The sequence below is a fragment of the Perna viridis genome, chromosome 13 (genome assembly GCF_037379345.1).
Source record: "Perna viridis isolate PV_CMFRI_1.1 ecotype Kerala chromosome 13, ASM3737934v1, whole genome shotgun sequence".
Taxonomy (NCBI): Eukaryota; Metazoa; Mollusca; class Bivalvia; order Mytilida; family Mytilidae; genus Perna; species Perna viridis.
In genome coordinates this window covers 19166621-19238709 of record NC_142457.1, presented here as the reverse complement: position 1 = coordinate 19238709, position 72089 = coordinate 19166621, and the positions used below count along the sequence as shown (strand labels likewise).

General features: G+C 33.9%; 3 protein-coding genes across 3 annotated transcripts; all 3 read right to left on the bottom strand.

The window, feature by feature from the left end:
* Positions 1–23180: 23180 nt before the first annotated feature.
* Positions 23181–25830, bottom strand: LOC148599846 (uncharacterized). Its single transcript, XM_088558802.1, has one exon. The coding sequence runs from the start codon at positions 25828–25830 to the stop codon at positions 24718–24720; it is 1113 nt and encodes a 370-aa protein (XP_088414928.1). The 3' UTR covers positions 23181–24717.
* Positions 23181–34961, bottom strand: LOC148599845 (uncharacterized). Its single transcript, XM_088558772.1, has 2 exons — positions 34891–34961; positions 23181–28775 (listed from the first exon to the last, which is right to left on the bottom strand). Exons 1-2 carry the CDS (start codon positions 34895–34897, stop codon positions 25879–25881), a joined length of 2904 nt encoding a protein of 967 aa, XP_088414898.1. The 5' UTR covers positions 34898–34961; the 3' UTR covers positions 23181–25878.
* Positions 34962–39032: 4071 nt separating this feature from the next.
* LOC148599844 (WW domain-containing adapter protein with coiled-coil-like) lies at positions 39033–70875 on the bottom strand. The gene is made up of 13 exons (XM_088558773.1): positions 70712–70875; positions 70523–70556; positions 68832–68997; positions 67943–68049; positions 66888–67027; positions 64989–65050; positions 63816–64103; positions 50171–50407; positions 48342–48407; positions 47029–47455; positions 46324–46501; positions 45018–45145; positions 39033–44298 (listed from the first exon to the last, which is right to left on the bottom strand). Exons 1-13 carry the CDS (start codon positions 70750–70752, stop codon positions 44205–44207), a joined length of 1968 nt encoding a protein of 655 aa, XP_088414899.1. The 5' UTR covers positions 70753–70875; the 3' UTR covers positions 39033–44204.
* Between the last annotated feature and the right edge of the window lie 1214 nt (positions 70876–72089).

Genomic DNA, 72089 nt, shown 5'->3' with positions numbered 1-72089 from the left:
ACATGTTTGACCCCTTATCTATGAATAATTAACCCCAAACTCTGCATTATCTACTCATGCCTTTATAATTGCTATTTGCATTAGGAATTTAATGGTAAACAATTGATAAGATCAGAGAGAATATCCCATTTAACAGTAAACATTTAGATGACAAGGAAACAACAGGAGTTTAATCCCAATAGTCCGAATACTTGAGAAGAATTCTTTAAACTCCCCCAACCCCCCAACCCCCAAACACACAAACTAATTAAATAATTGGGTAAAAAGAGAACTGCAGGAGTCAAATCCCTAGAGCCCAAATATAAGGCCAACATTTAATTTTCCCCCTATACATTTAATTATAGGGTAATGAAGAAACTGCAGGGAGTTGATTCCTAAGAGTCTAAATATCTTGTGAGGCCAATCTCAAAGATTTGTTTCCCCACATGCATTTAATATTTAGATAATCAGGAGACATCAGGAGCTTCATCCCTAGAGTCCAAATATCCTGTGGGCCAAACTTAGATAAATGTATTTGTTTTTAATACTTAAGTATTTGGAAAAAAACTGCAAGGAGTTGAGTCATAGGAGTCTTAGTACCTTGTAAGGCCAATCTCAAATAATTGTTTCCCCTTATAAATATTTGAGTAATAAAAGATTCTCCACCAATTAAGTGCCAGTCTCTATAAGAATCAGGCAGTGGATGAAAGATAGTTAGACAAAAACCCATCATTTTGATAGTGTAATTTGATTATTTGCACCATCAGAATCATAGAAAAAAGACAATATTATACATATCATTTTGGTGCATTGAGCTATAATTTCATTGAAATACACTGATAATGAACATTTCAAGGGCAGATAACTCTGTCAAAAACCTCATTTTTCTAACATTCTATTGAAAAATTTCTGAGCAAAGCCAGTGATGAAGAGATCAAATAATGGAGGAAGTATCCTTGAGTGATATAACACTGTCTGATTGGTGGGGTTTTGACATGCATGTTCCTGATCAGAGGGGTTTTGACATGCATGTTTCTGATTGGTGGGGTTTTGACATGCATGGTTCTGATCAGAGGGGTTTTGACATGGACGTTTCAGATCAGTGGGATTTTGACATGCATGTTTCTGATCGGTGGGGTTTTGACATGCATGTTTCTGATCAGTGGGGTTTTGACATGCATGTTTCTGATCGGTGGGGTTTTGACATGGATGTTTCTGATCGGTGGGGTTTTGACATGGATGTTTCTGATCGGTGGGATTTGGACATGCATGTTTCTGATCGGTGGGGTTTTGAAATGGATGTTTCTGATCAGTGGGATTTGGACATGCATGTTTCTGATTGGTGGGGTTTTGACTTGCATGTTTCTGACCAGTGGGGTTTTGACAAGCATGTTTCAGATCAGTTGGGTTTTGACATGGATGTTTCTGATCGTGGGGTTCTGACATGCATGTTCCTGATCGGTGGGATTTTGACATGGATGTTCCTGATCGGTGGGATTTGGACATGGATGTTTCTGATCGGTGGGGTTTTGACAGTAATATTTCAGATCGGTAGGGTTTTGACAGGCATGTTTCTGATCGGTGGGGTTTTGATATGGATGTTTCTGATCGGTGGGGTTTTGACATGGATGTTTCTGATTGGTGGGGTTTTGACATTAATGTTTCTGATTTTTCCCATTTTAAACCTGATTCTTACAAACACTTTCAAACTAAAAGAAGTCAATTCCTATTCAATTTGTTTGTGTCATTGTTTTTCTTCCCTCTTTCTTCTACCCCGGACTTGACTTTTTATGAGCAACTTTGCGGGTGTTTCTAGAAGGGGTTCAGGTAACTTAAGTTCGATCCAGGTAAAGTTTGGTTTAAAAAGGTTTTTCATTCTCAAGGTTTGGTTTAGAAAGGTTTCTCATTGTTGAAGGAGTGGTGTAAAGAAGTTTCTTATTCTTGAAGGTTTGGATTAGAGAGGTTTCTTTCTTGAAGGTTTGGTTTAGAGAGGTTTCTTTCTTGGTGGTTTGGTTTAAAGAGGTTTCTCAATCTTAAAGGTTATGTTTAGAGAGGTTTCTTTCTTGAAGGTTTTGTTTAGAAAGGTTTCTCATTCTTGAAGGTCTGGTTTAGAGGGGTTTCTTTCTTGAAGGTTTGGTTTAGAGAGGTTTATTTCTTGATGGTTTGGTTTAGAAAGGTTTCTCATTCTTAAAGGTTTTGTTTAGACAGGTTTCTCATTCTTAAAGGTTTTGTTTAGAGAGGTTTCTTTCTTGATGGTTTGGTTTAGAGAAGTTTCTCATTCATGAAAGTTTTGTTTATAAAGGTTTCTCATTCTTAAAGGTTTGTTTAAAGAGATTTTCTCATTCTTAAATGTTTGGTTCAGAGAGGTTTCTTTCTTGATGGTTTGGTTTAGAAAGGTTTCTCATTCATGAAAGTTTTGTTTAGAGAGGTTTCTTATTCTTTAAGGTTTGGTTTAGAGAAGTTTCACTGTTCTTTTAATAAATTTCAAATGTTTAGGTCAACCGAAAAAACATGAAACATATTTGAATAGATCACACATTTATCTATTTCTTTGAAGTACTCTGTACTAGACAGTGAGTGAATCAATCAAATGATTTAATAATACAGTATTTCAGTATCATGAGAGTGTAATTTATAATAAAATACAAACATTACTAGGAGGCAATTTTATCAGGCTAAAAATATGTCTGCACTTTTTGACAACTACTAACAGTATTTAGAAGTTGTTTTTTAAAGGAGTTTAGGGTTTGGGTTTTTTTAATTGTACTGTAAATGTTATTCATTTAAAAAACATAATTCATTTACTATTCAGCATCCAAAAAAAATATCAATGGGAATTAACACCAACTGTACCTGTTCAAAGGGGAATAACTCAATCTCGTAAAGAAGGAGAAGGTAACAAGAAACAAACAAGAGGCTCCCAGGAGCCTGAATTGCCCACCTGGTCAAATTTTGCCTTTCAAAGGCAGTTAATTTAACAAGAAGTTGTCCAACAATTTTGAATCAAGAAGTCCTTGGTAGAGCTTATCAAAGGATCATTTCAACAATTAAAAGTTTCTTTTAATCTATCATAATTTTCAAGATATTGACTGAAAACTTTTTAAAAAGTCATTTTTCCCCTTTCAAGGGCAATAACTCTTCAAGGAGTCACCTGATAACTTTATCCCTGAAGACTTTTGTAGTCTTAATAACAAGGATCATTTCAGATACTGAAAGAATTTGCCTAAACCTAACGGTTTTGGAGATATATGTGAAAAACTACTGTCTGACCGCTATGCTCTATTTTTAGTAATGGCAGCCATGTTTTTTTGACGAATCAAAAATCCCCACACCAGTTCTATGCAGGATACCTAAAGGAACATTCATACCAAGTTTGGTTTCAATTGGTTAAATAGTATCAGAGGAGAAGATTTTTGAAAAGAAATAACATTAAAAATAGCAAAAATCGTTGAAAAGGGGCAATAACTCCAACATGACTTAACAGATTAAAACTAAAATTTGACAAGAAATAAATCTCATCATGCTAAACACTTTTACATGTCAGAATTTAGCTAAACCTAATGGTTTTGGAGATATATGCAAAAATCTGCTGTCTGATCCTATGTTATATTTTTAGTAACGACGGCCATGTTTTTTGACGAATCAAAAATCCCTACTATAGTTCTATGCAGGATACCCCAAGGAACATTCTTTTTTAATTTAATTTTAATTGGTATAGTAGTGTCAGAGGAAAAGATTTTTTAAAGAAATAACATTAAAAATAGCAAAAATCATTGAAAAAGGGCAATAACTCCAACATGGCTTAACAGATTAAAACCAAAATTTGACCAGTTATAGATCTCATCTTGCTGAACACTTTTACCCTGTCAGATTTAGCTTAACCTAATGTTTGGAGAAAAATGCAAAAATCTGCAGTCTGACCCCTATGTTCTATTTTTAGTAACAGTGGCCATGTTTTTCGACAAATCAAAAATCCCCACATCAGTTCTATGCATGCTATCCCAAGGAACATTCATAACAAATTTGGTTTCAATTGTTCAAGTAATGACAGAGGAAAAAATTTTTGAGAGAAATAACATTAAAAATAGCAAAAAATCGTTGAAAAAGGGCAATAACTCCAAAATTAAAAATAGCAAAAAATCGTTGAAAAACGGCAATAACTCTAAAATTGCTTGATGGATTAAAACCAAAATTTGACCAGAGATAGCTCTCATCATGCTGAACACTTTTACCCTGTCAAAATTTAGCACACCCTAACAGATTTGGAGATATATGTGAAAACCTACTGTCTGACCCCTATGTTCTATTTTCAGTAACGGTGGCCATGTTTTTCGACAAATCAAAAATCCCCACACCATTTCTATGCAGAATAACCCAAGGAACATTTATACCAAGTTTGGTTCTAATCAGTCAAGTAGTTTCAGAGGCGAAGAGTTTTGTATAATTGTTAACGACAACAACAGACAACGACGACGACGGACGCCAAGTGATGACAATAGTTCACATGTCCTTTGGCCAGGTGAGCTAAAAACTAAACAAGTGCTTTGTTAATACAATTTTTGTCTTTGAAGTCTTGTATGTTGTTCTTCCTATTTTATATGAATTTAATCAGTTCATAACCCAACCATAAATTTTTGCATTAATTTCCTCAATGCTATCGATTTCTGAAATAGTCATAACATATGTACATAAATAACTACAAAGCTTCTTCTGGTAAATTAGTGATCATTATTGTGTTAGTACACTTCATTGTGGTTTGCTGGACTTTTATGGATATATTATTTTAGATTTTAATAAAAAACAATTGGTGACAGGACTTTATAAACTGGAGGTTCCTATCCAAACATAAAAATGGGATCCAAGCCTATACCATTTACCTACTTTTATTCCTAAATTTTGCACAAATTGAACAAAATATCCAACAAAAGGGAAGATTCTAACCCCTGAAACAATCACCTGGATCCACTACTGAAATATGTATATATCTGATTTTCTTTCATTGCCTTTTTTTGATCTATTTTTTAAGATAGATATCATTTTGGAAGAAAATCATCATCCCTCAACTGTATAACAGGTCATAGTTTAAATATCTTTGATGAGTGTTACCTACAATCATACATGTACAAACTATGCCAAGCAATAAAAACAACATACATAGGTACAATGTAAAAATAAGGCTTATAGTTTATCCTACCATCTTATTCTAACTTTTGAAAGCATGAAACTTCAAACACAATGTTTTATGCCTTGTATATCATCAGGGTGTCATTCATTTATTAAAGTTTTTTTTCCCAATGCTCATCTTTTCAATAATTCAGCATGCTGTTTGTGAAATGGGAGATATCTAATTGAAAACATCTGTCCTTAATTAAAACTGCTGTTCAACTTTCAAATGCACTGAATTTTATGTGCCAGTAACATTTTTCATGAAAAAAATCCTGGGAAAAAGTGAATGAAAGTTTTAACCAAGTGCAGGAACTTGTTCTTAGTCTGCTCATGGAGATAATTGGAAATTTATTTTCAGTAAGTTGAGGTAGTGAAAAATCTCCAGTAATAGATGCTACCAGAGATATAAATATATCTGTGTATTTTATGTCTCTGATTTAACATTACAAAATAAAACTTCAAGATCAAAATTATTTTTTTAACATCGGCTCACTAACCTGAAAAAAATTTCTTGCTGGAAAAACGGCACTAGAATTCCGTTATTTCACGTGTAGAGACATTGCTAGAGACCTTATACGACAGGGAATTGTGAAGTCCGAGCAATTCGTACCAACGTCCAATCGGACCAGACAAAACAATTTTCACTGGAATTTATATTTAAAATATAGCATCACATGATGTTTATTAGTCAAAAGAGTTACGGCAAATTATGTAATATAAAGTCCTTGTTCCGAATGTTTATACTGTACTACGGTTGATTCTTTTCTGTCATCTTTCATAATCACACAGAAATAACTATTTTCATTAAGCAAATAGTGTTTGAAATGATCTAAAAAATGCCTTTTATTTGTTCAAAAAAGATAAAGATAACAATAAACCCCTACATGATAAAATAACAAATCCTAATTTAAATAACTTCCTTTTAAGAAGGATCATTGGCTAGATATGTAATGGGAATTTCAGTTTTTAAAATATTACAAGAACATTTCGGTGACCCCCAATTTTCGTTTTGAAAATGAAATAATGTCAGATAAATATTCTTTCTAAAAAATTTAAACAAATTTTATCTACATGCATTTTTATGATAGTTAGCGAAACAGTGAAAATTCCCTCCAAATCTACATTAAATGTTGTAAAATATCGCCTATATTTATGCTCAATCTCAAAATTATGTTCGGTGACATATGTTTTTTATCTTAAGGTTTTACAATATGTTTGTTCAAGGTTTATCTTTGATAAACATTAGGAAAATCTATCTACTAAAAAAAATTAGGTATGATCTACCTTAGGCCCGTATCTTTAGACTCGCGGAGTGAGTCCTGCCCCTCGCACGGCTTTAAAAAAGTCAGTTTGACCAAAACACCGACTTCAACAGTCACAAATCAAACAAAACTTCGACTTTAATAATGCTTATTCGTTTCAAGGGGGATTCCCATGTATATAATTAGGAACCCAAAGACTCCCTGGCTACGGGTGTGTACCTTAAAAGCAGATGAAATCCGTTTACCCGATATTTCAATTCCATCACTTTCCTTTAATTTCAAACGCATCATGCAGTCGTTGAAAGTTAGTATAGTTTCTTAACTTTCAGACTAGACTTCAGTAGCGGATTAAGGAGGTAGATCTAGGGTAACTCTTACAAATCATTGGAACGTTTGTGTACAGCATTTTACATCAATCTCATCTAAGCATCAAAGTAACTTGGATTGATTTCATTCAAATGAAAGCTTGATAAGCTTTGGTGTAATTGAATATGATGCAAATATATCACTGATTTCAAGAACCATGTTCCTTTACCCAGGTCTGCCTACTTAAGGAAGTACTGGAGGGTGGACCTATCTCCTCTGTTGCATTTCTTTAAATTTTGTGTTAATTAAATTTTTTGTTAACTCTAATTGGCAAAATGCGTAGTCTGGGAAGTTTAACCCTTGTTTTTATGAATTTTTATATCCTCTCATGGACTTGTGGATCATTTCTGACGATTCTTTTACTGATCACTACTAACATAATACGTATAACATGTAAAGCTGTTGTCTTTCTTTCCAAACTAGGAGGACGTCTGAAACATTATCTTGTCAACTGAAGGAGTCACCAAAAATGTTCCTTTAATGGTGACAGATATAACTGAAATTGTTCGCTATGCTTTTGAAAAATTCAATTTCAATACAAGACAACACTGGCAACAATATGACACTTATCATATCAATCCTTCAATAACGAGGGCATCGATACTGCACTTATCATACTCCATCCTTCAATGTTTGTTGATATTTTGTCATTGAATTGATGTTTTTGTAACTATTATGCAACGGTTTCTTTATATTGACAATCAATATTGTCTGAGTTTATATTGTTTACAGATTGATCACCATGCATATAATGCTTGCTATAGGGCATTTCATACACCGCTGCAACAATACATGCACCTTTCCATATTAATTATTAATCTGAATTGAGATATACATCAGGTCAAACTAGCATATTTTCCAAAGGGCAGCGCACTGATTGTACGAGAGCGGAACATGCTGCGTTAAGAAGAGGTACGGAATCGAACCCACGTCCTATCTTTGTAATCCCGTGTTCAGAGCCTCTATCAACGAAGCTAGAGGTAAACTCCACTAGCATACCTGATGGAGCGTCTACATGTGAGAGGACGCCACCGCTACGTATTGTGATAACTGTTTCTAGGAAAAACTCTAGAAATATCGTGTTTTAAAATGAAGGAACACCCAGAATTACGACAGCCTTTTTAAAAAGCAAAAATATGTAAATACATGTATATCATATTTTTGTGAGTTACATTAAGTATAGGAGTACTTGGCTTAGACTTAAAGACTTTACCCCACTCCGTGATGTATAAAAAAATTTGTATTTGTCCCTTGCCATTTTTGTTTAGCATCGTCTATATGCATACCCCATCTTCCATTCCCATACAAATAACTCTAGCCAATTTTCATCTAAAATCACATTATTGGGTCTTCGTGTGATAAATAAAAATGGTCCACTGTTACAATTCAATTTGCTTGCAAACAATTGTTTACCTAGAAGATATATGCCAGGAAACTCATTTGAATTAATGTCTATGGTACTTAGAATGCTTCTCTTTTGTGTGATTTTTTTTACCTTTCTTAAGAAATAGTGGTTGAACCGGGGTCCCGGCGGTTGGAACTCCCTTTTTGTTGGAAACTTTCATTTCGTGCAAAATTTGGGCAAACTGAGCAAATAATAACCAGAAACACCCTTTTCTCTGGAAATCTTGGAACCATCCTGTCAATATCTCTAGAATCAACAATTTCCAAATGAGCACTGTAATATGAATTCAGATATTGATTCTGGTAACAAGAGGAAAATATATCACTCAATTGTTCAGGTACAATATGCGGTCCTTATCATACCACTTCCTATAGCTACCCTTCTTTGTCAATCATCCGTCATATTAATTGAGCTATCGTGTAGCAATTATGCAACAATTCCTCAAATGGCAAATTATTGGCAGTTTAGCTACAAATATCATATAGACATAAATTCTCGTGAGATATGATAGTAACATTTTTGGTATTATTGCTTGTTTGTCGAAATATAGAGAATGACCTTGACTTGGATTGATTACGTTCATTGAAATGGCCAACGTATTAATCTTGGAACCAGACATCTGCTGAAAATGGCGTGGAATTAATTCTTTAGTGGTTTACTGTATTGACCGATTTTTTTTTTCAAACCGCAATTTTGTCTATGCAGGTCCGTAGAAGTTTGAAAATTCTCACAAGAATATCAGAAAGTTGTTTTGCTCAAATGGTGAGGGAGCGAATATTCTACCATGATCAGAAGTTTACCAGAAGAAAAAAAAATAACATTACCCAAAGTCTGCCATGTCTTCTTCGATGATTTCTATAAGAGTTCTAGAATATGTATCGTTAATATTACAAAAAAAAAACGAAATTTGAGGGAAACATGTCGGTTTTATGCTTGCTTAATTTTAAATGTGTTCGTGTACATCAAGTACAAGCAAATCTTCAAAACAAAACCCAAGGGAAAGGTATTCATGAGGCAAAAACTAAATACATTTATATATAAAGCAACTTGAAATTAGCTTTGCTTGATAAGGAAAATCTTTTCCAGCAACTGTAAAACAGATACTTGAAAAGTACAAAAATAAATAACCAAGAATAGCCGTTTTTTAGTGAAGTCCTTTGAACTTTGACATTATAGCTATGTAACAGAACACAATATTAATTTCTGAGTCGATTCGGTATATTTAGGTTTCATTATACATAATGACACCTACCTTTTTCTTTTGACAACATTGGAAAGGCACATAAAGTAAACGAAGCAGTCCTTTGACGCCTTCTGTCATTGAACTACCGTAACTTGCTGTAGAATATCCAGCCAAAGTATATGCACTAGCACCTGACACCACCCGTGGCTGACCACTTTGCGGTTTTAAAATTCCGGCATAAGTGCACGTGCTTGCTCCGGAAACAACTCGCTGTTGCCCAACGGAACCTGCACCGGAGGTTATGCGTGGGCGAACATTCGTGCTTGTTCCTGATACAGCTTTCTGTTGTAAACCAGAACTTGCACAAGAAGGGACTCTTTGCTGGGTAATACTGCCATAACTTGCACAGGAATTTGATCTTTTGTTATCACCTCTGGCACATTTGTCTTGTTTGTTGTTTGGGGCAGTGTTTTGCTGCAAATCGCAATTAATAGCCCCGGAAATGGTCTTCCGCTGAAAACTTAATGAATCGCAATAACCAGCAATAGAATGAGGACCGACTCCGGACACAATACGTTGTTGGCCACCTGAAGTTGCCATGGTTACGATTTGCTCTTCAAGATAAAGGTGTATTTACACTATAGAATATTTTGTTGACATTTCCTTGATCTCAATGGCCTTTCCAATACTTTCTCTTGAATCAAATACACTTGTATAATTCCACTCAATTTTGATGTTATTGTATAAATAGCTAAATATCTTGATGCAAAATCCGATGAAAAATATGCTTTTTATGGCTACTATTTTGATAAATCATTTCTCTAATCCATATAAGTGTTCTTCGGCTCTATGCAATCACATTAAAGATATTTGTTTTCCTTTGAAAGAAACTTGAAGTTAACTTGATTTGGTAGAGCTAAGCTTCGATTCCAGGAAACTAAAATCAAAGAATACAGTTATAACGACATATAGAGTTGCAGATATAACCAAACTGTTTTATTCTATACCATGCCTTAATCTTTTTACAATACTAATTCATTCAACTTAAAAACAAGATTCCGAAGAAAAATGGATCCCTCTGAACGATGTAAACACTATCCGATTTCAAAATCCTATACTCAGAAAAGTTGTACCAGCAGCAAAATGGACAGCACAAATAATGTCAATATATAACTTTGGATGTTCTAATAAATCATCGTTCATTGGGAATAAAATTGCAAACATCATTAACAAACTTAGACATCATTGAATATAATTATCCGGAATTTATGAAATCTTCAAGCGAAAAATTGACCACTTTTAAACTGTAGTATGATAATTCACGAAGGAATTTAAAAAAAAAAGACAATATTCATTAGAATTACTTCACCAATTACTCCAATTTTGATTTCACTTTTAAGACCCAAACTGACTTTGCATTGCAAGTATGCTACTTCTATCGGGACTTCTTTGAGCTTTTACAATAAAATGAAATATCGAAGTCCTGCATTTTCAACGTCCACATCATTGATTTCAATATCCATAATTAAGTGCATGCGATCCAAATAAAATTGTGGCGAAATAGGACTATTTTTCCATTTTGACATGGTTTACTGATTATTATATGAATATCACTTGTAATTCAGCACTTTTTCGCCCAGAATGACAACGTTAACAATATGAGCTCAAGAATAACTGTGGCAGTTTAACAAGAATTTCTCTTCCAAGATTCGAAATCCTAGAGAATTTACATCTTACAGAGGATGTTTCCTTAAACGATTCCATGATCGGAAATTGGCAAAACTAACACCATTATTCCATAATAAAAGTGCTGATTTGACAGAAACTCACGCAATGAATAGAAATTGATTTATATCTGGTTAGCAAATAGAAGTTCGTTACGGTCAAGCCCCATTTTAGCATGATCATCCTTGATGTATTCATGTTCCTAAAGTTCAAATATTAGTTTCAGAATAAATTGGAAACGTCCCAGCAATGATGAGAATTTTGGCATTTTAGTAATCCAAGCTTGAGTTATTTTGTCCAAGATCTATTCATCATTCGGAAATGTTGCAATATCGTTGTATATGATTAATGACCAGAAATTGCTTATATTTTCTCAATTCCAATACGGTTTCTTTATCAAGTCTTGAAGTTACCATTGACACCGTGAACTTGGAATGCCGTAGAATTGTCGCTATTAAAGTTATCCTTCTAATTTTTTGTCTTTGTTTTTAAGAAATAAAGTTTAACGTTAGACTACTTTCATCTCACAGTAGAAAACTCCGCTCGTTTCATCACGTTTGCAATGACCTTTCTCGTTCTGTCTCAATTCACGATGCCTCGGTTTGTTCGTCTCGTCTCCCTTGTCCTAGTATGACTTGTTCTATTTCATTTCATTCTATCTCGCCTCCTCTCGTGTCACTTCGTTTCGTCTGATCTTTAGTCTCATTTGATCTAATCTCACTGTCTCATCTCAACATTTTTCTTGAAGTAAGCTTTCTGTCGGTTTGTATATCGCTATGAATGTATGAAATATATTTTCTGGTCTAATTTTATCTAATCCCATCTCAATTTCTTACTTTGTATATTTCACAGAAATAAGCATGATATATTTTATTCCATATTATCTTATCTTCTTGCTGATTGTAAGTAATTTGCTTTGATAATTCCGAATTATTACCTGATACTAAAAATGGTTTATATATTCCAAAACCAATCTAAATAAGTCAAAATCCCGACGAAGAACGATTTATCGTTGGCAATAAAACTTTACGTTAGAGTTGCTGCGCATAATCGCAATCAATCTTGAACTGCCTCTATCTTTACATATTCAGGCTCTCCATGCGTTGAGCTGAACCTTTTTGAATAAAAACTCCCAACTAAGAAATTGAACGTAATAAAGTATTTTCTCAATATCAAGTCAATGTCAATATTTTAAATAACTGTAGTACAATATAAGTAAACGTCCCCTTTGTAACAAACTGATCAATGTTCTTTTGTTTCCATCATTCTGTTCATCTATTGTTTGTACAATACGCCCATGATAACCGTGGACATTTGATAAACCCAGACGCTGAAGTCAAGAAAATACTAATCGCAGCTTTGCCAGGATTGAGGGTGAAGTGTACCGGTTATGAAAATGCAGGAATCATACAATGTTTGGAAAAATGAATGATTTTAGTATAAAGGGACGATTGATTTGAATAATGTCCGAGAAATTCTAAAAGCCTGTCTACAGCGGTTCGTACATGTAAGAGAGGAAAGCATTCATGATGTTGTCGATTAACATGGCGTAAACATTTTATGACCTTCGTTCTTCAGAATTACAACAATTCAAAGACATGAACATAAAGCGGTCTAAAAAAGTAACCATTGACACATCTCACGATATCTTTACATTTCTTCTAATTCAGTTATTTTCTTGAAGATCTACTGTAATATTAACCGGAAATCAACACTTAACCAGACAGTGTGTAACAAAAGTACGTGTATCATCTGGTTGGTTGTCTTTTTTATCAAAGAATGTTAAGTAGCAGTCTTTGTAAGAATCATGCAAATTCTGTAACATGTAATTTTATCTCTTACGAGCACGAGTTATATGAAAATCCTCATGTTAATTTCTGTTTACTATAGCAATTAAAACAAAATATCAAAAATAAAAATATGTAGGCTCCCTAACCATGAATCACAATTTGGATGATTCTTAGCTGGAGTACTACTTTTAAATAATACCACAATAGTAATCAATTTGATGGTTCTTATCTCTTAAATGCGCATGCGCATGCACATCTTATGAATCTTAATGATTTGGTTTTCTATGATAAAAAATTCACACAAGTTACTATAGAATTCAGGTTCCATCGCAAAATAGGCATTGCATTTATTAAAGTTGTCCCATAACTCTTTAAGCTCTTAGATAGTTTAAACAAGAACAAGTTGTAACCATCAGTGGCTCATGGTGAACTGAGAAGAACAATCTCACCTACAGTTTCGAAGACCATAGCAAATTATGATAATAAAACTGAACCTACACATGCTACAAGTCTCTCTGTAGTATATATTTTATTTGATTAAATATCATTACTATCAAATATTCATTCACTATCCAACCGCTGTACAGAAATATTCATTCACTATCCAGCTGCTGTACAGAAATATTCATTCACTATCCAGCTGCTGTACAGAGATAGCTAATATTTGATAGTAATGATATTTAATTAAATAAAATATTTATTACAGAGAGACTTGTAGCAAGTCTAAACTGAACAAAAAAAAATAGTTTTCATAATCGATGGTTCATAAAAATATGCCGAAACTATCGATTTAAGCAGTTTAAACACAGTGATCTATTGACCAAAAAGATATGAATTCATAATTTCAAAGTTTTGCATAATTTCTGCTTTTAACAATGCTTATAGCCTTCAGTTGCGGATGCAGAGTATCAAGGGTTTTACCCTCTTTTAAATGTATTTTTGTGCAAATTGGCCATGGAGCACACCTCTTTTGTAAATTTTAACGATATGTTCTTTAAACTGTGCAAATGTAAAAATCCAGGATAGCATAGTGATACCTACAGTAATTATTAAATCCCGAAGCATAACAGACACTGCACATTCAAAATTTTTTATATACCTCGAATTTCTACTTGTCTCAATTTTGAATATCAGTACATGTACATGTATGTCACATTGTACAGCAATTGATCAACGGACCGAAGAATTTCCCCTATATCTGTATCAATCGTGCATAAACTCTATATATAAAGTTAACATATTGTTAATATAAGTAACTATTAGAGTAACATTTGTCTACTGTAGGTATTGATCAGCACGGCTATTTAATGGAGGTTTATTCATATTCTGTAGTGGGGTTCAACTGCCTTTGGTAGCCTTTTCAAATATGAATTCATCACTTTAAGTAACTACCGGCTCGTATGAATATATGATAATAGATTGGGTAAAGGTTTATTTGATTGTTTACAGCAGTGATACATGTAACTCTTGGAGTTGTGAAACTCGTGATATAGTAAAGAGCATGCCCCCTCCTCGGAAACAATCAATAGGGTCCATAACCTCGATCTTTTCGTCAATTTCAAATGCAGACACGATTGGTAGATTGATAGAAAAACCGAGGCTAGTCACATCTATAACGAAATCAATAATACTTGTAATTTAAGAGACGGGCATGAAGCATAGAAAAACGATTATACACACAGAGGATACACTTATACCGCTAATTTACTGTGAATAAACAACCGAACATCATGTTTGAAATTTGGATCATGATGGATTATAAATTAAGAAAACTAGACAGACTTCAAAACAGTGACAAAGACTGTATGTTCTAATTTATTCCTCTTCCGGTTCGGTAAAATATGTGGTCATTTTTTAAGGAGAGATGTTTACTTCCTATTGCAATTATAAGAGTTATCTTTACATTCTATATTATCTTTATCTCCTATGACTTGATCGACATCTTAAAAAAAATAGCACCAGGGGTATTTTTTGTGCTGATCTCAATCCAGTTTGTTAGAATTTTTTTCTACCGTGAATTACTACCTGCCTGATTCTTATCTATAGCTATAGTTAACTAAGATACACTTCTGGAAGAATTGTAGTAAATTTCTGTTCCATCCGCGCCCTGAAAGGAAATCATGGCGATACTTCTAATTTAATTTTCCCCAGGTTTCTCTATTTGGATAGTTTATGCCCGCAGAGATTAACTGAGATTCGTTATAATTCCCAGATGTGACCAATTTACGAATCTTCCAAAGCTTAATTGGTGCATGTGTTCAACTAATATTAAATCATACGACGAACTAAAATTTGAACTCTATGAATCGCGGTGAAGCAAAGTTGTAATTTTGCATCTCAAATAACAGAGTGAACATAAACACTCATTCTAGCATAAATGGTCCGATAAAAAAACAGACTTTTATATTCCTTACCTCACGAAGTGGCGAGGTATTGTGTGACCTCTAAATTGTTGCTTATTAGCCAGTCTGTCTGTCCGTCCCCCCGACGGTTTCCTAGTGATGATTTTATAAGATATTAAAGGATATTTTTCAAACTTTTTAGTATCATACAAGCTTTGTATTATTAGTTATTTGAAAAAAAAAAACAAAAGAGAGAAACTATACAGTTCCGTACATGTAGCCAATTTGTACCTGCAAAACATGCTTAAGCATATATTGACTAGATGGTCTCCAAATCTTTCGTTGTTCACTCTTAAAAACTTTAAAACGTAAAATGGATTGGGGTGAAAAACGAATGAGAAACTAAGTCCTTACAATTATCACCGAAATTCCACCAAAGCGCACGTTTTTCAGTTATCCCGCGACGGGTTCACGGACAGGTAAAATTTGAGAATAACCAATATTTTGTATAAATAGACATTTTAATTGTGTCTAATTGTGTGGAACATTCAATCCGCGCCCCTCCAAATCTTATTATTTTATGCGTACCTCCAAATCTAATTATTTTATGCGTACCTTTGTTTGATTTATATGAATATAGCTACGTGACATGCCAAACTTTTATTTAATATATTCATGTTGTGTCTAATTAACATCTTTCAGTACTCATAAACTCGTGGAAATAGCCTCTAACACCCGCGCTGTACTGTAGTTAGCATGAAGTAATTTATACATTGCATAGTCTCTTAGGAAAACAAATTACAAAAGTTGTAAATTAATTACATGTAAGTGCTTTCTAACTTCGGAATCAGAACAGACAATTGTCCGTCAAATGGTCTCCAAGGACAATTGTTCCGGTCATCCTGGTTTCTATTATTCTCAGGACAATAATATTGGTGTTGATTATTGACTGCACCGGTCAGGCCTTAATGGGGAAATCCATCGGCAATCTTTCTAAGTTCAATGGCAGGGTTTATTGATATACATGTATCTGTAAAAGACAAAACGCAGTGAGAAATATATTAAAAACTCGTGAGCACACAATTAACCGATAAAACAGGGGGTATTTAGGCGATATGCTCGCCCTCCGTATAACTGGAAACTAAAATTACTAAATAATTTAAGTTTTAATAACACATAATGTTACGAAATCTCACATATCGCATGGCAAATTATGTTGTTTGTTATTTCCCTGTGGGGCCACGAGTGGTATGTTTTTATATATAAAATCTGTACTTTCATAATATAGGTACAAAAAATAATCAAGAATTGCTTTTCGAAATTTCTCACCGCCCAACGACTTAGTCCCTTCGATCTCCAAATCCTGGACCCGCCCTGATAGGCTTCTAGGAGCTTGAATTGTGCATCAAGAGTGGGACAGTTGAAAATCAAAATTTTATAATTCCAAACTAAAGCGTGTTTCTAAAGTTTGAGCAACCACAACCACCAAGCAACAACCTAACGGGTATCAGAAAATCTATTAAGATCAAAATGATAGGCAAACTTGGTGTTTCTAAAAGCAGATGATGCTCCCAGTTGTTAGTGAAGTCCGAGTTGAACATTTGCTTTTGTTACTTTGTATGTATGATTTCAGTTACTTTATGTTCTCTGTTGTGTATGTCTTTTTTCTATGTCTGGTCTTTGCCCCTGGATTACAGTCTTTTGATTACCGCTATAACCTTGATTCCCTTGATTATTCTTTCATTAAATCAGTGATATGTTTGTATCAAATTCAATTTCACCAAAGCCTTTAAGCTTTCCTTTGAAACAGAATAAAATCAGTCCAAGTTAATTTGAAACTTACATAAGATTTATCGCCTGAATGTAGCTGAAATATTGCTGCTCGGGCGTTAAACCACAACGATCAATCAATCAATCATACATGAGATTGATGTAAAATGGTAATTACAAACGTTAGGTCTACCTCATTAATTTTGTTCTACGTGGGTGTTACTTTGGTTATTTCATCACAGTGTCTTCGTTGGCGTGTCTATTTTACTTGTCTGGTTGTTGTCCCAGGTTTGTGATTTAATTCTGGTTCCGTTGATTTCCCTTACAAATGGTCAAATTATTTTAGAAGAATAGTTTTAAAAAAATGAGCGATCGTGGCCATCAATTAACAGTCAATTTTAGCTGATATAAAAAGTGGCTCGTTTCATCTTAGTAAAAGTAATTGCTGTAAATAATCAATCTGATTAAAATCAGCTGTTAGGATACGCTACAGTGCCTTACGCTCCCGAACATGGTAGGGAGCGTAAGGCACTGTAGCGTATCCTAACAGCTGATTTTAGGGAGCGTAAGGCACTGTAGCGTATCCTAACAGCTGATCTTAATCAGATTGTGTAAATAATCTAAAAGTTTCGATAAATTAGTTGTTGTATGCAGTCTGTAGGAAAACATCGTTTGTAAGGCACAAATCACAATTGAAAATGCCCCCCCCCCCAATTCAAAATGTATTCAGAGTGAGACTATTTGAGAAATCTGTCTTCATTAAATGTGACAACTTTTACATCTGTATTGTTATAAGGGGGTTATACAGTCCCTTATTGTTAACTACCGTTGTAAAATTTTATTTTCATGTTTAGATTACAATTTTTTAGAAAAAAAAAGTTTTGGTTAAAGATTCTGGTCACCCTGCACGACTTGTACAAATATTTGCATACTACTAAACGATCAACTCTCTCCTACAGCATCGATTATTGAAGGCAATTAGCGAACTTGGCAGGACATTATTTTTCTTTCCCTGATAATAGTGTACCTACAAACAATTTTACAAGGGATTAGACCAAATTACACTGACGTGAAAAATGATACATATACTCGAGTAAGCATCAGGTTTTAAGTTGAATGCATGAATTCCTGATGTTTCACATATTCTACCACAAAATTTTCTTGACTCGCTTCGCAAGGCTTTTATGCGATTTACGCCCCTAATCGACCCTGAGCGTTATTTTTTATGTTCAACTTTTGGGAATTTTTGGCAAAATGAAAGAAAACTTTGAAGTAGGGAATCTTTGCACAGTGTCTGTGATGTGAAGCGTAAGTGGTCGAGTTTTTCAAATCCTAATAAACTCTGCTCCAAAGTACCTATAGTAACTGATATAAGGATATTTGATATATAGGAAAAACTTTAAATATTGTCGCGATGGTCTTTTGTTATCTCCCCTTTTCGGAACAAAATTTTATTGTACTTCAATAACAGTCAAATTTCCTTTTTAAAATAATTTTATAAGTTATAAAAAATATAATTTATAAAGTAACCATTCAAAATTATCTTATTTGTCATAATTTTAAAAAATGTTTGCAACAAAACAATTAAATCATAACCGCAGATTATTTTAAACAGAAATAGTTCATATTAAAAATCTATCCGATTTCAGTCAGAGGATGCTTACCGACAAGCATCATATCTCAACTCATACGTTATATAGTCTTTGGAGTCGATACTCGGGGAGTGCCGGGTACTTATATTTCGAATTATAAATGAGAGCCTTCTGAAGGACGACTCTTCCATAGAATATGAGTATGAAAGTTAATATATCATGACACTCTGAAAAAGTGATGTCCACACCAAACCTATGACGGCTCCCTTACATACACATATATCTTTACAATGCAAATAGTAAGTAGCCAGACATGTAAAACGAGCGAATGTCATTATTTTGTCCTTTTAAAATCAACAGTAAAAAATTCCTGACAGACACACACACACATAAAATTTAGGTTTTATCTGTACGATTCGGCCACTTAATATTTGTTTTCACTTTGATTTTTGAGCTTAATTTTCATGAAGATAATCAAACGGAATTAGGAAAACGCAGACACGGTTTTACACAAAACTTGGTAGGAAAGAGTAATCAAGGGAACTAAGGTTATAGCGATAATCAAAACAATGCAATCCAGGGACAAAGACCAGACATGGAAAACAGACATACACAACAAAGAACATGAAGTAACTAAAATCATACATACAAAGTAACAAAAGTAAATGAGCAACTCGGGCTCCACTAAAAACTGGAAGTTAGGCCTCAATTTTTCAGCTGTGCACCTCCATCGGGTTTAAAACTTTTCCAATGGTCGCCAAAAAATACTCAAGACTTTTTAAAAGTGTGCAATTGGTACGGAAATGAATTTGACGTTTGGAGACTTCTGGCTGAAGCAATCGATAGATCCTACATTCCGCGGAACGGAAGCTTTTACCTTACTTGTATTCAGGGCTTAATCCAGACGTACCAGTAAATTATATTTGAAAAACAACAATATTGACATTTTTTTCCTATGTAATCTATTACAAAAAATATCCCTGTCAAAAACAAATGGGAGAAGTGAGCACATAGACCTGTAATTAAATTACAGATCGGAGAAGTTTTTGCTCATTTCTCCATTTGATTAAGACCTGCTTGTATTTTGATTTATCTATGTGAACTGTTCAGGTGTTGTTTGTATAGCATAACTTGGTAGGATTTTTTAAAACGTGTAATCATAACTAATAGGTTTTTTTTCTACAGGTTTCAGAAAGTTCTTTTGAAATTAGTCCACATTCAAGTTGTCATATTTTGGGGGAATGTGGGCAATGTCCTTTAGCCTATAATAATAAGAATCCGTTTACTAGAATGAGAAAGAAATGAATCCTAATATTTCCCTCCGTGGAGAGGAAAACGATTCCAACAAACGCATCAGCCACTTCCATATAGTATAGACTTAACGCGTTCGTACTTGTTTCAAAATAGCGGCGTAACCGACCATTAAAAATGCGATAAAACTAATTAACCTGTTGTAATCTATCGAACTATGAATTATTCTTAAAAAATATGGGTGTAGCAATATATTCACCTGGATAAATGTCAAAATAAAGCGCCGTAGTCATATAAATATACATCCTAAAAATGTTGAAATCTGTAATTGTTTCAGCTGTCCCAGGTAACATTTTTAGTCGCATGAATAATTTCAAAATGACAGAAAATTTGGTTTTTTTTTATAATAAAACGATTTTTTTTAAATGGCAAATATCCACGTTTTTAATGTTATTTTATTTTGACGTCATGGTGACCTCATTTCCCAGCAATTGTTCAGAAATACCAAGGACAAAACTGTTCCACAGAACACAACAGAACTAGTACACCAATTCAAACAAAGAAAAGGAGTATCATACATGGACTGAGGTACATTCTTTTTACATTTAAGTAATATTATTTTACTCAAAATCATAAATTTCAACATATTTTAAAAGAAAACAGAGTTTTACGAAATACGGCAACTTTTATTGAGTCTTACAAAATGTCACTCATGCTCTTTTTCGCATTACGGCAATTTATGCAAAGTTCACGTCTTATTTTTATATTATTGCTACATTCCGTTTTCCAACAACAACTGTTTATTGAATGTTATTTTTCTCAGCTGTTCATTAAGTCCTAGACTTTTAATTCCTGATTCTTATTACTCTTACAACAGCATATTTACAAATCTTACAAATTGTCACAACGCCATAAAAATCACGTTTTCAATAACGGTGAAAACGACGTTCCGCAAGTGTGGTTGGCGATTTTTTTCGCATGAGTTTACACTTAACAGCTGCAATTCGCATTATCAAGTAAGAATTTTATTCAAAACAACAATTAAAATGCGATATTGTCGTATTTTTAAAGAAAAAAACCACCAGTGCGGTTTCGAAAATGTCATTCTTATAGTAAAAGACACACATCTACATTAACCATTAAATTAAATATACATGTATGTTGCTGAACGTTTTTGATTATAAAAATATTCGCAACTAGGCCTATAAAAACTTTTTTTTTATTTTTACCATCACAGTTTTCCTAGTAATAACGTTAATACACGGGTTCGGTGAAAAAAATTATCATGAGAAAGAAAGGATATGGGGAAATATTATATTAAATACACAGCGCATCAACCATGGGAGGAACATTTTTTTTGTGTTTCCTCCCCATGAAAACTTTCAACAGGAGAGAATCAAACAAAAATATTACTGAATGAGGCACCGACACAAATATTTTCAATATGTCCTTCGAAAAAGAAAGGAAATGGGAATACGTCACAAATACAAAACTCACTTAAAATAAAATAACGTATAATGTTAATCTATTTCAAGAGGATTACTAATGATATTTATTTCTTTATGAAAGCAATTTTATAATTTATAATACATTATAAACATCAGACTGAGTTCTTCAAATCTATTCTAGATTGCATGGTGCGGTTGATCATTAGTCACAGAAAGTGATTTTTTTTTCGTGGTTATTTATTAGACAACTTTTTATCAAAGAAAAATAGCGTCCACATTTCCTCTGATTTTCCCCCAAAAAAGTCGTAACGTTGTGTTACCACTGTAGGTACGAACAGCGCGTAACGTCCCACTGTATTAAGTTCATGGGCGGATCCGGATATTTTGAAATGGGGATTCAAGGCCATTATTTGGTCATTTGTTTCCCAAATCTTGCAAAATCAATCAAATTTTCCAACAAAAGTGGGTCCCAGCCCCCAGAATGCCCACCACCGCGATGTTTTATCTAGCTCCTTTTTCCTTGATTAATGCACAGGGGCTTGCTACCACCATTCAATATGCACCCCATCAGCATATAACCACGAAAAGAGTGATCCCAGGTTTGGGATGTCTGGCTTCAACACAGGTCATATTTCAGTATAGGTCGGTCTCACCATGCTGATCAATTTTCTGCCCTAGAAAGGCCAGGTGAGCTATTGACATCACTATGTGTCCGTCATCCGTCGTCGTCGTCCGTAAACTTTTTCAAACATCTTCTCCTCAGAAACAATTCAATAGATTGTAACCAAACTATGCTTGAATGTTCCTTAAGGTATTTTTAACAATCTGTGTGTGGGGATTTCTGATCCTGCGAAAAATATTACTACCGTTACTAAAAAGGGGGTCCATAGGGGACAAACTTCAGAATTATGCAAATAACCGTTTTGTTTAGCTAAAATCCGGTAGGGGGTAAAATAGTTCAGCATTATGGGATGGACCTATGCCGAAATTTTCAGAAAGATCCGTTGACGAATGAGTGGGTTATGGGTCCTGAAATGAATTTTTTCCCGAATTTTACATTTCCAACATTGAAAATCTTCACCTCTGAAACTATTGGATGGATTAAAACAAAGATGTGCATGAATATTATGTAGAATATGTTTAGCAATCTATGCGTGTGGATTTTTGATCTTGTGAAAAACATGGCCCCCTTTTCTGAAAATAGACCATAGAGGTCAAATTGCAACTATGCAAGAACTCAAAAACATTTGGGTTTAGCTAAAATCTGGCAGGGATTAAAATTATTCAGCATGATGGGATTACCTACATGTACGTGAATGCCGAAATGTTCTGAAAGATCCGTTGACAAATGAACGAGTTATGGGTCCTGAAATGGATTTTTTTTTCAAAATCTCCTCTTAGACAACTTGTAGGATGGATTGTAACCAACGATTGCATGAATGTTAGGATATACTTAACAATTTTTTATCTGTCGAAAACATGGCCACCACTAATGAAAACTGACGACTTGTTGAAATAACTTAAAAAACTAAAGAGTTTAGCCTAATTTTCAAGGGCAGAAAATTGATCAGCATGGTGAGACCAACCTATGCTGAAATATTCATAAAGATCTGTTGATTAATGTTGGAAGTTATTGCCCTTGAAGAGAAAAAATGAGATATTTATTTTATAATATGAAAACCGGCGGATAATTAAGATGCTCTGTATTGATTAAATGATTCTTGTGACAATAGTACGGTAAGGTCAAGAGTCCAGCTTTAGAAAGCTATAAAGACTATTTTTGGCCAGGAGAGCGATTCAGGCTCTCTAGAGCCTCTAGTTTAAAATAAAATCGAACATATCACTACTTAATGCTCAGCAATCACTTGCCAAATGATGGATCTAATGAATAAACACAGGTATTATCATCAAATGCTTTTAATCAAATCAACACAATTATTTGAGCATTCAAACTCCTTACTTCTACAATCGCTTTTAAAATATTCTATTTTTAAATTAATTTGTACATGTATATCAAGTTTCATAATGATGTAACCGCAATTCCACAGAAAATAAGCCAAGACAGATACGAAAGTGCGGAAGTGTATACTTAAAGTGCTCACCAACTTACCACAAAAGGGTCTATTAACATAACATTAAAGTATAAATCGACAAAATATCACACACCGAAGAAAAAAACAGCAACACCCTTTTAAATGGTCTATCACAATATGGTACTATAACACACTATTATATTTGGGGGGGGGGTGGGGGTGGGGGGAGGGGTGTCCATCGTAGGATCTTTTTTTATTTGTACTTGGAACAGTAATTAGTAGGCCTTCTTTCAGTCTTTGTAATGCTAAAACAGAGCCGGATGTCCTACAGGCCCGCTGTAGCTAAGCTGTCATAAAGACGACTAAATATCTCAAAACCCTGATTTGGGGGTCAGGGTGCTCTGCCCAAAGAACAACTGGGTTGTGTGTCTCAAGGGGTATCATACAAACCATAGTGGACCAGTGCACCGTGTTGGGAAAGAGATCACGGACAGGAGTAGGTGCCTCGGCTTCGCTACAGGTGGCTAAATTGTCCGACCCAACCCAACTCTCCCTATATTTCCAGTGGCAATCTAAATTCGTCGACCTTATTATCTTTATGACCCATCCCATTTTCATCACTTCACGTTCATCGCCCTGCTTATGTGTAAAACAACAATCAATCATCTTCAAGTGGACACATCATGCTACTAGTAACCATTTAAGTTAGGTCATATACGATATAAATGCATATATAGACCATATGACGTCTCACCTTCCAAATAATATAGCATTATTGCGTAAGGTTTGCCATCTTGGCTAGCCTCGGACCAATAACTCAACCAAAATAGAAAACCCTATGACGTATTGGACGGCTAAATCACTTATTGGCGCACTTTTTTCTTTTGTATTGAATTGGCAGTTTTTATCATATTTAGGCTAATATTCGAATGTTAGTCAATAATAAATAACATTTCATTAACATCCATCGAAATAATTCTGAGTAGCCTTTACCAGGTTACAAAATGTAAAATTCTTAAGCTGGATCTTCTCTCTTTATTTCATGCACATCTACATTTTACATGTACATGCCTATAGAATACGTGTATCATTCAAATGGATTGAAAAGTTTAGGAAGAGCTCAGCTTACGAATTTTAAAAATAAACCATTAATTTAGATTTTCTCCATTTGAAGGCAGCGGACAATTATTATTTTCCGGTAACTTTTTCATTTTTACATATGGTGCATCAACTTCGTCAAAATTTCGTTAAAATCCATAAAGAGGTTTAGGAGGAGTTTCGCTTACAAGATATGTGAACAGACGGACGACAAAAGATTTCTTTGTTTTTGGATATACTGAATACCTTTTACTTGTAATCTAACTAGCCATTTTTACAGAAACAAGCATACTTATTTTTTTCATGGTTAAAAACCGAAGATATCATCAATTGGGGGCGGTAAAATATCGGTAGTTCCGAATAGCTGTTCCGGAAAATTTTGATTTGTAGACTCCCCGTGTGGACCGTGAAGTTGCACAAACTCGACTAAATGCTGAGGTAAATGTTCCTGATAATCAATTTGAGCGTCAACTATAACAATTGCGGAGAGACACTGCAGCGTTCGGTTGGCGACAGGGCACAGTGGTACCATGGAATACTGAGAACTTTCTATCGGTGTTATGCATACATGATCGGCACAGTCCGGATGTGCTCCTCCCGCCAAAAGCGTTTCTACTATGTCTTGTGGGCTATCTCTGTCCTCATCGGGATCATCATTGTCTATTAGCATAACAAAGTAACTAAAGCCTAACGGGGTCATGCCCTCCATGTCGAATGCATTTACATTTGCACCATGTGCTATAAGCAGTTTAATCATTTCTACAGAGCCACAAAAGTAGTTCGTCAACTCCCTCAATTCTGTCCCAAAGCTCAAATATTCCACCATCCCTTCGCTAGAATATGTAGTCACCACATGATGAAGCAGAGACTGTCCGTACAAATTTCTGATATCAGACTTGACCACTTGCAGCAAGAACTGAGAAAATCTCTTACATTCGTTCACAGACTTTTCCCGAGTATGGAGAATTTTAATCATGACAAGTAACGGCGCGAACTCTAGAAATTTCCGTTGATTCATGGGCGTAACGCAGCACTCTAAATAGAAACATTTCCATATTGCCATTAAGAGATCAAAGTTCAGTTTTGAACGAAGATTTTCTTTTGTTACCAGTTCGATCAGTTTCAAAATAAACCACTGGAAGCTATTTTTCTTTTCGTTGGACCATTTGCTATTTGGTATATCTTGAATAAAATATGGATAACAATAAACAATGAAAGTAGCAAGTTCAAGATGCCTGCCAACTTTTTCTAATTCTTTTCCGTAGTTCTTAAATGCATATAGCGTTCTGAAATCTCCATATCCAATATATTGCTCACGAATTTGGGCACATTTGAGAGCAATGGCAACTTCTCCTTCTATTGGATTCTTGGTTGGGTTCAAAGGTAAGCAAGTGGTCATTGGGATGGGCAATTGATCCATTATGACAAACTGTGGTATTGTAAAAGACGGATAGAAAGGCGTGCATGATCAATCCGGAACCTTATTTTCACGGACATGTTCATTGTAACTCCTCACAACAAGTTGTATGGCCCTTTTAGCAATTATTTCATAGTACTTAGAAAATCTCTCAAATCCTGATAGCTGCCCATATTGTGGCAGAACTGCGTCAACCACAAAGCTAAGGTTGGCAGCAGATTCTTCGTTTGCCCTTTCTTCTACACGCGAGGGAATGTCCCATTTAGAATCGTCTTCTGGAATATTCATTGGTATATTGATTATTTTGTATCTAGATTCCGTTTTGTTCTCTTCGTTTGATTTCTTTCTTAAGTCTTCAGCACCCGTCTTTTCATCTTCGTTTTTGGTAGACTCTGTCATGTCTTCATTTGTATCATTTCTAAATTTGACACTGGCTGATATTTTTAAAGTTTGGGTTTCTGGATCTGTTTCTCCGGCATCGTTTACTTTCTCACCGACTTCTTCCTTGATTTCGGGTGTTTGTGCGTTTAGTGATTCGTCATTTACGACACCAATTCTTTCTTCACTTGTGCTGGTACCTTTTGTGTCATTTGATATGCCGATGTCAGCTAGGCCATTCATTGCATTGCTATCTGTTTCGTCTTTTGATATTTTCGTGCTCATTTCTTTTGTGTCATTGTTCAGATCAGTTCCCTCATCTGCAGTTTTCCCCTTAAAACTTGTTTCGTTAGTTGTTGTATCGTTCGTTTTGTCTCCGGACACCTTTGCCTTTGTTGTAAAATCCATTCGTCTTTTGTCTTCTTCATTTGTAGTTTCATGTTTAGTAGTTGACTCCATCTCTGCTTTATTTTTGCATATTTTATTTTCCCCGCTTGATGTACTTGTATTTTCAATCATGTCTTTTTTACTAGTAATATCGGTTTTGTCTCCATTTTTTGTATAGTCCATTTCGTCTTCAGTTTTGACACATGTATTGTCCTTTCTGTCATCATTACCTGTGTTTTCTCCATTACTTTCACATGAGTTGTTGCGCTTTTCCTCTTTGCTAACACTTTTGTCTATTTTATCTTTTGTTTCTGTCTTCTGCTTTTTGTCATCCCCACTCTTAGCTGCCTGTCGAATTTCAAGTGATGCGCTCCAACACTTCCCTGCAGTGACGGGAAATTTGCAGGTGTAGCAAAATGACCCTAGTACATCCAAACTTTCGACCTTGACTTTGAGAGGTATGTCCGGACTCATAAGACATTTGTGATACAAAGTTGCTAAACCTGCAGAGGCAAAATATAGGGCAGGATGTACATATTCATAGTCTAGCAGGTCTTCCTCATCGATCTCTTCAAGAACAAACTCATTTGTTTCTTCGTCAATTGTAAAAGAATCTAGAATTTCGTCTACATTTGTTTCGACCTTATCAAAGGTCTGAGCAAAGTACTGGTTATCATAGAAGGGAACACGTTGAAATATGTGAACGTTTGCATCTTCTATATTGCAAACATTTTCTAAGTAGGGTTTGAGATAGCCTGACATTTTATGGCTTCTGTGAATCATTTCATATCCGAGAACCGACATGCCCTCGGAGTTTCTAACATTCGGAATATCCATAGATATATTGTCTAAAATGTGTTGTAATGACTTCTTGTCAATGTCAGAGTCTTCTTTAAATGCATGCGTCAAGATATGAAACACCTGTTCCTCGGAGCACTTCTCTAGGGCCCCATTGTCTATTAATAATTTCACTAATTCTGGTCTGATTTGTATACGACCTGTAACAAGTGATTCGATGTCATTTTCAGACTCATTGATATACCAATCACTTACGTTATTTTCCCTGGTATGTTTGTATCCTACATATTGAAATTCTTCATCAGGGAAAACTCTTAACGACACCATTAAAAAGTTAAGATGATCTCCATGTCCTATAGAAAGGCCAATATCAGCATTGCACTCTAGTAAATAATGTACAATATCTTCAGCACCATTAATGATTGCACATAATAATGGTCGTCCTCCAAAAACGTCGTCTCCACCATTGACATTAGCATCGCAATGTTCAACTAGAAATTTCACCAATGGAAGGTTTTTGAACCTGCAAGCTAAGGAGAGGGGAGTGTGAGTATTGTTTGTAACCTGCATTACTTCCCTTCTTTGATCAATGGTACACAACCCTAATAATGCGACCAAATATTGCTCTGCATCTTGAGAACCTAGGCCGTTTCCTTTTTTAGTATTGTAAATGAGGTCAAAGATCATACACTTCAGTGAGTCCAAAGTTGCGTCATCAACCCCATCACCATATTCATACTCCTTTTCATAGTCATAATTGTCGTAATACTCTCCATAGAAGTCATAGAAAGGGCCATAACTCCCATCCTCATCACCACAATCATCATAAATAACCTCTTCTGCATAAGTATCTCCTATATTATCATCAATGTCATGTTCCTGTCCGCAAATTTTATTTCCGTCTATCATGCATTCGTCCTCATCTTTACCATCGTGGTCGTCCTTGTCATCTTTTATTTCATCCTTGTCATTAACTGAATTTCCACAGCTTTCAACCTCTTTACATTTAGAGCAATCATTACTGCTTACGAAATAATCTTTAGGGCCATATTCACTAGCCTGGTTATCAAAATCATCAAGATTCCTTTGTCCATGATCACCTAGGCTATTATTATATATTCTAGTAAGTTGAGATTTAAATTGATCGCTTTGTGTCTCTTCTTTGAAAAGTTGTGTCACCTGAGTGTGTTCCGATTCCATTCCCTGAGAACATTGAAGATGCTCACCATCATTTACTTCTAGGCAGTTTCGATCTGATTTATTTGCATCAGTTTTCAAGATTTTTACATTATCTGTGTTGTATATAAACGAGTCATCTCTGCAATTCTCTATTTTTCTCTTCTTACTTGTGTTCAAACTCATCATACGTTTAGAGCAGCAGAATTCTGAAAATACAGTAACATTTTTATTGCTTAAAATATATAGATATGTTTTTATAAAAATGAGTAATCAGGGGAACCAAGATTCGAACGGAAATCAATAGAATATATTCCAAGGATAAAGACACACACACACACACACACACACACACAACAAATTACATGATATAACAAAAAAAACACGTACAAGAAAACAAAAGTAAACAGGGAAGTAATTGAGCAACCGAGTTCCACTAAAAACTGGGAGCATGGGCCCGGTGCACTGGTAGAAACACCCGCCGAGTTGCTAATAGAATGTCACGTTCAGCGTAGCTTTATATCTATATTACGTGAAGCGCTAACGTAAGCCCAGTGTATTACGAAAAATTGCTAAAAAAGTTTCGAACGTACCAGTGACATCAAGGATTTTTATAGTCTACTTTCAAAAAATCCATTGTGATATTGAACAAAATAGATGACCACGGAGTACAAAAGAAGCTTTGGGTATCTTCTAGACAAGTACCCTTTAGCGCGTTTCGTATGTACAAATAATGATTTATAAAAGCATTATAAAGACGAGTAGAAGTTGGATGAATTGTAATTGTGTATTAGCGTGCTTGTGATCAATTTGGGACAAGTCTGAAGTGTGTTGGAATCAATTATTCTGCATTTCTTAAATAAGACGACAAAACACACGGGTCATTTCATCATACATGTACATAGTACGTTCAAAGATACCACCAAAAGGGAAAAGTTGCCAAAATGATCTCGTGATGACGAGAAATACTGCGGATCGCGAATGGCTATTGTAAAGTCATAGATCCTCCTGACCGTAGTTACATATGAAGTTCTATTTTAAATAGAGATGTCCGGGTGAAAGTATGACAAAACTGAAATTTTAAGTACACGTAGGTCCAAGGGGCGAGACGAATCCTTATAAAACTGAAATATATTTAAAACGTTATCATATATTTATGTTAAGTTCAATTAGGGAGTGTAATATAAAAGTCCCTGGTTCAATATTGAGCAATGAAGCAAATTCGTGAATTGTATATTAACACAAATGATTACGTTGCATGTTTTTTTTTTACTTAAAAAAAACCCAAAAAAAAACAAAATAATTAGGGCCCTTCATTTCCCCAACTTATAATTACAGGTCAATGGTCTACTACTGAAGGAAGCGGGCTAGCTGGTGATAATACACCAAATATTCAGAACTTTTATCAGTGGCAATCAAAATTTGTCGACCCCATTGTCCTTGTGTCCCATCCCTTTTTTCATTTCATCATATATCATGTTCATTTTATCATAAATTTCATGTTCATCGTCTGATTATAGCTGAAATATTGCAGCTAGGACGTTAAACCCCAACAAACAAACAAACAAACAGAACTTTTATCGCTAAGATGCGATTCATATACTTAGGAAGTATACAAATAGGGTGGAGCAGAGAGAAAATGAAGAAATATAAATGGCGGGAAAACTCAAAATATATTTTACCTTACAATCATTTACTTTTGCGTCCAATTTCATATTTTACCAGTCGAAGGCCGACTCCAGATCTAGCAGAATAGAGATTTTAATGAATGTCATCGTTCTTTGAAAGCCTATGTATTACTGTTTTTCCCACAGTTTTAACAGAGCTGTTGTCTCCTTGACACATTTTAAAAAGTTTTTCATCATTTGTCATCTGTCATGATTGTTGATTTTTTAAAAAATAAAATAGTCTTAATTTTGGTACATTTCATAAATCGTTAATTATACAAATCAAATAATAGCTTATATAGAATTCACTTATCTGATTTTTTTAAAAGAAATTTTGAGGTCTTTTCCGCTATATAGATGACGTATTATCTTTAAACAATCCTAATTTCGGAGATTTGATACATCGCATCTACCACCAAAGAACTTGAGATAAAGGATACTACAAACACTGTGAAGTCAGCTTCACATCTTGACCTACACTTAGAAATCAATGGTAAGGGAAAACTATAGATCAAACTTTGCGACAAACATGATGACGTTTCATTCAGAATTGTCAACTTTCCTTTCATCTGCGGCAACATCCCTTCAGCACCTGCGTATGGAGTGTTCATATCGCAACTCATACGTTATGGCAGAGCTTGCAGAAACTACGCAGACTTTTTGTATCGCGCTATACTAATAAATAGGCTTCTTGAACAGGGTTGTTGCCACAAGATTAAAGTCATTACTATAGAAGTTTTATGGTCGTCATCATGAACTCGTGGATCGTTACGGTGTATCCATCTTCGCCATGGAAACTGATTTGTTCAACATGTCATAGTTTTCCTCTCCTCTTTCGACTACCCCGGACTTGACTTTTTATGAGCAACTCGGCAGGTGTTTCTAATAAAGCAGAGGACGCTTACCCTACCGGTGCATCTGGTCCATATGCTCCCAGTTTTTAGTGGAGTCCAAGCTGCTCATTTGCTTTTGTTACTTTGTATGTATTATTTTAGCTGTATATTGTTTTGCGTTGTGTATGTCTGTTTTCCATGTCTAGTCTTTGCCCTGGATTACATTTTGATTACCGCTAGAACCTTGGTTCCCTTGATTACTGTTTCTAGGTATTTGCAAAACGCTTTGAATTCAGTCATTCCCCCTTTTATAAGACCGCAAAATTGGTTTTGGTCGTATCATGTTATCATCGTCCGTCGTCGTTGGCGTCCTATAACTTGAGTTTATTTACGATAACTTTACTTAAACTTTTCCGATCTTTTTGAAATTTAAACAAATTGTTCCTAGACACTTGGAATAAAGTCTTTAGTTTTTTTAGGTTTCATGAAAATAAGGCGCTAAATGGGAAAAATGGACATTATCATTAAAATTGATCTAAAAAGTTTATTGTTGATCCGAGGTTTTTTTATGATTCGATGCCACACCCCAAAAATCTATTTTTTAAAAAAGTTTTGGTCCAATTTTGAATTTTTTTTAATTGGATTTCTTGTGAAAATCCCTGTCTGCATTTCCCTATCAGATTTACATCTCTTACATTTTTTTCTGTTACAGAGTGAAGGCAAAGGTCTTTGATTAGCACCCTTAAAGCAGAACATTTTTTCACATCAATTGAATTTCAAATTTTAGGCTGACAGTCTATAAACAGTTTTATTTTCAAAAATTGGAATGATTATTTTAACAGTAACCTGAATACATGTACATGTAAATACAAAACTGTATGGTAACAGCTTTTCTAACACTTTAGGAAAATCCAATTTAATTTGGATCAATGTGTTACTTATTTTCAGGATAACAAAGTGTTTGACAGCAACAATGAGAAAAGCTTCATACCATTCTATTGTCTGACCACAAACAGCGGCAGATTTAGGCACACGTACTCTGTTAAATAGAAGAAGCAGAGGGCACAGTCCTCCCTAAAATTTACAGGACAGAAGGCTCATGCCCTCCCTAAAATCAACATGAGCTGAAACTTCCGGAAAACTGGAAAAAGCAATAAACAAATTGATTTTAGTAACATATTAAATTGGTAAACATGTTTCAACACTGATTCATTCATCATGTTCATTCAGTATGATAATCAAGAGTTACATCCATTGTTTTCCAATTCTATTCAAATGTAACTCAGATTTATGACATAGAGTAGCTCTTATCATTCTGCTGGATGTCCTTACAATCCACTTAACTTCAAACCCTGGATCTACCCAAAACAAAACTGTTCCTTCCACTGACATAAAAAAGGAAATTTGTCAACCTTTATGCTCTGGATTAAGGTTCAGCAACCGATTTTGTGATAATTGTAGCCTGGGCAAGGTAAACAAAGTTCAAAAAAAGGTAATTGTGTAAACAAGCATCTTCAGAAGAAAAGTTTATGTTTGTGGACAACTACAGACACAAGTAACTTAGAAAGCAAATATTCTTGGAAGCATTTTTTTTTGTATCAATTTAATCTTAGAAACTTCATTTTAGGTTTTTTTTAAGGGGTTATGGAAGCCATATAATTTCTTGCAGTTATATATTATCCTATTGAAAAGTGAAGTTAAGCACTGATATTTTCATGCCAGCAAATGTCAATTACTGTTTTCTTTACACCACATGTACATAATTTTAATTATATCCTATGTGCATATTATCAAAACTTGCTAATCTCATTGGATAATCAGCTTTACACATGATGTTTCATGAAAAGAAGAAGAAATATATCTTAAAGCTATTCATATAAGCCACGCTCACAATTAAATGGACTTAATATAGATGTTAATATATAAGAATTGAATGTCTAATTTTTCATGTTTTTCAATATGTAAATTCTGTAACATTTACTGTAACATGCTAAAAGAGGGGGTTGGTACAAACGGGGTTATTACAGGGTTTTCAAGGTGAGAAACAAAACATTCATCCTTTTCACTGAACCCACTAGTTGAAGTCACCATTTTATTTGAAGTCGAGTATTAAAGGGTTTGAATCCAGAAGGAGAGGAAATTTTCAGAAATTATAAATTTTCTGTTAAAATTTAAGGGTCAGGAGACTGTCTGTAAACACACAAATTCGTTTTGTGTTTGCCTTAGCTTGAGATTTATATCCACCACAAAGTTTCAGGCAATTTATATGTATGAAGTAAGTATGAACAACTCTTTATGTCTATCAGTCTTCTTTCCTAACAGTTTAATTGACTAATGACACTAAATGAAAATTGAGCATAATATAATTCAAGAATTAAAATGTTTTTTTTTTTATATTTCCTGGGCCTGTAAAAATGTTAACCGTAGAACATTTTCAATGAATTGAATTGCCCTAGTGTTTCATGTCCAAAACACATTTTAGCTTTGCCTAATTAAACTACATGCATGTATTAAAACTTAAGACAACTGATCAGCATGTATGAGCTTTTTTAAAGGAAGAGTGACCACAACAACAGAGCCAATAATTGAAATAAAAAAATATATTCCAGTTACACTCATCTTTATACTTACAAATACAATTTAGTTGTTTCCCTTCTCAAATTAAAATTCCAAATTTTCCTCCTTAGCATTGTATTCATCTACCTATATAGCTTTTCACACAGATCCCCTCAAATAGATTAAATATAATGAGTGTTTATCATACACTGCTATAACATGATCATTCATTATATAAAAATGGGACAAATTTATTTAAAATTTGTACATGGAGTAAAACTATTGCCAATTTTTTTTATTATAGGGACAGATCATCAGCGACATATCATATATGTAGATGGTCTGAAACATAAATGGCTCCAAATTGTTCTGTTGGAAATGATGTATAACGGGAATGACCTATGTAGTTAGGAAGTGATTTCTTGAATTTGAAGGCAGACATACAGCCTGTTATAGGAAGTCTTGTATTTCCCTGTTGGTCGAGACATCAGCCTTATAACAACAATGTTGTACTACATGTATCAACAAACTGTTACAGTACCTGAACCTATCCGTGCAACTATAATTGCCATAGTTAATTGATCACCAATCAACCATCAATTCCTCAAACCAATCCATTACATCATGTGGCCAATTTTACAGATTGGTTCGTTGGTTTGGTTTTCTATTTTTACACATATTTACTAACTTATATAAATTCAGACACAAATTAATTTACTTGTCTATTACAAGTTGAATTTACAATTTTTTTATGAAATGCAAAATTTAGTTTATCATTTAAAGCTCAAAATAAATTTACATGGCACTTTTTTTAGAACTTTTTCGATAAAAATTCTGAAATTTACAAGAATCGGTGATCTTTCATTTTACATAGCAAAACTGGGATCATGTCTGTCATGGGTAAAAGGGTTTTCAATCCATCAGCGATCATTCAAGCATTGGTCATTGATCCGGTAAAAAGTGGCATGGATCTTTTCAGGGACAGTACATGTAGTTCCGTCCCTCATAGCAAAGCCTCAAATCATAGTGTAAAGAAACTGTAAAAGCAAGTTGCTTTTTAGCTAGCATACTGTCAAGACAAAGAAAGTGAACAAAATGATGAATTGTGGTCGTGGCTGCCTGTATTGATGTAATGTGTATTGACAGAATGTAACAGGATAAACTAAGCAACATATTTTGTACCTAAATACTCTAAACGAAGTTTATATTTAAATCTCGTTAATGGTGTCTGTAAATGGATCTTAAACGTGCTTTTTCATGTATGATACCCTTCATTCACTAAGCAATGCCTGTTTACGTTGGCTGCAAATCCTGCTTTCCATCACAAAAGTTTGGGGGCATAATTCGACAGGGGAGTGAAACATACATATGGAATAAAAAATACTTCAATTCGTCCTATAATTGGAATCGCCACCTGTGAACCATCTTTTTAAATCATTCAATCAAGGACTACTATAAAAAATCTTTTTTGATTCAGATGTCGATAATATCTTTCATGGATCCAACTTATTATTTTTTTTACTGTATGGTGCCACAAGGATTTGTATTGTAGACAAAAATACCGTTTGTGCCATTTTTATTTTTGTTAGATTACATGTATAAAGTAAAACTTGAGTTTATTTTCTTCTTGAACCCTGCAAGAAAAATAATAAATTCACTCATAGTAATCATAGGTCATAGGTCTCTGATTCAATATAACCTTTTTTCTATATGATATTAGAAGTGTATACGACTGTGGGTGTCCCGCCCCCCCCCCCCATTTTGAAAGTTTAGTTGACTATTTGCATCATCAATGATGATTTTCGATATCATTTTGGATAATTGAGTTACAATTTCATTGAAATGCAGATGGGTGTTTGTGTGTGTGTGTGTGTGTTTTTTTTTTTTACATGCATGCGTGTTTCTGATTTTTCCCATTTGCCTGATTCTTACAAGAACTTAGAATTAATTTGTTACAAAGTTATTTTTAATAAGCAACACGGTAAGAAAATCATTTGTTCCTGCTGCAAAGCAAGCTATAAAATTGTCTTTGAAATATAACATAAATACATATATGCAAAAATTTACAAACACAGAAGTAGGAAAACCACGCACAAAATAACAAATAAAATACTGCACTAATACTGCACAGCTTAATACGACCGCAAAGGTTGAGCACTGAACAGTGGGAGAAAGTATGGAAACTCCATGCATTCGAACTTGATACAGCTTTGAATTTTGATTATGATCAGATATTTGACATATGATAATAATTTGATCAGAATTGAAGCAGTGAGTTTTTGACCCCTTATTTCTAAATGGTTCAAGTTCAACTTCTAAAATCAATTCAAACCTTCCTTTCGGATGTGGCACTTGTGATACGTTTTCATTTAGCAATTAATTTCCTTTAACTCAAATCATTATCCAGAAATAAAAAAATACTTGTTTCTGATCTCTTTGTTGCCCCTTATTCTTTCTTGGCCCAAGTAACAAGCGTAAAATCAATCCCAGTCTTCCTTTGGTTGTATGGCACCTTGTAATAAAATTTTTATGAGATCCATTGAATTTTACAGAAGTCTTTTTGTACCACGCTAGGCATCTTACAATTAAACTTCTGGAGCAGGGTTGTGTTGTTTCAAGATTAAGGTCATCAATACAGAAGTTTTATGGTCGTCATGATGAACTCTTGGATCGTTATGGTGTACCCATCTGCACCGTGAGAACCGATTTGTTCAACGTGTCATAGTTTTTCCTTCCCTCTTTCGTCTACCCTGGACTTGACTTTTAATGAGCATCTCGGCGGATATTTCTAGAAAAGCAGAGGACGCTTACCTTACCGGTGCACCTGGTCCATGCTCCAAGTTTTAGTGAAGTCGGAGTTGCTCATTTATTTAGCTGCTTTGTAAGTTTTATTTTGGTTATTTTTATGTTCTTTGTTGTGTGTGTCTGTTTTCTGTCTGGTCTTTGTCTCTGGATGATATTCTTTTGATTTCTGCTATATTCTTGGTTCCTCCTATTACTCATTAACCCCATAATCAGTTTCAGCCTTCTTTAGGTGGTATAACACATTGTTATACAATTTCAAAACGATCAATTCACTAGTAGTCAAGTGGTTGTCTGGGCATCAGGAAAATGCATAATTCTGACCCTTTTTGGTCCCTAATTTCTAAGATGTTTAAGTCTCAAACCCAAAAATAAATACCAGTCTGACCATTGGGGTATACAAAATTTTGGAACAACATCAGAGAGATTCCTATACTTTACGAAAATGTGACTGGCAAAACAAATCGCGTAACTCGCGTTATCGAATTTCTAGAGTTTTATGACATTCCGGCATTTTCTAATTATAAATTTTCCAGCAAACTAACTGCAATTTAACACATGTATCTGTAGTTGGGTTTGCAAGTTCCTCCTTACTGTCAAGCTCCGAACAGCGTCTGACGTTCGAATTTAACTCTAGAGGAAACGAACGTCTTGCCTCACTGAATACACGGTACGCTAGTACGCAGGGCCGGGTCAAGACACTTTGAAAATGAAAGGCGTTGCCAGCCGAGGTTCCTCAGAAAAGGGGATGCTAGGACAAACTTGCCAGTTTTTGTCAATTTAACACATAAAAATAAACAAATTTTCCAATGAAAAGTCGGGAGCCAACTCCTGCACCCCCTCTGGATCCGCCACTGATAAGTATGTTAATCTTCATTTACTGGCTTTCTCCTATGCACCCACTTACATTATGTTTTCTTTAGTGACTGGTAAGAGCTCACACCAGGGGTCGCTTCCACTAATAAATCAAGTACTTCGAAGTGCAGTGTAAAATTCTAGACTTAATGTATTTTTTGTAGCTCATACAAACATTTTAACAAATGCGGTCGTATCAAATGAAATATCAGAAATTAAAAAAATCGAAAGGGAGCGCAAATAAAACAAAACGAAAAGAAACAATTTACCAAAGTTTCCGGAAAATAAGTGAAACCAATACTGAACTATGAAATTCCCGCTTTTTTATGAATAATGTCCCATAACTCGAAATTGTAAAATCACAAATTTTCAAAAATTGAAAGGGAGCCTTCATCAGTATAAACAACTCAACAGAGTTTCGTCGGGAAATTGCTGCAAGGGTTTTTTTTTTAAGTTATAGTCCGAAAACAGAGACATCCCCCCATTTTTGTACGAAAAAAGTCCCATAACTCAATCAAAGTGCTGTTAGCACTAAAGGTTTTTGAATCGTGTGGAAATTGTAGTATGAACAAAATTTCAAAGATAACAAGATGTAAAATAAAACTGTGATCATACATTTGCAGGACTGTTTTCCCCTAATTTGTATGAACTGAATGTAAATCCATACTACTGATCTAAATTCATACACATTTTTTAAAACCTGTCCAAAAGTTAATTTTCATTTACATTCAAAAACTATATTAACAGAATATATATCCTACACCAATTTCATTTTAAGAAAATAATTTCCTTAATGAACATAAGATTTTCAAAAAATAGACACTTTTATCAATCAGAAAATTCCCGTCAATTATGCTTGGTTAAAATCACTACTTTTCACTTCCAGTTTATTAATGATAAAATATCAATGAGTAGGGTGGAGAATTTGACTGATGAGTGAGTTAAGTGGAACACGCATAACATTTTTAATGTTTCTTGACACACTACTGCAAGAACTAAATTCCATAAATGCAAGATTATTACTAAATATCTTTCATAGCCAAAAAACGGAGTCCCTAAAACCTTCAGCAAATTTGAAGACTAGATCTAATTTTATTTGCAGAAAAAAAAATATAATTGATCTGATAATTGCAAAAATAAAAACAACATATTTACTGGTTATACAAGAGGCATTGAATGATATAAAGGAATGACATTTTGACTATATGCTTGTCTTATGTTCAGAAACAGTGAGGAAGTTCCAATGATGGACTGGCAACGTAAGCTTGCCAATCTATGAAATTTTACTTTGACCTAGAAATAGCCAAGATTCCAGAAATTCATAGTGTCCACGAGGGTATATTTGTTCTTTTGGAACTTTGTTGATGTGGAAATAATGAAACACAGAACAAAGATAATTGTGTTTTCCCTTACCTACTAGGGTTAATCCTCCAATAGCAGATATTCTATGCATTTCAGTATGAGAAGGATCGACCAATTGAACAGATCTCGCTCTGTTCTAGTCCAACTGGCTGAGCTGGATGTTTACACAATCAACACTCTATCCCCTCAAATATAAAATGTTTGACCAAGAAGCAGTGAGTACCAATTTTAAAGTCTTTGGTGTTGCTTGACTTGGGAACAAACCTTTACCTCCCATACCCAAAGGGAACATGCTACGCTAAGACCAACGATACCAAAGGGAACATGCTACGCTAAGACCAACGATGTGGTATTTTCCCCTAAAAAACTTTAAAAAAGACATAAAACAAAGAAAGTTTAATCACCTTTAATCTTTCATAGATTTTCTTGTACACATTCTAAGACAAAATATTCATATGGTGTAAAATTATTACTTATATACAACATTATATGTGAAACAAAAAGCACTAATAACGAGAAATAGAGCCATGACTTCATGACAGAGCAACATCTCTCTTACAGCAGATTTACAACAGTTTTTCCACTACAATGAACTTGTTCACATCAAATCATTTTGATTTGCCATGGACTATCAAGCATTAATATGAATTTATAATTTAAGGAAGGCGTTTTTCTGTCTCACTTTTTCACTTTATAATTACAGTAGAATGCGGCACTTCAAAGCTGGATTATAAATCCCTATTATTCTATAAACCTTACCAATTTCCTCCACAAAGGGTATATTTGCTATTTCAAAGCTTTACAACTCAAAACCCAACCCATTTAAGCAAATTGGTGCAATACTCTGGAAACAGCTTCACAGATTTGTATAGATCATGCCCTGTGAATTTTTCACATCCCTTATAACAGACCATTCAAGCTAGCATAGTGATATGCTGGTATAGTAAATCAAAAAGGGTTTACAGGTCTGTCTAGATTGAATAAGGCATTAAAGGCCTTAGTCATTACTACCAGTAATGCTACTGAATTGTAATATAACATTACAGTGCTTGATTAAGAAAAGGGGGCATAAAATTTGTACATAAAATTTTACCCCACAAAACCCATTTTGTTGGAAAAAGTGTATATTTTTACATTTGTGATTTCCAAAAAGAAAAAAAAAAAGATTTGTCTACCACAAAAATATTTTAGCCTTGCTCTGTTAAGCATGTATTCCCCTATCTAAGATCTCAGTTATGCCTATGTTCTGACCATAAAAGATTTCTCCATATAGTTGAGAAGTTTGTAAATGAGGAAAGTTGCAGTAAATCTGTTGTGAGAAAAACACTGCCATGACAATGATCACAGCAAGACTCTCAAAGAGTGAAGTTTTAACTTAGGGTTATGTACAGCTCAACATTGATCAGATTCTTCTTAGGTCAAAGGTCAATATATGTCACCAAGTATTTAAATTGATTCAAAATATTCTACCAAAATGACAAATTTACTTGTATCAATTTTTAGTTTCAAAAAAGGATGCCATAGAACTGCCATGCAGGTATAGATCAAGAGTAATATTTTGTAATAGTTAAAACATTACAATTCCATTCAATATTTTTTCATAAAAAAAAACCACATTAATATACATGTATGTATAAAATTGTAATATGTTAGTTTTCAGTAAATATTGTCATTAAAACAACCCCTTAAGCTATAAACTACAACTGACAAAAGTACTTTTTTTAACCATTAACCCAATGGAAACTACTCAAGCCTTTCTTGTTACATAGAAGAAATCTTTGTTTGATCAAATTCTAGAAATATATTATACTGCTTTTTTTTTGTCATGAATTACTTTTTGTTCTAGCTCAAACACTTCATGGCAAAATTCTTGGGGAAGTTGGTTTACTTAATAAGTATATTGTTAAGCACCGTCTGATGGACAAAACTACTTTGGTCAGCAGCTCACTACATTTCCCGCAAAGCAAATAATTCAAGAAGAATTTCTTTTTTTTTTTTAAGCAAATGAGGTTGTTTTTAATATAAGAAATGACAGGAGAAATTCTGACTGACCTATGACGGAAATGAATAAGAAAAAAAAGATGTCTACTTTTTTAACTATATGGTATAAAGTTGGTTACAGAAAATAAAAGGACAGTATAAATAAAGAAAGATACTTTCTACTTAATGAATAAATAAGGCAACTATAAATAACTAAAATCCAAACTCTATCAAATTCACATCTCAATCATGACCTTTGACCTTATAAAAAAATCTTTAAACCAGTAATCAATTCAGTCATTAAAAAATGTAAACATTCATGTTATAAACATTCTACCGACTCTTGTATACATCAAAATACACCAAGCTCAAATTCGACATAATTCACGTAAAAACTTTCAATAACCTCAGTCACACTAAACTATCATCAATAACATTATTTCAGAAAGACCTTTTCCAACAGTCATACACCGAAACTTTCCTCAACAAAATAATACAAGTGTTCATTTAAAAATCAGATTCATCATTCCATTTAAACTAGTACCTATATGTATAAGAGTTACAGCAAATAAAATAGTTAACTTCAGGAAATAGAGTTGGTCCTTCTGTCAATTGAAAGGGAGATTTAAATTTTCTATTAGACATAGAGTTAATGGAATAATACCTTGCCAATCTTGCCAATCTAGCAGAAATCTTGCCAATTGTCAAGGTAGCTACCTAAGGTAGTTCATGAGGTGATGGTCATTCAATTAAGGGAAGACCCACTCTATTCCTTGAAGTCAACTAAGAGTTACTGAGTTAGGATTAAGTGAAATACAGTACAGCACAATAAACTTTGTTCCATCCACTTGCCTATGGTGGGAAACTTTCAACAACAAAGTCAAGGAATTAAAATCCTTGTATGTTTGAGTTTCCTAAGCTACAAATTTACCTATTAGTAAAAATAAAATGAATTGTTCAAAGGAGCACTTTTTAGGTAGAGACATTGGTTAAATATGACATTTTACAATAAATTATAATTTTTTCAAAATTAATAAGTTTTAGTTTTTTTAATTGTAAAAAAAATATTTTTCAATACAGTATAACATAAATACATGTACTGTTGCTAGATATTAAATGAATTCTGGTAGTAAACATATTGAAATGCTAACACAAGTTCTCAAACAGGCCTTATTTCAAGGGTATATATGAGAATAGGTCATTTCAGATAAAAACTAAATGCAATGAAATAAATAATATCATTAAATCAGAGAAAAGCAAAGAAAAAGAGTCTAGTCGAAATAAGAATTCAAGTCTTTTTTCCCAATAAAATACAGGAGGGTATAGCTGGTAATTAATACAGGGTGCTAATTTGATCTCTGATTTATGAACTCAGGGCTTAAGTGCACCACTTCACATCAACAAAACTAGAATTGGCCAAAATTTCTACATACTTTGCAAGTTTTGCTACCACCATACAGTATGTATGTTAACCACAATGTAAAATAATGACAATAAAAAAACAACAAAATATTCAGACTTAACTATCCTACCCAATCAAGTTTAATATAAGAATCTTATCCTTATCCCCCTTTAATTCTTGCATTTTGAGTTAGTGAAGTATTGGTCTGTCAAGATGTTATATTTTTTCCAATCTCAATCTCAAACCTAACCTATGCTTGATTTTCACAGAATATCTTTATTGTAACGTAAGTAGCAAATTATGACATGACGCCACAATATTATTTTCTATAGTGATGTTATAACTTACAATAAATTCTACACCAATTTTTTGTTGAATCAACCACTGAATCATAAATCATATTTGTTTCAACTTCCAGGAAAAAGGAAAAAATGAAACACAGAAATACACAGACCAAGAATTCTTTCCTTCAAAGGAAGTAAATACATGACAAAAATACCAAAGGACCATACTTGAATTTTTTCCAGTTAGCTTAACTTCACCAATTGCGATGAATTCACAGAAAGCTTCCTACTTGGTTATTTTGTTGGGGAAATAAGTTAAGTAGCAGTCTTTTTAAGAATCATGCAAATTCTGTAATATGTGATACACCTAAAAAAAAGCTACATATTTTTATTTTTGTTATAAAGTTGCTTTATGGGTCTGTATGATGAAATATAAAATTATTCATTCCAGTCGGTTTGCTCTCAGGAAATAATCCACATATACAATCCAACAGTTTCCTTTGTAGTTTAGTGTCATTTATAGATTATCTCCCTTAATTTTGAATGCTAAAGTACATTCTATATAATTTTATCTCCTGAGAACAATGAATTGTATGAAAAAGCCACAAGTTAATTTCTGTTTACTATATCATTTTAAACAAAATATCATAAAATTATGTAGGCTTTCCAGCCATGAATCACAATTTGCAATGCAGCATGATTCTAATCTGGAATGCTACTTAACTAAGATAGTTTAAGGTAAACTGCCAATATCATTTGGACACACTTATGTTACAAATTCAAATTCACAACTTTTTCATTGCAAAAAATTTCTCTAATTCATAACATATTGCAAAAATATATATACTACAAATCAAGTCGATTTTAATATTTCCACTCGTAGAAATTTGACAGTTTGTAATGTAAGCCTTCAGGTAATATGGTTCTTGTAGCTAATCTGGCTGATAAACAGCCATTTTAGAATCTTTTTTTCACAAATGCCTAAAGTTTTCTAAGATCTAATGCACAAAAAAGGCAACCATTTAAATGATAATTCTACAGCAAAAGCCAGAAAATTCCTAAAAGTAGCTGCCATACATTTATAATAAAAACAGTTTTTATGAGGCCATTCATTACCATCATAGAAAGTGGAGGCAGAATTCACCTGACCTGTAGTATACATTGTTAGTTAGCAAAACTTTTTTGGTCTGCCTCAAGAGAATGTAGGAATTTTAAAATATTACTCCAGGAAAAATAATGAATAAAAGACAGAAAAAAGAAAAGTCAAAATTCTCACATAGTACACTAATCTAATTCAAATAAAATTTTCAAAATTAGTCCCCATTTCCTTTCTTGTTTGCTAGTAGAAGATCTTGCAGCCTTTGTCAGATCAAGGGTTAGTATAAAAATATTCAGTGGTCAATTGCACAAGAAGTCATAGTTATGACATCACGACAGAAAAATGGCATGGTTACATCATCACTTACAACAAGTTTCATGCTTGCATTTACATGTATTTGTAAATACGACAACAGGCGTGAACTTCATAGACATGTAAGAATAAAAATGATCATAACCAATGACGTCACAATAGAAAATAGAATTCTAGCATCATAACTTTTGATAAATTTCAGCATTACGATTTTTTGTGAAAAGGTTCACAGATTCTCAATTTCTTGTCTTCCTAAACAAAATAAAAGTATACCAAATGTAATAAGAACTTTTAAACAATTTGATTGAACTAATACTAATATATTCATGCTGAACCATAAAATGTCCTCCAATGGGATTCCCAGAAGTTGCTTATCTTCTTTTAGCAGACAAAATAAAAGGAAGAAGTCATATGAAAACTTGGACTTTCCATTAGAAATTACACAGCATTCAAATTAGACCATTTACACACAACACAATCACAACATTATTGTGAGGATGAAGAAAATGGCTGTGATGAGGAAAATGATGGTGGCTTCATTCCTTCTAACTGATGAACTTGTTGATTTAAAAATAGAATTCTGAAAAAAAGGAAAAGATATTAATTACATAAAAACAAACAATAATTAATTACAAACTTATTTAATTCATTGGTTTAATGAACGACTGGACAAAAAAAAAAAAATAGAAATGCCAGACAACCTTATTTTTATCAAGTTCAAAAGTCTGAAATGCAAAATTACAAAACAATGAAAAATGGAAGAAAGCCACACCGGACAAAATAAACTACCATAATTAGTTGGATCGGCAATGCTGTGTCAAAGTTTGCACAAAAGTAATGAATGACAAATTAAAATTTCAGTCAGAGCACATGTGTTGAATGGAATTCAAACAGGTAACATATTGACTACTCAGCATTACATTAGTGAAGATTGGAAATGTAACATTTAATATACCTGATGCTGCTGAAAATATTTCTATTTGCTACATGACCTAACATTTGACCAGAATTCTAATGGGTACATGAAAACTTGGTACATTTCAATCTGAGCAAAACACAAGCTCTGCCTATAACTCAACTTTATTACTTTTCATTACAAGAAAAAGAGTCAAGTTGAAATTAAAACCAAGACTTTTTTTCTATAAAACAAAGGAGGGCCTAGAGGAAAATTTTTACAGGGTGTTAATTTGTCAAGAAGTCTAAAACAATTCTTTGCTGGCACTGGTAGCAGATTGTGTTTTTACTGTTTACAAGTTTTTGTACATTTTTGTATTACTTAGATCTGTACCAACACCTTACCTTTGTTCATGAAGGGTAGATTGTATTTCTGCTAGCCTGACTAGTGACCGGGCTCGCTTTAGGTTGACACTGACTTGACTACAGTGAAAACTACCTATCTTTAATCCCTCCTCCCAATATCTGTTGGACTGGAAAAAGAAATGTTGAAATTTTATTGATTGTTATTCATATCTGCAAAGAGTATTATGAGGTATTCCTATTGGCTAAAAGTTGTTCCTATGTATTCATTAATGTATATCAACATGTCATGATGGTATTTCAATATGGTTTTGTCATCAACATGTCATGATGGTACTTCAATATGATTATGTCAACAACATGTCATGATGGTACTTCAATATGGTTATGTCATCAACATGTCATGATGGTATTTCAATATGGTTATGCCAACATCAAATTCTTCAAAGAAAGAAACACAACAGTTGCTTAAAAATAAGGCATTATAAATAAATGACTGCCCTTGGCAAGTGAAATTGCCGTCAATTATGATAATTCCCTCAGCAGCTCAGGCATGAAAATTTCAGGCAATAACACTGTCTCCTGGGCTGTCAATTTATCATGGTATTGTCCTCTACATGAGTAAGTATTGTATACATATAACATCCCTATAATTCAAGGGTGTATTAAGGAGGTAGACCTAGGGTAAGGAACATAACTCTAAATCAGTGAAATGTTTATATCATATTCAATTTCACCAAAGCCTTCAAGCTTTCATTTGAAACGAAATGAAAACAATCTAAGTTACTTTGATGCTTACATGATATTGATGTAAAATGCTGAATACAAGCATTTCAATGACTTGTAAGAGTTGTGTCTCTTACCCTAGGTCTACCTTCGTATAAGGAATTTTATTTGTAAGGTACCCATTCTTGTCGTTTGATTAAATGCACCCAACAAATCGCATCATCTCCATAGACAAACTAACCACATTTTAAGAAACTACAAAAATTAAGTTTATGGTTTAACCAAGCAACTTTCACTCATGGGACACAGAAATATTCTATGTATCCCTAAAAAGGCTAGAATTCTCCAATATCCTATAACACACCTGTCTTCCATCATAAAATTTATCATTTTCCATAGTACCTGTGGACCTATAGTACATTACATCTTAGACTTGTCCCTAATTTTAAATTAAAGAAGAAAAGAGGAAATGTTCTGATTGCACACAACCGTCTTATAGCAAATCTACTACTAACACAGGGAAAACTGCAATTAGTAGTGTCATTTGTAATAAATAAGGACTTGTAGTGAGTCTAAAAGCACCCTTTTAGAGCTTACGTTTTCCCCTCTAAGCAATAAATACCTGTCTTTCAGCATGCTCTGCTTGCCAGCCAGACACATGGTTTACTAAATTCTCATTATAATATTGTTTTAAATTATTCATCATATCTGCCGCAGGATCCTTTGCCACTCCAACGTTTGCCATAGGCCCTGGTTCAATAGCAGCATTCTGGGAACTTGTAGTACTGTTTGGACTCATACTATAGAATACAGAATGACAAGGAATGAGTAACAAAACACTATTAAGAGACTGTCCAAGTAGAGACTTGAAATGGATGGCAAAGAGAAAATTCAATCTCACCATTTTTAGTTCCTATGTAATGTTATGTTAATCTCATTTTTTTCCCTTTATAGTAAAAAGTTGTTTAGTGCTTTCCATGTATTTCTTTCATTCATATCACTTCATTATATAATGAACATAAAAACACAAGTTTGTGTTATCAAATGGATGAATACGATAAAAATTCTACGATTAGCGCATTGATATCAAAGTTGTGACATTTTGGTGGGAGGAAGTCCGTGAGAGAAATTACATTTATTTCACAGAGTAAATTATCAAAATTTATTTCACTGATAACATAGTGCTATGTATATAATATATGTTAAGAAATTTATGAAAGCTGTTGATAATGCAAGGAAACAGTAATAGTTGTTAATTAATAAGTCTGATGAAGCATTGTGCATGTAAAGTAAATGACTCAAGCTCTAAACATTTCTTGCTACTCACCACGAGGACCTTTTACTGGTATCAGAGCCAGGACTTTCACCACCTGTCTGGTCATCACCCTTCCCATGGGGTAAAGTCATGTGATTAAGGTCAACAGGATGGTGGCCATCCTGTGGAATTTCAATCTGGGGCGGTGGATGTGAATGTGGTCTGACATTCGGTGACATCTGCTGCATTGACATCCTTCCATTAATTGGAGGCGTGGCCTGCTGTGACACAACCCTGCCATATATAGATCCCTGGTTCTGCATGGGAGGGGGGATCTGTATGTGTGGATTGGACATTGTCTGTTGGGGGCATGGCCTACTTGAATGGGTGGATGTCATAGATGTATGAGGGGGAATTCTAACCACTGGGGGGTGCTGGTGGTGAGGGTGCACTTGTGGATGTTGTTGATGTGATGAAGATACCGGTGTTTGACCATCCCCTGAAAAGATAAAAAGTAAAAATAATTCTGCTAAACTTGTGCAGGAAAATGATAATCCTACAACAGCACAACTGTTTATGGTATTAATGACAACCTATTATTTACCAAAGAAGAAGGCACGATAAGACTCTAATTGGCCTACAATACTGCTGACAATTTATCATGAAATGTTGAAAGATTTAATCGTAAATTTGAAGACTTGAATCCATAACAAATGAGAAAACATACTAGACTTCTTGTATTGTGTCCACACCCAAGAAACAACTGCATATTTATTGAATACATTCATTATTACACAGTGTATCATCAAGGAATTATTGTTTCTTGGAAGTACAGTTTTTTGGACCTGTTTTTGTGTCAACAAAAACAATGAACTTTACAATTCTCAGCAGTTTTTGTTAAATGACATATTATTCACCATTATGACATCATTACAATGAACTAGTGCCACTAACATTCTTTTTCAGGCCATCCTTAAAAATATCTTCGTTTCCTGCACCCAACCCTCCAACATGGGTCGGTTGGTAGATTTTTTTTCTTCAGAATGAGAGGAAAAATAGAAAGTTTATTAATGTCAGACTTTATTGATTGACATTGCTCCCCTTTAGCTACTAGCCAGAAGCCCGAGGCTAGTAAAAATTAATTCGGGCTAATGAAATGATATGTACATTTTTTTGTTTCAGGCTAGCTGAATCCTATTCAGTCCTCTTTCGTTCGGGCTAGTTCTTGAGAATTTTGTAGGAAAGGACTGCATAGGTACTAAGGAAAAGTTCATAATCTGAAGATTATAAATTGCCATCCAAATTTGTAGAAACTACAGAGTTGGCACCTCTGGAACAGGGAGATAACCCAACAATTATTTTATCCAGGCCTACTTAATATTAACCTGTAGTTTGTTGCTGTGCTATCTGCCTCTTTATAACCTCCTGTAACTGGTGTAGGGTCTGTAATGCTGTAAAAAAGAAAATAATAATAAAAAGTAGCAGGGTCTAAGATTTGAAGTTGTCCTTTAACCAAAAAGCAGGTACTATTTACATTTAGGCAAGTTAAACTTCAATCATACTTGCCTAAAGACTTCCATATTTTAAAATTGGGGTGTCTTTTGGGCAAGCATGATTTTATTTTAACATTTTATTTGAATGTAAATAGTACTGCATTCTTCCGCACACCCACTTTTTGGCAAGGAAGATCACTTAAAAAAGTTTCTTTGTTAACATGCATTAAAAGCAAGGAAAAAAAATCATCATTAGAAGACCACATTTAGGTGAAAGGATTCCGGTAATTTACTTGAAATGCGTATCCTTTCATCACTGATCTTCAAATAAAAGTATATTTATATGTTTCCTGCCTTTGCAAGCCTACGGGCAATAAGACAACTTTAAATGTGTTGGCTTACAACAAAATAAGTTTTACTTTGAGCAGTAAAACCGTGATGAACTTGATAACAAAAAATTAAATGTCCATTCCTTTGCGGTATTGATAATAATTAGTCAAAAAAGCATTTTATTACAAAGATTAAGTCACTAAGCTGTATATGCCATTATGGCACGATACAAGAAAATGAAGAAATGGAACCATATTTGTAGTTCTAATTGATGAATAATTCTAAAATAAAAAGCGAAAACTCGTTTTCCTTTTAAGTTTCAAAAATCCTCTAAATAATGATTCTATTGAATTGTGATTCAAAGGAATAGAAAGGAAACTCCAGTTAGTAATTGACGAAGATTGCTGTATTCACTACATACATATGTAACAAGTCCCTTTCAATTAATTTTTTTCCTAAAAAAAAAAAAAAAAAAAAAAAAAATCGAACAAATCCTTCAATACAGTAGACAATAACAATAGTTCTTCCTGTATTCAGATCTGTATTTTTGAGAAAACCATACATTCACTTCCCACTAAAATCAAATCAAGAACGATAAGTCTTGCAAAGTGCCTATTTCATACATAACCATTGTGAAAGTACTATGGGGTACCAATTTTTGTGGTTTTCGTGAGAAGGTCGAGCCATGAAATGTGGTTCCCAACGAATAGTAAATTCCCATTAATGTGTATACTCATGATACTGAAAACTTCAAAACCACAAATTCAAGAATCCACAAAATTGTGCTTCTTTCCTGATCCACGAAAATTGGTATCCACGAGTACTTTCACAGTATATAACTTTAATCTTTACGAGCCACACCCTAATGACAAACATAGACTGATTTTGAAGTCTGTAACTGTTTCTGAATTAGAAATTAAAAAGAATTGAAGGTTTTTGGACATGCATGAACCACCTCTTCTTTGATTTTTATAGACTGCTACTTAAATATGTTAAAACAGAACAACAAAGAGTGAAAAAATTGTATAAGTGCATTCATATACATGTACATATATCACTCAGATGGCTTAAGTCAATAGCACTTTAATTCAGAAGTGAAGTTGCTTCTTTTCCAGTCCCTGGACTGGGTTTCATAAAAAAATATTCAAAAATTAAGTTTCTTCCTCAAAACCATCCTCAACTACTATTTCAAACAATTAAATTACTAAAAATCTCAATTTGAGGTTTATATATTAAACTAAAGCATATTTCATCAAATAAATATTCTCCTCAAATTTATTCCCAACTTAAATACTGACCCATCTAATTGCTTGAAATTTGAAAATTTAAGGAAAAAAAATAGTGATTTTTTTTCGTGAAACCAAGACTAGGCCCTAAAATGTTGAACCAACCTTTATTAGTTAAGTCCTGGTTGTTCTGAACACCGCTCAGCTGTGTTATCAACTGGGGCAGTGCAGAAATCAAGGGTGCTGACGTACTAGTATTTGGTATCCGAGACATCAGTGAGCCAGGCGTGGTTACAGAGGCAGGGGTTGACGTTGGTCCTAACTGGGGTGTACCGGCACAGCTAGACTGACGAGAACTTGTAGGTGTACTACTGGGTGATATGTCCATCTCTTCATGGTGTTCTGAAATTATAGGGACATTTTAGTATGTGTTACAACCTACAACATACTAGCATGTTCATTAACAATTTGATCATTATTCAGAACTGAAATCAAGGTCAAATATTTGCAGACATTATGCTCTGAAACTCCAGGCACTTTCTGGTCAAAATTGTGAGTTTCACAAATACTTCAAAAAAAAAAAAAAAAAAAAAAAAAAAAAAAAAATTAAATGTGCTGCCAAGTAGAAACATTCACGGCATGTTAAACTTTCTCAGAACTGACATGACCTGTCTTAAGCGTTCAATTTATTTGTTAGCCTTGTTCATAAGGCTTGTGATTTAGTCCAACATGTAATCAGCTGCAAGAATTACTGTAGTGATGTAGTCCAGCATGTAATTACTGTAGTGATCTAGTCCAGCATGTAAATACATGTAGAGACCTAGTCAAAAAATCCAATTTGGGTAAAGATCTAGTACAAAATGTTGTAGATGTTCTTATCATATCTGACAAAGGAGAGAGGTGGGTAGTGAGCAAGCACTTCTTTGAACAATGCCTTAAGTAGAACTCCAGCTAAGGATCATGCAAAATGTGATTCATAGGTAAAAAGCCTACATATTTTTCTTTTTGATATTTTGTTTGAAATGTCACAGTAAACAGAAATTAACATGTGGTTTTTCATATAACCTGTGCTCTTAGGAGATAAAAATTATATAGAATGCACTGTAGATTTCAAAATTAAGGGAGATAACTCTGTAAATGGCACTCAAATACAATAGAATCTACTGGATTTTCAATGCGGATTATCTCCTAAGAGCAGGCAGATTTGAATGAATAATTACACATTTGATAGTACAGACCCATAAAAAAACTTAATTACAAAAATAAAAATATGTAGCCTTTTTTGGGGTGTATCACATTTTTCAGATTTTGCATGATTCTTACAAAGACTGCTACTTAAACATACAAACGAAACTATACTATTTTCTTTGTTCACTCTTTTCAAATTCTCATCTACATGTAAATTAGTAAACAATACTCTAGCTTAGTTATATGGAGAACATGTTGTCGAGTATCAACTGTTCCCACTTATGTACATTGTACTTGTTGTACATCCAAGTATATAAAGTTTCTAATAAAATGAATAAATGGTGTGCACACTGCACTCTACTAGTAATTCTGCAACAAACATTTAGGCATCTGATGGGACATTACATGTACATGTATATGATACCCAACCAAGTTGCAAACCATTTTTGTGCCATTACTTTTGTGTTAATAATCCAATCAAACTGTTATTCCAACTTGACCTGAATTTTATGACTCAATAAGCATACCAAGTTTATAAACAGATCCTTTAATGTCATTACAAGTTATCATCTGGAAACTGTGATGGAACTGAGAGATGCAGGATATACAGTTTTTGGAGGGTATCACATAAGACCTTGCCACTTTGTGTGATGGCAGGTATTGAATTTCAGAATTTTTTTCCACTACCTTAATTTAGCAAGTGCTGAAAATTTACCCTTGCTAAATTTAAGTTTTTTGGTTATTTCTGGACTTTACCTACATTACATACAGAATTCCACTAGCAAATTTTAGCAAGTCGAAATAATTTCTACAAGCAAAATTGAATTTTCACATTGCATTTAGCAAGTATTTCCCCTTAAATTCAATCACTGGATGGGATACAAGAGTAGCATCAAAATTATTTTAGCATCCCCCATAAAGACAAAGGTATATAGTGATCTTGCTGTTTAACCCAACTTCTTTTAGTTTCTAGGATAAAAAGTGGTGGTCACTAGTAATTGTTTTTGCAAACTTAATATGTTGCAAATTCAAATTTTTTTTACACTATATACTAGTAACAGCATTCACAACTTGCTCAGGAAAAGTCTACATGTAAAATGTCAATGTACATGAAATGATAAAGCATTTTCCTTATAAATTTGAAGTATTACAAACTGATAAACATACATGTTGAATACTTTCAAACAGGTTTAAAAACATCAAATTGCATGCGTTGTCATGCTAAGGATAACCCCACTCAAATAAGTTGATATCAGACAGTACTCAAAACTGCATACAACGTATGTCCCATCTATATAATATAAAGCAACAAACCAAATTTTAAACCAATACATTCACTGGGAGCTGAGATTTTTGGGAAAAAATTGTCTCTATCATTCCATATACCATATTTTGCGCAATTTTTTACCAAGAAACTAATTTCAGGACATGGGGGTGCGTATAATACACCCATACATTGTTTCAACACATTTTAACAGACCTAAGATCCGAGGGAGTCAACATCGAATCAGAGACAACTTATGAGCTGCCAAAGCTTATTTATTGACTTTTCATGAGTTTTTTTGTTGACCTTTGTAAGCATAGATAGTAAATACAATCTTCTTGAACAGAATCTGGTTTTAATTTATTACCTCCCAAAAGAACACAGCAGATTATGTTTACAAACGCCATACTTTCATTTTTGTGTATCGATTAACTAATGTTGTCATGCAGTTATTGAGGCATTGCAAAGGGTATTTGGATGTCACTGATTATGGTTTCACCTGTTAATTTTATATCTAACAAGCAATTGACATGTTGATAGAGGGGATTAATTAATCATGAGAGGACACAAGACAATTAGTTACCAGTATAATCAAAGGAGATGGTAAATTGTTTTGCAATGTGCATATAATTATGTCCTTACGATGTATACGATGTATACGACTTGTTAACAATTTGAAAGAAGTAATTAAAATACATACAAGTTTAAACAATTTAATTACTGAATAACAAAATCTTGGGCACATTGCTCATAGAGCCCTAAAATATTTCCAATGGACAAAGAAGTTGATTTTAAAAAAAATATCGTTATTTACTCATCGTATTGAACTCTACTTCATAGATATTGGATTTTCTCCTTTTTGATAATATTTGGCTTCCTTTTTTTCAGTGAACTAATATCAAAATCCTTATCCAACGTAAAAACTATTAATTTTAAACATAAACCCTTTCTGTATCCCCGATACACATTGGAGAAAATTCTGCATTTCATTAGATCACGCTTGGCCGAGCTATCAACACACGTGCCCTATTTGATGACTGTCTGCATTGTTCACTCAGACCCTTTAATAGATTGTAGTAAAAACAGTCCTACTTCTAGAATTGGCAATCTTCAGAACTTCATTACTTTCAATAAAATCCTTTCAAAGGTAATCAAAACATATGTCCAAGCTGACATTTTCAGCTATTGTCTATGTTACACATTTTTTACCCGAATAGTAAATAAATACACATAAACACGGACAAAACAGATGAAATGGTCCTTTCTATTTACAAATAAATTAAAGCCAGAAATGTTTGTGGTTCTAACAAGTTACGCTATTTTCACCGCATACAATACATACGTACATGGGTAAAATGTTTAAACTTTTAAAGGAAAAACCACCCTGTGCATTATACACACCAAAATATGGTAGTGAAAAATGGCTAAGTCTCACAAAACAAGAAGTTGATATCCGACAGCACCACAAATACACAGTACGCCCAATCGAGATCCAAGATAATTGTAACGAAATTCATACAGCTGATTCCAATATACAACCCACTCATTATTGTCTGTTTTATAACAAGAAAAAATGTCTGTGTTTGGTCCCTTATTCCTTCAGTCAAGGACATAACCCTAAAATGAACCTGGACCTTTGGAGGTATTAATTGGGTTATGTAATAAATTGATAAAAATCCATACAATTATATTCGAGATAACTAGAAAACTATGATCGAGCTCACAAAGAGTACAATACCCTCTTTCCCTCGCTTTGATGAAGTTCCATGCAAATGAAACAGAGCCCACTCTAAAGGGAGAAATGAGCAAAAACTTCTATCCTTGTTTGTGCTTACTTCTCCTATTTGTTTTTGACAAGGAGAAATTTTTGTAATAGAATACACAGACAAAAATGTCAATTTTGTTATTTTTCAAATAGAATTTAATAAAACTTCTCCTTGTCATTAATGTCAAGATTAGGCCCTATGTAAATTTCTTCAATTGAAAACCTTCGGCAGTAATAATAGGGTTAGAGCACCAGCAACATTCTACACAATGTACATATAGCTGTAGATGCTATGAAACATGAATGTCTCACAATCATTCTGTACAAAGTGACCTACACATTTAGGAAGATTATTTGAACCATTAGTGAAGCCCCACAGCATGTATTATAAAGAGATATTTTACGAGGTCAAAAAAGCGGAAATTGGCAAAATCTGAAGTAAATATACAGTAAAAAAAGAATTTTAATGGTAAAATCCATATCTGAAATAGTGGAAATCCCCTAAACAACAGAAGAGAATCATCGCTGGTTATAGGAAATTTCTTATTTTCCAGTTGGTTGAGACATGAGCAATATAACAAAATAGCCATGCATTGCAATCAAAGTTAAGGAGGTAGACCTGGGGTAAGGGACATAACTCATGAAATCAATGATATATTTGCATCACACTCAATTTCACCAATCGTCTGAATATAGCTGAAATATTGCTGCTCGGACGCTAAACCCCAACAAACAAACAAACAAACAAACAATTTCACCAAAGCTTCTCAAGCTTTCGTTCGAAGCAGAATAAAATGAATCCAAGTTAATTAGATGCTTACATAAGATTGATGTAAAATGCTGAATACAAATGTTCCAATGATTTTTAAGAATTGTGTCCCTTATTCTAGGTCTACCTCCTTAAATGCTGTCAAGTACAGAGCTCTGTCCTTCTTAGACAAAGTCAAAAATCATATTATTACTTCATGCAGTTGTACATTTACATATGATTCTAAAGTTTCCTATAAAGTTTCATCAAAACCCCCGGAGTGCCTTGGGAGTTGGGCTTACAAGGTTTCAACATGTAAAACCCTGAAGTTGGATAATCTCTGTATGTGGGGTCCTTCAACAGTAATTATATTCCTTCATGCACATCTACACGATACCCAAGCTTCCTATAAAATTTCATCAAAATCCCTCAAGCAATTTAGGAGAAGTTATGCTTATAAGAAATGTGAACTGATGAACAGACCTATATGGTCAATAACAAAGGATCTCAAAACAAACTGACCTTCCAACGGAGAGCAAAATCATGGTCACATAAGACAGGTGGTCTTTATAAACAGGTTAATTTTATATAGAATGCACTACATGGGGATATTTCATCCCTGTCTTTGAGACAAGTTATTACTGAATACAGGTACCAATACATGTACATGTACCAAAAGATTCCATCAAGAGGTTTCAGATGAGTTGCACCCACAAGGCATTCTATTGTTGGAGCATGCTGAAAATGGTTGAAATTCCATGAACTATAACAAAATTGATGAAATCCAAATATTAGGGTAGTATACACATCTACACTTCATAACAATACACCATACCAAATATCGAAGAATCCATCAAGAGGTTTCAGAGGAGTTTTATGAGGGACGGAAGCCCATGTTGAAGTATGGGGGAAAAAATGTGTCATTTTAATTTGAAGTTGCATCGCAAAACCTTGAATTTGTAGTTAAAATAATTAATTTTATAGAAAATGTCAAGAAAAAGATAAAACCATCAACAATCAATGGGTGTAATTTTGAACCAAAAAATCATATCTATCCTACATGTACCCTTCAACTTCATTCAGGGTTTTTTCCATGATTTTGAAAACTTCAATCACTTTCGGTTGATAAAATGAGAACCTTTTCATTGGAATATTTTTCAAAGTAGTATTTGCATCTGACATCAATAAGATATTCCTGTATTGTCTGTAATTTACAGCATTGTGACAAGACATTAAATAAAACTTAAATATTAATTGCATTATCATATAGCAAGTTATTTTTTTCCCACTATCATGCAAGCATGTTTTCCAGACAATCCAAATACTGGTAACATACATGTACCCGAGATCTGATTAGAGATACTCCCCAGCCTTTAAGAATAATCAAAATTTTAAATCCTTTTACACTAGGTCTTATACTTCACCAGGGACCATATACTCCATACATTCTGTCGTAATTTTAAATGTCTTAAAAATATAAAAAACAAGCTGTTTTCTGCATGGTCACCCTTTGAAGAAACACAAAAATACAGCAAACACAATGTAGATATAAATATTTTCAAAAAAGTATTTTCCCTTGTGTTGCCTCAAGAGATACTATTTTTAGCACAATTGCAACTCCAGATCAAGTTAATGACAATTTTATGTCATTAATACACAATAAGTTTCTGAAGAGTTCAATGATAGCAGAAATGTTATTTTCAATATCATTAATAGTGCCGACATGCAACTACAAAATGTAGTGACACCGGGGTAGTGAAACCGTTAACATTCAAATCACGCTTGAGTGTTCAAGGGAACCAAGATTCTAGCTACAGCTCTTAATGTTTTTTTGTACCTTTAATGAATTCAGATGACAAAATGAGACTAGTGACAAAAACAGTGATATATAGAATAACTCAAATTTAAAAAAACAGGGATACTGCATTTACTTCTTGAGTGATGAAAACAAAATTTTACATACATATTTGTAGGTCCTGCAGGATTTTTAAGGGTCAGACATAATTTCACCCTGTGCGCGACCTATGACTTCAGGGGTAAAAATTAGGAAATACAAGCTGGTAGCCCAGACCATATTTTTGTTTAATATTTTCTCTGTTTTCTAAATTTTATCCTTAAAAGTTTGGTAGCCCAGCTCAGAATCTAGTAGTCACTGGCCACTACTGAGCAACTGCTAATTTCTATCCCTTGACTCACAGAAAGTTTCATAAACTCTATCAATCTTAAAGTACAATACATTTTAGATAAAACTTCTAGGTTTCATAATTTGATACACAAAAGGCGTAACTTAGGAATTAAGTTTGAACAGAAAGCAATGGGATTTCTTTAATGAAATTATACCTATATATAACATGTACATGTATAAATATATTTTGAGTTCTAGTTCTTTTAAAACCTTTTTCTTATCAAACCTTATTTCCCATACATACTCAATGTAGTATTTTTTAGCCAAAAGCCCTGTCATACACATGTAGAAGATGCATATTTTCTTGCTTACAAAAACATTAAAGAAATTCAAAAGGACACAAACTGTTGAGTGATTAAATGAATTTCAGGAAATGTCTATGCAAAAATGATTAAAATGGACAAAAAGCACTATAAGAAAGTACAGCTAAGGCTTTAAACTTGCACAAATGAGCAAGCTGTGTATACAGCATTTTATTATACACCTGTAAAGCTGGAAGTACAAGTACACATACATGTATGTAGTGATCTACCGTTCATTCGTCACTCCCCAGTTCTAATAAGCAACTCCTCTAAAATGCCGAATGGAATTTGATTTAACTTCCACAATTTTTTTTCATCTTATTCTGCACCTTTCCCATCTGAATACCTTTTGGGTTCATACCTGACGCATGGGATATCTGCAAGTGAGCACTGCTCAACAAAATTACACTAAAAAAAAAAAAACAATCCTTAGAGATAGAAAACAAGACAGCAACAACATAGAGTTACATTTGTGCTAAGCATACCCCAACTTGCACAGGAAAATGAGATAAGACAGCAACCAAAACCACAAGGTATTCCCAAGCTATATAAAGCAACACAACAAATTTGAAATCAAACAATTCATTGGGAGTGGAGAGATTTCTGAGACAACAAATGTTTCTTTTATTCCATATAGTGAAAAATGTCCACAAAATTGCTTGAAACATATGCCCCATCTACATATGTACACTAGTGTACATGTACAATGTACCGTATATAAAGCCAACACACCAAATTTGAAATCAATTCAACCATTGGGCGCCAAGGTAATTTAGACAGAATTCACAGGGAAGGACAAGATGATAACAATACACCACCTGCTCATTTTGTGGGGGTATAAAAAATCAAAAATAAAATAAAAATTGCCCCTATAAATTAGTCTTCTATATTCTCTATACGTAAGCCTTGATACCCCACCTATGCTCTACCATTTGATAGCATGCACCATTTGACCAATGACATTTAAATTCAATATTACTGAAGATCTCAATTAGGACTACCCATGAAACAAAATTTGATCAAAAATAGTGAAAGATGATGATTTGAGAGTTTTCGGCTCAAAATTAAATATTTGTTTGTCATTGCCTAACTGACTCGCAAAATACCTCCTTACTGAAAAGATATAAATTTGTGAATATCATCCTACAGTGTAGAAGGAGACGTGGACGAGACATGAATACCCTATATTCACAATAAGGCAGCCCACCAAAACAAAAATCTGAAATAAGAAGTGCACATCTTCAATATCTAATAAATATTCTGTGAAAGTTCCATTTAATTCCAATCGATGGTGTAGGAAATGGGTCCCCAAGTTTGGACACAAGGAAAAATACCCCCATTACTATACATGTACATCTAAAATTTACCAGAATACTTATGATAGCACTGCTCAATTATACTCTGCCCCACACGAAAAAAATGCCCATGCAATATATTTATGTATCAATCCAAATGCATGATATGGAAGGCAGTGTTCATTCCAGACAGTGCCCTTATTTATTTACATATGGCGCATAAAAAGTGTGACGGGTGGACCATGCGGGAGCGCAGTTTTCTGTAAGTCGATCTCTAAATCAAAAGATACTGCAGTCGACTGACAACAGACAACAATGCATGGACGGACAAAAATTGCAATCGGATATGACTGGCACTGACGAACCCAGAAAGTTTCAAATAAAGTGGGAAAATGAATATTCATGGGAGTCATATGATTCCAAGAAGAATATAATGCAGTCTGATCTTTGTATTAAATCGAAAACACAATACCTTTACAATTGGTACTAACAATTTCAGTAAAAGTACACTTACAATACATGCACAAACAAATGACCACAAGTTAGCTGTTCAACCTAAAACTGCTGATTTAGTTCAAATAGTTGCTAAATCTGCCTACTCAGATAATGAATCTGTAATAATGGTAGCATTTCATTGTGTGTACTGGCTTGCAAGTGAAGACCTCCTTATGCACAAATATGACAGTTTGATGGATTTCCTAAAGCTGATGAAATGTCCAAATGTTGAAAAGCTTTCTCATTCAAAAACCGTAACATACACATCTGAAACCACAGCAAATGACATCCTCAAGTCAATCGCGAGTCATTAGAAAAAACCTAGACTTAAATCTATTAAGATCCCCATAAATTTGTGTGTTTGCTGATGAAAGTACAGATATTTCTGTACATAAAAACTTGTCGTCTATGCAAGGTTTGTTGACCCAGAAACATTTACCCGAGTACGCATTTCATTTCGATTTTTAGAATCCTGAGTCGCACTGGAGAGGCTATTTCTCAAGAAACACACAATTCACTTGCGACATGAAATGTCAATATTTCAAAAGTAATGGGGTTTGGAAGTGACAGTACCACTGCAATGACAGGCAAAGGTAAAGGTTGTGCAGGACAATTACTTTTGAAAAGTCCAATGATGATCAACTACCACTGTCTTGTCCATAAACTTGCATGTTAGTTCTCAAGCTGCCCAAAATGTTCCCTACCTTAAAGATTACTAAGAGACATTGACTGGTATGTTTTATTTCTTCAAACCATCTTCTCTTCGTCATGATGACAAGAGTTGAAAGTATCCAAAAAATTATTAGATGAACCTTCACTGAAGGTTAGAGAAGTACATGAAGTACGCTGGATGTTTATTTACAAAGCAGTTGAAACCGTATTTCGTTGTTTGATTCTTTGATTTCAGTTGAGTACTGAGTGTCAATGATGCTAAAGCCAAAGGTTATGCAAAAAAAAAAGAAAAAAAAGAAACTCTGACTTCATTAGAACAAATTGTTCATTAATGGATGTTTGCTCTGTCTTGTATTTCAAAAAACTCACTTGGATATTTCAATGGTAGACGCGTGTGTTAATCACAGCATTAGAAATCTTGCAAAAATCAGAAGTGGTAAAATCAATGAAGAAAAGGACACATATCTTAGCCAAAGATTTGATTACTAATGATGATAGTAAACTGGTTTTTAAAGACAGCCACAAAAGGAAACAGAAACCTGAAAAGTATCAAAAATGATTTATTGACCAACCCACACTAAAACTGAAGGCGAGATTCCCCAAAGGGGACTCCAATATTGTTTATACATTTGGTGTCCTGTGCATGAGACCGGTGTCGATGTACAGTGGTGAAGCCCTACATAATTGGGGCAATTAGCAATTAAATGTAGTGATTATCATTTTGGAAAAGAAAAACAACATGAAGATGGTGAGGTAGCTCAGCCGTTAATCAACCCTGAAGAAACCAAATAAGAATGGAGTTTGATAAAACCAATTCAAACTTGTTGAACTTTGGGGACTTATCAATAAGTTCCGTGGACAAGATTTCCCAAATTTATTGAAATTAGCTGCAATGGTTGTTACAGGCCCAATTCACAGTGCACATTGTGAATGAGGGTTCAGTAGTCAAAATAAGATAAAATCATTCTTAAGAAATAGAATATCAGCAGACAGACTTGATGACTAGATGATGGTTAGGTGTGAGGGTGGTCAAATAGGTGCATTTTAGTTCGACAAGGTGTTGGATGATTGGAGAAAGAAAAAGAACAGAAAGATTTTGAATGGACCAGCAGCAACATCTACATGTAAATGAAGGACAACATTAATTAGCAGAACAGCATTATTGTTTAATAAACAAATACTAAATACTAGAACAATGATTTATTCATTTAAAGTGTATACTGAAAATTAATTAGTATAGAATATAAAAAACCAGAGGTTAACTGATTTGTTGAGTTGACTACTGTTATGTGATAATGACCCTCTGTTTTACTGTCAAGGGGGCCACTGGCCCCGTTTGCAATTGTCTGGAATTAACACTAGGAAGGTATGGACCTGACATTTAGACCAATAGGAAAATCACCCTATTTCAGAGGATTTTAAATTTACTTCCAAGAGTGAAAGGGTCCTATATACATTGTACATATATGTAGACTTTTCAAGTTTCAAAACTTTTTTTTCAGAATGTAAAAGAATGGCCAATAGAAATTCTGAAGACCAATAAAAATTGCCCATTCTAAAAATTTTAATCCAAACTTACATTAGGGCATAAAAAAATGTTTAATCTACATTAACATGTACAGTATAAAAAAATTCTTAAAGCAGATCTATACAAATATTATGAACTTTCAAACCCTATGTAACTCTATACATGTACATGTAACTAACTGCATCTGCATATTTTACGATCTGTGATACCCTAGTTGTAGAATTTAAATTCAGCATATATGCTTTGATGTAGATAAAGTTATACAGTGTTTTGTATAAGCAGGTTTACAGTGTCCAAACTATCCCAAAATAGAGGGACTAAGCACCATGTTTTCCTTTTAATACACCCAATTACTGGCTGACTGCTTATTGGCAAAATAGTACATGTATATAAGTATCTGTAAGCCTTCAAGCTAAGAAAACACACATCGTGTCAGGGTAGGAAACTCGTAGAAAATATCTACCAGACCACAGGGCTGGCTACATCAAAAAGTTACCTATTCTGATTAAAATTTACCAGCCCTGAAAATTTATGTAATCAAATGCCAATCAATTGTCCTTTTCAGATTCTAAGGTATTTTGTTGTTTAAAATGTTAGTATGACAAAAATGAATAATTTGATAAACCTAAAGATGTTCTGTAATATGTATGACTTATGATTTGTCACTTGATGAAAACACACTGCAACAAGTGCATATGTACATGCGTAATTGAGACACTACTGGTGACTTTATAGAGCATTTCATTTCTGAAAAGTTCTGCTTTAAGTAAATAAAAATTAAATTTTGATTTCATTTATCGTTACTTTACTTTTAAACAAATCGAAAAACTCAGTCACTGTCAATAATTTTCCTCAGACTCGTCTCCAGACAGCTGAATGGCATAGTTGACATAGTTAACTTTCCATGCGAATCGTCACAAATTTGAAACTCTGTTTTAAAGTTTAGAACAATTAATCATTTTGGTTTAGATTGATCATACAGTTTAATCTTTTCCTTGGAATCAAGATCGCTCTTTTTTTTTGGGGGGGGGGATCCAAAATATTGTCATAAAGACACAACTTTTACAAATACATTTTTTCCCTAACGTCAATATTTTTGTTCAATAAGCGCGATCACTATTGGTTGATGTAATGAAAAGCAGCCAATGGGATGTGATTTGACACATACAAGGGTGTACCACACAAAATTTTACAGCTATTCTGGTTTCAAAAATAAGTGAACTCTTGCAAAATTTTCATCAGTTTACCTGCTATTTTTTCCCCTCCTACATAAAATACTACTGACATTCCTGCAAACCTGTTTATATTTCTTAATGGCAATCCATATTTTACGCTGTATTCTATGTGAACATTTGTAAAATCCTTCCATTTGTAATACTTCAACAATTGAACATTATTGTACATACAGTGTACTATATGGAAAGATTCACAATCAGTAAAGCATTATTTGCAGCCAAAATTGGGGAAACAAGAAAAGCCAATACTCTGCATCTATGACAGCAGCAGTGGTATGATACCTGTAGAATCACCGTCACTATTCATCAATATGAAAAACAATACCATGATCATTTGAAACTTTGTGCATGTCAAGTTGGTATGCTCAGATATTATTTCTTCCTTAAACTTGTTGTATAGACTACAAGACTAACTTTCTTTTTTGATAGGAAAATTCCTCAACATTTATGATAGACAGACTGAAGCGCCCTCTTGTACTATAACTAACTTACTTGACCAACAGGTATATAATAAAATACTGAGCTAATTCAATTTCATGTTTAACATTACAGCACATACAATGACTTGAAGGAATAGAATTGGTCTTTAATCAAATGAAAATCCCCTGACAAAACTGGATATTATGGACAGAACATCAGTGATGTATATATGTACAATGTAAGACCAGAATTATGAATGGCTAAATAATATTCTGACAGAAGTGACGAAATTTGTCAACACTGAAGTAGACGATTGCGCAGTGGATACCATTTTATATTTATTTATTTAATTTAGTAACAATTTGGAATTTATTGACTGTGTAGAAATGTATTATTAGCTTTCCGAGAAGAAAGTCTCACACACTCTCCTCGCCGAATGAGCTCTGTCCATGATTGGCATAGACTAAAATTATATTATTCAACAAAGGGAAACCCAACTCCATCACAAAAGTTTACTATGTTATGCATATCATGTTTGATTAGCTGCACAATATGTATTTCTTATGAATGAATTGTTGCAGTGATTATGGGTTAAGGATTGGAATAAATGCAACTTATCTTATCATACTTACCAACTTAGAATATCGATAATCCATAAATCCATTTAATTTTTACAATAGGAACTTTTAATTTATTCCCATTTCGTAACTCACCATGTTTTTTAGGTGTCCGATGTCCGTAGGATCGACTGTCACTGTCCCGTCTCCGCCGTCTATCATAATTATCACGTCTATAGTCCGACTTAGAATGGTCTGTCCGATGGGAAGAGGATGAAGTTGACCCTTGACTAGCACTATAGTCAATTTGACTTTCCTGGAACTTTTGGATGAGAAACTGTTTGTCTGGCTTTCCACTTCCAGCATCAAAGTCTGAGTTTCTAAGTGAGTTCTTGTCAGAAACTGTCCTGTTTTCACTTCTTGTGGAATTGTGAACACTGGCAGCTACAATCAATAAAATAAGAATTCAAGTGAGTGATGAAAATAAAGGGTTCTTAATTTAAGAATATTTTAGAGGAGACCATGTACATGTATCAAATCCCGAAACAAAACAGGCCATTTAATAGTTTAAAATGTGTCATAATATAGAATTGTGTCAATAGTTTTCTTACATGTATAGTCTTACTTATACCAGTCGATCCAGATTGCTTTGCCAACATTCCAGAATGATTGCAAAGTAAAAACATTTTTGATTATGTTATTGAAGGAAAGCAAGCTGCCTATGGACAATGGCCATGCCATTCAAATAAGTGTTCGGTGTCCAAGACAAATTCATTGTACATATATCACCTGTATTTTAATACAAGTCAGGAACTGGTTTTGTTGTAGTATTGCTTTTTTTTGTATTATATATTATCTAGTCAACTGTTTTGGTTTCATACAATTATTGATGGGGGACTAATATGAACTTGTCATCAAGAGAGGATCATTCTATGCTGAAGGCTAGACAGACTCAATAAAAGCATTACTATCTTACAAATAGTATTCCTGGAGCCAATGTCTCACAGATATTTCCCAGACCTGTCGGGCAATTGGTCAGGCAACCTAACAAAATCTGCTGGACTGAACAATTATCTGCTTGATTTCTCTGATTCAATTTAAATTTGCTTGATTTGGACGCCATCTTTAAACTGGATGTCCCGGTTGAAGCGTGTCTAATAAAAAAAAATGTACCAGACATCTGGTCTGGAAATCACGCTAATTTTATCGGACCAGCAGCTATAAGTACCAGTCATGTCCGACAGTCCAACAAATTTCGCCACGACTGTATTTCCAATATACCTCTACTTTGACCTACTGATTTCTTCATGACATTCCAATAATACTTACATTTACTAGATGAATGTGATTTATCATTAGGTGTACTTGTTGTTCTTGGCTTAGTACATAAACTACAAAAGATGTTAAAGCATTATAAAAGACCTCATCACTTACAATGAGGAGAACTATTTAGCAAACTTGCTAGTAAGCAAGGTATCAAGAGACTACAACGGACATAAAATATTCATACAATTCATAAGTTATCCTGTTCCCGAGCCATTGATTATGCACTCAACTTGTTCACTAATGAGTGGTGATTAAAGTCCACAGTTTTACAATACAGTTTCAAGTTTTCTAAACAACTGATATAGGAGAAATTGATTATTCTTCTGTCTGTTATTGGTTTAAACTAAATGTATACATCCACTCTTCATAGTAATATTTAGATTTTAAAATGCTCGCCAAACCTTGCAAGTTAATAAACACTATTTACCTTAAGTGCAGAAATAACTTAAACCACTCATAAATGATGGAGAATCTATTTTTGTTTGCTTTTTTAACCTTGTAAATTTGTAGAATCATTAAGAAATAACAATAAATTCATGGTAAAGCTTACAAGAAACTTCTAGCAAAAGTGTTTTAAAGGGTATATTGAAATGATATGTGTATGTAATATAAACTTTTATCTTCAATACATACAGAGATCATTTTATAAGGTCTACAAACAAAGCGGAAATCAGCAAAATCGGAAGTAATTATACAGTAAAAAAAGAATCGTAACTGATTTGAAATAGTGGAATTCCACTAAAGAGCGGAAAAAAATCATGTCTGTACATACTTGAAAGAAATCTCTCGCAGGAATAAATCTTTTTAAAAACATAAACATCATATGTGTATTAAAAGTACATTGACATACAAGTCTTTTGACCTCAATCTTTGTCTTAATAAGGGGTGGAACATTTCCACTCTGCCACGGTCCAATACATATTGTGATTTATACACAGGTCTTGGTTATAATTTTTTCTATTACATTTCAACAAATGCCAAAAAAAAATGTCACAAAGGCATGTCAGTAGGTAATGACTAGCCTATATTCCTTACAGTTTCAGCAAAATCTTCAGTGCTCTATACTGCCCATGGTTTGTGATTGAGAAACATAATTTCTTGCTCCTATTACTCTGTTTTTGATTTCCACATAAGTAGTAGTCTTTGTAAGAATCATGCAAATTCTGTAAAATGTGATGCACCTCAAAAAAGGCTATATATTTTTATTTTTGATATTGTGTTTTATGAAATGTGTAATTATTCATTCAAATCTGCCTGCTCTTAGGAGATAATCAACGTTGAAAATCTAAAAGATTCTATTGTACATGAGTGTCGTTTACAGAGTTATCTCCCTTAATTTTGTACAGTGCATTCTACATAATTTTTATCTCCTAAGAGCACAGGTTATCTAGAAACGGAATGTTAATTTCAGTTTACCAAGGCATTTCAAACAAAATATAAAAAATAAAAATATGTAGGCTTTTCACCTATGATTCACATTTTGCATGATTCTATGCTGGAGTGCTACTTAAGGTAATTGAGAAATCGGATAGGAATCGAAGAAATGTTTCATGTATCAGAAATTTCTGGCCTCTGCATGTCTTATTCCGTTTTCACCTTTAGTTAATTTTTATGTCACTTGCATATACAGGGGCAACTCTTTCGCTGTACCTGTGTATAATAAATGATTGGGGGCAGCTGCAGCCTGCCCTGTGGTGTGAGGGTTTCCTTGCCCTTCATTGAAGACCAATGGGTGGCCTTGGGCTAACAATTTCATCCCAGTAGGGTTGTTGTCTCTTTGACATATTCACCATACCTATTCTAGTTAAATTGTTAGTATCAATTTCCACATTGTAGCTTGAAAGATCATGACACACCAATGAACCAGTAGATGATTACTGCAGTCTAAGTATAAAATCTTACTCATCATTCCATTCTTTAGGCTTTGTCCATGTTGATTCCTCAGTTTTGCTGTTGTAATAATACTTCTTCCCCAGAGTGTGGGAGGATGTACTAATATGCTCTGACCACTCGCCACAGACCCTAACTGCTGTCTTAGTAACCTGAAAGATAATTGAAGAAAATATTTATATATTACATGTAGCAAGACCCCCACATTTCATATTGTTGCTGAAAATGACAGAAACCTGAATAAATACAAGGATTATGAGTAACATTGAGCCAGTGATTCAGTAAAAGTCTGGATAATGTCCTTTGGTAATTTTTACCAGAATTTATCTGTTGAATCATTGTTCAGGAGTATTAACCCTGTATCTATTCTTACTGAAATACACACCTTACGTAAAAGCATACTTAGAGGAAAGTCTTATGGTATATTTTCTAGTTTAATAGAAGAAAAAAAAGCTACAGTATTAGAAGACTAACAGTGACTGGCACACATTAGTCTTCCAGTAACATACATATGTAGCTCTAGTGTGAAGCATCGTTGGAGCTCTTACTATTTGTTTTGTTTGTTTGTTGGGGTTTAACGTCCGAGCAGCAATATTTCAGCTATATTCAGACGATAGGATCTCTTACTAAGGAGAGAGTACCAAGTGACTGGAAATTATACAAGCTTAGAGGCTTCATAATACATATCTTGTATGGTGTTGCACCATGCCTTTATTCTCTAGCAATATGCTGTGGTTGGGAAGGAAATTTTGGGAAAGGGACATTTGTTGCCAGAAAGGCGAATGACCCATAGCCCCATGCCTTCCAAACCAAACAAGCTGCACCAACTGCTAATATTACAGCTGGCCAAACCACATTTTCAATTTTAAGTCTAATCGATCATTTTTGCTACCCATTCAAGACACTTTTAAGACAACATACAGAAGTGAAGACTGTTTACCATAAGTCTTATTAAATAAACTTTCCACAGGTCAAGTTCAGAGTATTTTGTAGGCTAAATACCCTCATAATACATAAAGTAGCATGCCTTAACAAATTCCTACAAATACATTAACAATAGTACATACCTCATTCTTCTTGTCTCTGCTGTCATGAACATTGGACTTGTAATGTCCTCCATTTTGACTTCTCTCACTTGATCTGGCTGTATGATTAATGGGTGAACTACTGGATCCTGTAATATTAATTCATTTATTTTGAGCTTGTTTTACACAAATATCAAAACTGAATTAAAAAAAATAAACTGCTGAAATATTCTAACCTCCACTAAAGTGCAGGGCTTCAAATTAGTGGCGGTCTGAGGCCTCTGACCCCCATTTTCTCACCTAGGACAGAAAGGAAATCGTTATTTCAGTAACCTGGATACTAGACCAACAAACTATATACATGTAAATCTTCCAAGTCAAGAGCATTGCTGTGGTTTCCAGCTTTTAGGTTTTTCATCTGATATCGCCATTTGTTATTTTGACTTTCCTTTTGACTACTGCCTATATTTTAACAGTTTAGTAATTTTGTTATTACCATTCAATCCTGTTAATTGGAAAAGACAAGCATTTATTTACTCATCCACTGTTCACATATTCATTTGGTTGAGATAAATCACAACAAAGTACAATATCTGGTCAACAAAATGTATTTCTTGTATGTTTTTGGTGAAATCTGAGCATTTGGGCAGTTCCTTCAAAATGCTCAACAACTAGCCTGAATAACAGAGGACTGTTTAGGATTCAACTAGCCCTAAACAAGAAATGTACACATCATTTAACTAGTCAGAATAATGTTTACTAGCCCCAGGCTTCGGGCTAGTAGCTAAAGGCGAGCACTGTTTGGGAACTAAAAAGTCTAGGAATTACTGTATATGAAGGAAACTTGCATATTTTTATTTTAAAAAAACAGCAAGCTCCGAGATAAATTCTAGGAGACAAAAACATTGGTATCACCACAATAATAGCACACCTTTATCCATTCTTTCTTTAGACCTCTCAATATATGAATTCTTGTTATGATATCTGGGACTACCACGGTTTGGACTATCCCTGGACCTGTCATATGAGGAGTCCCGTTTATATCGGTCTGAATCCCTGTATCCGTCATTGTAACTTTTGGATGGGTACTGGGAGGACTGTAACAGAAGGAAAAGAACATTACTAACATGATAGAATCAATTTATATTTCTGAATTTGCATTACACTAGACTTATATTACAGTATTGTTGTACTGAACCAGCCTAATAATGTCCAACCCCAATGTTATCCGTCTACACTCACAGCTTTAAGGAAGTCTGTGAACATGTTAAGTACAACAAATTACCAATGAAACAAAGTATATAATTGCAACATGAAACTAATAGCTCATGTCCAATAAAAATGTCACTTTTCTTGTAAATTTTAGAGGTTTTTGTGAATTCCATCTAAAGAGAAAAATATACATGAAGAATTTGGTTCTGTATGATCCAAACTTATTTTGAAGGTTGTATCTATACCCCAAATGTCAATGTTAGTGAGAATATGTTAAAAGGAAAAGCAAAAATATTTCCAAAATGATTTACGCTGTACTTGTACATTTGCTGATTAATGATATAACAAGTAGTCAAAAGTCTTCTTATATTACAAGTTGTTTTCATAATTGACTTATTCTACGCATAGATGATGTTATACCAAGCAAATAATTTACTGAAACAACCCTAAAAAGCTTTTGCTGTAGTTTTTCGTCTATCAGTAACTGTTGCAATATAAAACTACTTGTAAATAGACAATCGGTATCAATGCATGCATCTGTTATCTTCATTCCTGCCTTAAATTGAAACACTTTACTAATAAGTTTAAGAAATCCTTTGCATAACATAACATAAGATGTGTATGACAGGGATTGAATTTCATAATTTTTCCACTAGCTAAATTTAGAAAGTACTAAAAATTTGCACTTGCTAAATTCCAGTTTTTCGGGTTATTTCTGGACTTTATCTATATACAGTAGAATTCCACTAGCAAATTTTAGCAAGTGGAAATAATTTCTTCTAGCGAAATTGAATTTCAACTTGCATTTGCAAGTGTTTCCCCTTAAATTTGATCACTCGATGACATATAAACAACATACTTAATATGCTCCATAAGAAAGATAAACAGTAAAAAGTCCTAAACTGGATAAATGAAATTTACCAGGATCCGGTGTACTATGGCCCCTAAAATATTCTGTGAGATGGTAGAAAAGGGGTCCCAGCATGTTAAATATCTCTCACTAGACCAATGAGCATGGGTAGCAGAAGTGGAAGACTGACAGTATTAAACAAAGGAAGATAAACCAAAGTAAGTTCTAATAGTTCCTCAATTTCTTATTGTTTCTTCAGGAGTCTTTCAGATGGCACTTGTCTCCTATTAGGTTATAACTGTATTCAATTAAATCTTTAATTACCCATTTTAAGATTTTTTGCTGATGTCGACAAATGTACCCAGTGTCATGACATTAAATATATTTTAACTGAAAACATCAACTTTAGAGAATCTTATTGATAAGAGATTGCAACTCAGGGCCAAACTGGTTGCAAATCTGCATGTATATGGGTTCCTAAGATGAATTTATATTCAGGATTTTCTTCACTGTTCTGTTTAACATGTTTCTTCTTAAACAGCATTGTCTTTCATAATTACCTGGTACAGATGGGGGTCTCTCTTATCTGCATACCTGAAATATACAACAGAAAGCTGTCATGATTCAATATCAATACTCAACACGCTTTTTTTACGATATTCAGAACTGCATTTTGTAAATATTGACAAAAACATGGCGGAAAATTAGACTGGTCAAATGTCGACAACCTAATCTAAAAATATCCTTACCCATCGCTATATCTGGGCTGTTTCCTCGCATGCATTACCATTAATGCATGCGCAGATGAAGTGCTTTGTCGCACGGGCAAACAGTTTTAAGGATATTGGGCAATTTCAGCTGATCTATGCAGCATTCCCTGACAGTTGAGACGCCATATTACATACGGGTTCCTGGGAGTGACGAAATAAAATTTGTGAATTATACCTTTTAGAGAATTTTGAAAATTTTGAACAGAATTCCAAACTGTAATAATTCATATTTTAAGGTCAAACAACCGATAAAATAAAAAAATAAAACTATTCTCCTACACAGTATTCGACATTTTTGATCATGTGACCCATTAAAGAAAGTCACAAAATGGCGGATTGACCTTGGCCGAAGACTGTTGTCCCCTGGAAATAGATATATTGTTGACATTATAGAAGAATAAGTATCTTGTTCACTTACATAAGGAAACAAACTTTTCATTATTCGGATGTATCATTTTTTTGCACTCCCAAAACGGTGTGAAATGACAAAAAGGCAGTAAAACATGTTGAAAAGTTCTTTTCATTATCATTAATATCAATTCACATAAATTATGTGATGACTTTTGTATTATGAAAGTTTTAATGAGTCAAATCAAATACTTTTATAGACCATTCACTTCTTTTTTTTCTATCATGCATCTACACTTTTGAGAGGTTTTCTTAAAGGAGACTTGACTAAAAAAATATCATTATATAAACATAAAAACTCTAGTAGTAGTAGTAGTATGTTCAGATACGAGTGTGACAAACGTTTTCTCACCAGGTTAGCGCTAAATGAAGTTATAATGATTTATTTGTGGTTTCACATTGACTAATAGCTTGTATATATGATGCAGAGTGGTTCACTGATCTGTGTATGGGTGCATTAATCGTGGTTAGAAAGTAAGAAGACTCGTCTACTTGTGTTCTGTTAGCTTTACATTTTCGTAAGGCAAACAGCCCCGCTTGGTGAATACACAACTGCTTTGCACACTTTTTTGGGGTTTTTGATCCTTCAGGATCAAAATAATTATGTCGCCGTACATCACCCAACTTCCCTACTATTTCTGAACACTATACTAAAATATACACTAAGGCTAACGACTATTTTGAAGATTCCCTTTTCCCACGGTGGGCGTGGGCAATGGTGGACAATTTGTGTCCACCCTTGGACATGTTCCCACCAGCCCATGGTGGACACGTGGTTGGTCTCTGTCCACGTTGCCCACGCAATCTGGTGGTCACTTTTAAATCTGTTTCGTTTTAACAGGAATCGGAGTTAAAACTCATTCTTACGTAATAAATATTACAGTCCTGTTGTATTATAAGAAGCGTATCTAATTGTATAAACTATAGGTAACAATATTTCACAGGTGTC

Bases quoted from the DNA above. Each gene is read 5' to 3' on its own strand.
- LOC148599846 (XM_088558802.1), bottom strand. From the start codon at position 25,830: ATGGATCAATTGCCCATCCCAATGACCACTTGCTTACCTTTGAACCCA.
- LOC148599844 (XM_088558773.1), bottom strand. From the start codon at position 70,752: ATGGTAATGCATGCGAGGAAACAGCCCAGATATAGCGATGG. The intron at 68,050-68,831 runs GTGTGCTATTAT...TTAATATTACAG, and splicing joins TAAAGAAAGAATGGATAAAG to GATCCAGTAGTTCACCCATT. The intron at 65,051-66,887 runs GTAAGATTTTAT...CATCTTTTGTAG, and splicing joins CCTAAAGAATGGAATGATGA to TTTATGTACTAAGCCAAGAA.